Source organism: Salvelinus namaycush, unplaced genomic scaffold (assembly GCF_016432855.1).
Source record: "Salvelinus namaycush isolate Seneca unplaced genomic scaffold, SaNama_1.0 Scaffold254, whole genome shotgun sequence".
Lineage (NCBI taxonomy): Eukaryota > Metazoa > Chordata > Actinopteri > Salmoniformes > Salmonidae > Salvelinus > Salvelinus namaycush.
Genome location: NW_024059386.1, coordinates 180,999 through 253,087, shown reverse-complemented (window position 1 = coordinate 253,087; position 72,089 = coordinate 180,999). Strand labels below are relative to the sequence as shown.

At 40.3% G+C, this 72,089-nt stretch overlaps 2 protein-coding genes across 2 annotated transcripts; both read left to right on the top strand.

Moving 5' to 3' along the window:
• Window positions 1-20,695: 20,695 nt before the first annotated feature.
• Window positions 20,696-40,795, top strand: LOC120039113 (myelin-associated glycoprotein-like). Its single transcript, XM_038984639.1, has 5 exons — window positions 20,696-21,041; window positions 21,170-21,475; window positions 21,611-21,858; window positions 22,747-22,995; window positions 40,736-40,795. The coding sequence occupies exons 1-5, from the start codon at window positions 20,696-20,698 to the stop codon at window positions 40,793-40,795; spliced, it is 1,209 nt and encodes a 402-aa protein (XP_038840567.1).
• Window positions 40,796-52,728: 11,933 nt separating this feature from the next.
• Window positions 52,729-61,855, top strand: LOC120039112 (sialoadhesin-like). The gene is made up of 5 exons (XM_038984638.1): window positions 52,729-53,074; window positions 53,195-53,500; window positions 53,637-53,929; window positions 54,766-55,014; window positions 61,730-61,855. Exons 1-5 carry the CDS (start codon window positions 52,729-52,731, stop codon window positions 61,853-61,855), a joined length of 1,320 nt encoding a protein of 439 aa, XP_038840566.1.
• The last annotated feature ends 10,234 nt before the right edge of the window (window positions 61,856-72,089 follow it).

Sequence of the window (72,089 nt, the reverse complement as noted above, 5' to 3'; positions counted from 1 at the left end):
AAAGGATCTGTCTTCAAGAGGATGGTGTTTACAGAACAATTGTTGGTCTGATTAGGAAATAAAGGGTCTGTCTCCAAGAGGCCAATCAGACATTGTCTCTGCTTCTATGCTGGATGTTGTCTCCCTATTGCAACTTGTATTAAACCTGATTGATTCATGATTGACCTTATCAACGACTTCTCTTCTCTTTTGTTCACAGACGCACAAATGTCACACCCCCAGGACATGCTAACCTCTCACCTTGGCGATGACAGAGGAAGTTATGGGGGGGGGGGGGGGGTAATATATGATATTTCTCACTCATAATGTTTCACAATTCATCCAGGACCATAATCATGGTAGAATCCACAATAATGAATTTAGAAATATATTCTATTCTTAATTACAATAAAAGTTACTGCAAAATAACACAATAAACACAATAAATTAAACAAATGAAACTTTCTGCATTATAACCATCTCCCTCTCCTCTATCTCCCAGGCCTGAATGGGATTGTGTGTGGGATTTAAACATATAGTTAAATCATGAACCAAAATCCACTATTAATTTATTCAAGAGTTAAATTGGTTAAATTCGAGTTTGAAAAAAAACATATGGTTGTCACATTATGTTTCAACATGAAAAACAGACTTGGTATGAAACAGAGTAACTGTAATTGTATCTGACTGATTCTCACATACCACTCAACTTCTCCAACACCAACTTCCTCTTTGAAGTCTATTTGCCAAGAAGAGCCTGGTGGGCTGGAAGCCACAAAGACACTCTTTTCACTCCACTTGGATACGGAATTGACTTTTTAATGTAGCATGTTTGGAGACTGAGGTTAATGCTTAGGGTTCCCGAGTGGCGCAGCGGTCTAAGGCACAACATCTCAGTGCTAAAGGATTCACTACAGTACCTGGTTGGAATCCAGGCTGCATCACATCTGACTGTGATTGGGAGTCCCATAGGGAGGCGCAAAATTGACCCAATGTTGTCCAGGTTTGGCCGGGGAGACCGTTGTTGTAAATAAGAATTTGTTCTTAACTGACTTGCCTAGTTATATAAAGGTTAAATAAAATAAATAAAAATAGGTTAGTTAAAAGGGATATGGTTAAGGAAAATGGTCTCCTAACTAGGGTTGGAAGACAGCATTTGTTACCCTGAGCTTACAGTGGCAAGAAAAGGTATGTGAACCCTTTGGAATTACCTGCTTAAATTGGTCATACAATTTGATCTGATCTTCATCTAAGTCACAACAACAGACAAACACAGTCTGCTTAAACTAACAACACAAACAATTATACGTTTTCACGTCTTTATTGAACACACGAGTAAACATTCACAGTGCAGGGTGGGAAAAGTTTGTGAACCTTTGGATTTTATAACTGGTTTACCCTCCTTTGGAAGCAATAACCTCAACCAAACGTTTTCTGTAGTACTGAACTGTTTCAGTTCAGCAATATTCTTGTGATGTCTGGTGTGAACCGCTCTCTTGAGGTCATGCCACTGCATCGCAATTGGGTTGAGGTCAGGACTCTGACTGGGTCACTCCAGAAGGCGTATTTTCTTCTGTTGAAGCCATTCTGTTGTTGATTTACTTTGTGTTTTGGGTTGTTGTCCTGTTGCATCACTCAACTTCTGTTGACCTTCAATTGGCGGACAGATAGCCTTCCATTCTGCTGCAAAAAGTCTTGATAAACTTGGGAATTCATTTTTCCGTCAACGATAGCAAGCTGTTCAGGCCCTGAGGCAGCAAAGCAGGACCAAACCATGATGCTCCCTCCACCATAATTTACAGTTGGGATGAGGCTTTTATGTTTGTGTACTGTGCCTTTTTTTCTCCACACATAGTGTTATGTGTTCCTTCCAAACAACTCAACTTTAGTTAAATCTGTCCACAGAACATTTTGTCAGTAGCGCTGTGAAACATCCAGGTGCTCTTTTGCGAACTTTAGACATGCAGCAATGTTTTCTTTTTGGACAGCAGTGGCTTCTTCTGTGGTGTCCTCCCATGAACACCATTTTTGTTCAGTGTTTTACATATCAAGGCTTTTAGAGATACTTTTGTAACCCTTTCCAGATTTATGCAAGTCAACAATTCTTAATCTTAGGTCTTCTGTGATCTCTTTTTTTCGAGGTGCGGTTCACATCAGGCAATGCTTCTTGTGAATAGCAAACTCAAATTTTGTGAGTGTTTTGTATAGGGTAGGGCAACTCTAACCAGCATCACTACTCTGGACGGTTCTGACCTAGAATATGTGGACAACTACAAATGCCTAGGTGTCTGGTTAGACTGTAAACTCTCCTTCCAGACTCACATTAAACATCTCCAATCCAAAATTAAATCTAGAATTTCCTATTTCGCAACAAAGCATCCTTCACTCATGCTGCCTAACATACCCATGTAAAACTGACCATCCTACTGATCCTCGACTTCGTCGATGTCATTTATAAAATACCTTCCATACTCTATCCCACAAATTGGATGCAGTCTATCACAGTGGCATCCGTTTTGTCACCAAAGCCTAATATACCACTCACCATTGCGACCTGTATGCTCCAGTTGGCTGGCCCTCGCTTCATACTCGTCGCCAAACCCACTGGCTCCAGGTCATCTACAAGTTTCTGTAAGGTAAAGCCCCGACTTATCTCAGCTCGCTGGTCACCATAGCAGCACCCACCCGTAGCACGCGCTCCAGCAGGTATATCTCACTGGTCACCCCCAAAGCCAATTCTTCCTTTGGCCGCCTCTCCTTCCAGTTCTCTGCTGCTAATGAATGGAACGAACTGCAAAAATCACTGAAGCTGGAGAATCATATCTCCCTCACTAACTTTAAGCACCAGCTGTCAGAGCAGTTCACAGATCACCGCACCTGTACATAGCCCATCTGTAAATAGCCCATCCAATTACCTCATCCCCATACTGTTATTTATTTTGCTCCTTTGCACCCCAGTACCTCTACTTGCACACTCATCTTCTGCACATCTATCACCCCAGTGTTTAATTGCAATATTGTAATTATTTCGCCACTATGGCCTATTTATTGCATTACCACTCTTATCCTACCTCATTTGCACACACTGTATATAGACTTTTTCTATTGTAATATTGACTGTATGTTTGTTTATTCCATGTGTAACTCTGTGTTGTTTGTGTCGCACTGCTTTGCTTTATCTTGGCCAGGTCGCAGTTGTAAATGAGAACTTGCTCTCAACTTGCCTACCTGGTTAAATAAAGGTGAAATAAAAATAAATAAAAAACATTGGTGAGTCCATCTTGGTAAGTCTATAAGAGCTTTGCACATCTGAAATGAACAATATTTCCACATTATTCTTTAAAAAATTCTTCAAGCTCTTTCAAATTGGTTGTTGATCATTGCTAGAAAGCCTTTTTCAAGTCTTGTCATAGATTTTCAAGCCGATCAAACTGAAATTAGGCCACTCAGGAACATTCAATGTTGTCATAGTAAGCAACTGGTGTATATTTGGCATTTTGTTTTAGGTTATTGTCCTTTTGAAAGGTGAATTTGTGTCCCAGTGTCTTTTGAAAATCAGACTGAACCAGGTTTTTCTCTAGAGTTTTGCTTAGCTCTATTCCATTTATTTGTATCCTAAAAAACTTAATGACAAGCATACCCATAACATATTGCAGCCATCACCATGCTTGAAAATATTTAGATATTGGTAGTGGTACTCTAAATATGTTGATATGTTGTGTTGGACATAGAGTGAATTTCTTGGCCAAATGTTTTGCAGTTTTACTTTAGTGCCTTATTGCAAACAGAATGCATGTTCTGGAATATTTTTATTCTGTACATGTTTCCTTCTTTTCAGTCTGTAATTCAGGTTCGTATTATGGAGTAAGTAACTTGTTGTTGATCGATCCTCAATTTTCTCCAATCACAGCCATTAAACTCTGTAACGGTTTTGAAGTCACCACTGGCCTTATGGTGAAATCAGTGGAGGCTGCTGAGGGGAAGACAACTCATAATAATGTCTGGAACGGAGAAAATGGAATGGAATCAAACACATGGAAGTGAGTAAAATCTGTGAGTAAAATCCCTGTGCTGTGTTTTTCCTCTCCGGGGCCTGCGTTAGCAAGGACGCCTGTATCTTTGTAGTGATTGGGTGTATTGATAAACCATCCAAAGTGTAATTAATAAACTCACTACGCTCAAAGGGATATTCAATGTCAGATTTATTTTCTTTTTACCCATCTACCAACAGATGCCCTTCTTTGTGAGGCAATGGAAAAGCTGGTTATATCTGTTTGAAAGTTGCTGCTTGACTGAGGGACCTTACTGAAAATTGTATGTGTGGGGTACAGAGATGAGGTAGTCATTAAAAATCATGTTTAACACTAGTATTGCACAGAAAGTGAATCCATGCAACTCATGTGACTAGTTAAGGAAATCTTTACTCCTGAACTTATTTAGGCTTGCCATAGAAAAGGTGTTGAATATATATGGACTTTCAGCTTTTCATTTTTATGTCTAAAAACATAATTCCACATTGTGTGTAGAACAGTGACACAAAATCTCAATTTAATCCATTTTAATGAGATATGTTAAATGTTGGACCAAAAAGACCAAAAGATTTCATGGAAATTGAATGTAACGGTTTTAATTAGAGGACAATTAATAAACAACCTTAAAATTCAGTCTCAATTGTTTCTTTGATTTAACACTCAACATAAAAACTGACACGATAACTTCTAAATAGATACAAACTGAAAATAGATAATATTGTTATTCTGGGAACTGCACAAAAGATGCAGAGAAACAGTGACTAGTAGATGTTAACACCATTCTGCCATCATGTAGACTTACTGCACCAACTTCCTCTCTTGTATCAGACCACTGTCTCTCCAACTAACTGTGTCTTCTCTCCTCAGTCATCATTGACTTTATATGGTTTTAAACTGCCTTCAGTAAGCTAGTTGAACTCAGCAGTTCCTCTATACTGGAACCCATTAAACAGATGCTCTGTGAACTCAACACTAAAAATAAATAGTCTAAAATAAAGAGTATCCTACATCATCGTATCAACACTATAGTAACAGTTAAATACTTTTCTTCCCAGCAAATTCTACAAATATGCAGATAAGAGCACATAATTGTAAATGTAACAAATGTACCAATAGAAAACTAATACACAATGACAATACTGTACAAAAAAATACTTAATACCCATTGGAAAATTAACATGCACCTCTTTAATTCACTTGTGCATAAAGTCCATCTAGGTTGTTAAGAGGTGGTTCCTGGGCCCCTCTTCTGGTCACATTGACTTCAGCATACTCACTCTCCTGTCCCTGGACCCTGTCCTGGGCTGCAGCTGGGGTCTCTTTGGGCCGTAGTTTGGAGAAGTCTATGTCACCGTATTGGATCTCTTCAGACTGGTCTTCTGCAGGTTCCTCTGGTTCCTCTCCGGCTGTGGCCTGGTTAGCACACACTGTCCCAACCGGGGAGTTCTGTGGAGAGAACACAGAGAGAGGAACAGGTGTAAAGCTCTAAGCTCAGTCATGTGTAAAACTCTAAGGTCAGCAGGTTACACAACACATACTGAGGAGATGTCAATGAAAATGTAAATTCAACTGACAGGTGCAAAGAGGTACATTTTGCCAACAAATGAGCTCCAATCTAATGTAAACACTGTCAAAGTCCAACAGCTATTCTGTTATCATTCCATATTCTTACAGGATGTGGCATTGCTTTCGGTTTGTTCATCTCCCCTGAACTTGCTCTAAAATGATGTTAACCTCATGGCTTTGGATAGTTTCAGCATTAATTCTATTCTTCCTTATATACACTTTGTAGATGGTTTGAAAATTGAGCCTTATTCCCACCTGTCCCTGTGGATTGTCTGTCCTTTCAAGTCCATCGTGAAGCCTCGAGTTTCTCCTCCTGGAAGACATTTACAAAGGTATTCTGAATGCACTGAGAGGGTTTTCATATGCAAAAGCACAAACACAACATACATAATTTTTTTATTTGATGCCAGGAAAAGTTTTTACCATACAAAAAGACTGATCAGGATGATAAACAAAAAGGCCGCCAGAGTTCCTGCTGCAACCACAAAAACCATTGAGTTATTATGCTCCTCTGGCCCTGAAAATACAGAACATATTATGGTCATTTCTCACATAAAAATGTCTAAAGTACACTACTTGACCAAAAGTATGTGGACAACTGCTCGTTGAACATCTCATTCTAAAATCATGGGTATAAATATGGAATACAAAATGTCATTGTATGTTGTAGGATTAAGATTTCCCTTCACTGGAACAAAAGGTTCCATGAAAAACCATGAACCATGAAAAACAGCTCCAGACCATTTCTCATCCACCAAACTTTACAGTTGGCTCTATGCATTGGGGCAGGTAGCTTTCTCCTGGCATCTGCCAAACCCAGATTCGTCCAATGGACTGCCAGATGGTGAAGCGTGATTCATCATTCCAGAGAACGGGTTTCCACTTCTCCAGAGTACACCACTCACGTCGATTCTTGCCATTGTGCAAGGTGATTTTAGGCTTGTGTGCGGCTGCACAGCCATGGAAACCCATTTCATGAAGCTCTCAAACAAAGAGTTCTTGTGCTAACATTGTTTCCAGAGGCAGTTTGATACTCTGTAGTGAATGCTGCCATTTTACTGCCAATGTTTTTGTCTATGGAGATTGCATGGCTTTGTGCTCGATTTTATACACCTGTCAGCAATGTGTGTCCACATACTTTTGTATATATATTGTATATCTAACCTAAGATTGTGCCCTACGTGCCAGTTTTACCTTTAATAGCCAGCTGCACGTCATTCGACTTCCCACAGCCGTGACTATTTCTTGCTTCACAGTAGTACAGTCCTCCATCACCAACAGTCACATTGAGGGTGTAACTCAGTCCAGATGCTACCTGTGTTGGTTTATCTCCACTGATCTGGAACCAGGGGAAGTTTGTCACAGGAGGGTTGGCTGTACTGCTGCACGTCAGATTAACACAGCTGCCCACTAATACTGGATCAGCTGGACTGATGGAGGCAGAGGTGTCCTTAGGAGAGACTGAGGGAGAGGGGTTCATTTAGAATGTATCTGGATATGGTATATTGAATAGTCTCATCAAAACCACTCTATTACAATCATCAGTGAAAACATGATAGAATGATCTATTCTACAGGAACCGGTGACTAAATCTTACATGAAACGTTAAGCATCATGTTATGTTCAGCTGTCTTGTTGCTTGTCCCTACTGGGTAGACTGCAGTACAAGTGATGTTCTTCTCATGATGAAGGTATGACGGAGTGAAGGTCACCGTGGAGAAAACTGATTTGGTTTGGTCTGGATTCTCCTGCAGTTGGTTCTCAGGTGTGAACTGTGTTGGGAGAGTCCATGTCAGCTCAGGGGGGTGTTCAGGACAGGGAGCGACAGCAGAGCAGTTCAAACTGACAGGGGTCCCTTCCTTCATCTCACCTGAGACAGTAAGGATGGGACTGGAAGGCAAATCTGTAATATATTGTAGATGAAGATATTTTACACTAAAAGTTAAACTGCACACTTGTTCTACTCTTATCTTTGATGAAAGGAATATGAACTGGGAAAAATAGTTGGTAAACAGTTAAATTGTGTCTTACGTCTGACATTTATATCAACAGACTTTTCATTGTCTGTTGCAAGGAATGGTTGACTCTCAATCCTGAAGAAGTATCTATTAGTGTAACTGGTGGTTACATTGAAGAAGACTGTGGTGCAGTTCTTCTGGGACATGTTTCCAGTTATCTTCCCTTGATATCTGTTGACCGTCTCACTACTGTTAAATATCACACTGTCCGGACGCCCACCAAAGTATGGATTTTCTTTAATCCACACTCCAGAGGTTGGTATTGTGCTGTTAAATGTATACTTATTTTCGCCAGGAATATAAAATGAACATGGGATTTGCACACAGGAGCCAGTCAGTCCATCCAGTCTATTTGGCATTGTGGTGATCAAATCTCGTCGGCCAAAACAGGCCAAAACACCTGCAACATAAAAGACAACATCAGGGAGGTTCTGATATATTTTCGGTACAGTCCAATGATATGTATTAACCCTAGATGACTGCTTGGCTGCTGATTGGAAGCCACCGCACAGCCATCTTGTAACTCCTCTTTCAGTGTAAAACAGATTTTGGAAGATATAGAAACACATTTATTAATGTCTACATTTGTTTTTGACAAGTATATTCTATTAGAGATACCTTATTGCAAACTTTTAAATTACATTTTGTGACCTGCAACACTTCCTTCAACAGAGAGACCCTACCCTTGCTCCAGCCAATGATTGCATCTTGTAACTCACTGAACTGGTATTATCCAATAACTACTTCATCTTTGAGTCTTTTTTCCTTCAAATTCGGTGTGTAGCCATGGGCTCCCCCTTTGACCCCAACTATGTGAACCTGTATGTGGAACAATTTGAGGATGCACTCATTTACACAACAGAGAAACACCGCCTACTATCTAAAATCCTCTCATGGAAGAGATACACAGATGATGTCTATGTGCTCTGGGAAGGAAGTCAGCAGGAACTAAATTAATTCCAAACTCTGCTAAACGAGAGCTCTAAATATCTCAAATTCACCATGCAGACTGATGAGAGAAAAATAAACTACCTGGACTTATGGATCATCAAAGAGAATGATGTTTTACATACAGACTTGTACACAACCAACAGACCTCAATACCCTGCTACGTGGGGATAGTATGCATCCCCTTCCCCTCAGGAATGGTCTACCATATAGCCAGTTATAAAGGATTAAACAAGTACACCAAGTGTTCAGAGAAAATGAAAGCAATCCTGAAAAAGCACTGGCATATTCTGCTATCAGACAAAAAAAATTCACACCTCTTCAAGGAACCCCCACTGGTGGTCTATAAGTGTGGTCGCAATATTGGGGATAGCTTAGTGAGATCTGACTTGCCCCCTGAGCCCACTTAGACACTCTTGACACCCATTCCAAATGGGAACTACACATGTGGCTCATGCTCACAGTGCAATAGCACTACAAAAACATCCTTCTTCAGACACCCACATACAGGTGGAAAAATCCCTGTTAGGGGTATCATCTCTTGCAAGACAAAGGGAGTAATCTTTCTCATCACATGTTCATGTGGAAAAGCCAACGTAGGAGAAACGAAAAGACAATTAAAACAATGCAGAGCTGAACACCGCAGCTCAATCAGGTGTAAGAACACTGACTATCCAATAGCAGCTCAATCAGGTGTAAGAACACTGACTATCCAGTAGCAGCTCACTTTGTTGAAGCTAACCATCCCATCTCCTCCCTCAAATACACACTCATATACACACGCATTGAGCATGTTGGTCTACCAAGGAGAGGAGGTTTTTAAAAACATTGACCCCTAGTGTCTTAAAATTGAATTTGGTCTCAGTCCCTTCTAATGAACAATTATTTTTTATAAAGAAGTCTTTTAAATGAATATATTCTTTCTACAGCTTATCAGCGTACAACCAAAATGTTCCCCCTGTTGATGATGCTTATTATGCATTATGGATTAACCAAAATATAACATTTTAACAACATTTAATGATATTGGAAAAAATTTAATATATGTGAAATTAAATTAAACAAATATATATGTTGATGCTAATCTTATGCTAATGTTAATGATAACAATAGGCTAATATACACTGCTCAAAAAAATAAAGGGAACACTTAAACAACACAATGTAACTCCAAGTCAATCACACTTCTGTGAAATCAAACTGTCCACTTAGGAAGCAACACTGATTGACAATAAATTTCACATGCTGTTGTGCAAATGGAATAGACAAAAGGTGGAAATTATAGGCAATTAGCAAGACACCCCCAAAAAAGGAGTGATTCTGCAGGTGGCGACCACAGACCACTTCTCAGTTCCTATGCTTCCTGGCTGATGTTTTGGTCACTTTTGAATGCTGGCGGTGCTCTCACTCTAGTGGTAGCATGAGACGGAGTCTACAACCCACACAAGTGGCTCAGGTAGTGCAGTTCATCCAGGATGGCACATCAATGCGAGCTGTGGCAAAAAGGTTTGCTGTGTCTGTCAGCGTAGTGTCCAGAGCATGGAGGCGCTACCAGGAGACAGGCCAGTACATCAGGAGACGTGGAGGAGGCCGTAGGAGGGCAACAACCCAGCAGCAGGACCGCTACCTCCGCCTTTGTGCAAGGAGGTGCACTGCCAGAGCCCTGCAAAATGACCTCCAGCAGGCCAACACAAGTCGATGGAAAAGGTTTCAGTTTTAAAGCTCATTTCCTGTAATTCTACACATTTTGCTATCATATGCTATCTGGGGCTGTTTGGTAATCTGTCCCTGCTCCTAACCTGCAACCAAATTGATTTGGCGTGAAAAGAGTGTGTCCCATGTGCAACAGGAGAGAGCCAGCGACCTGCAGGGCAATGGGTGGCAGGGTAGACATGGGCCCTCTCTTCGACGGTCAAGTCCAGATGGGATGAAGCTTTTGTCAAATTGAAGTTGTATTCTTTTAGCATTTTCGCTAATCCTAACCCTTTTCCGTACTTTCATCTAATCATCATAACCTGATACATTAATTATCCTAATCTGCTGCATAAATTCTGCTAAACTTGCTAGAAAACAACATTTTGACAAAAGCTGTATCCCTTCTAGACAAAACCATCTTCGACCTGCCCAAGGCCTTCTGGGAGAAGTAGACCTAGGAGCTGAGGGCGTACTTTACCCAACAGGTGGAGGGAGAGCTGAAGGCTCTGGTGGACAGGATCAGGGATTGAGAGGCGGAGGGACCAGATGATTCAGAGAGAGAAGAGAGAAAGTATTGACTATTGGACACTACACTACGCTGATGCTGCAATATTGTGCGGATGAGAATATGGTGCGACTGACAAAAAAGGGACCAACATTCTCATTTCAGTTTTGTGGCAAATGCTTTGCCCATATGTGGGTAAAATGTATTAAAATGTCATGTCTGCATGCAGTTTAGGCTGCCACTCACTATCAATGGATATGTGAGTTGGTATTAGGTAATATTTTTATTTTACTTAACTAGGCAAGTCAGTTATGAACAAATTCTTATTTATAATGACAGCCTAGGAACAGTGGCTCAACTGCTTTGTTCAGGGGAAGAACAATAGAGTTTTTATTTATTTATTTAATTTAATTTTTTTTATTTCACCTTTATTTAACCAGGTAGGCTAGTTGAGAACAAGTTCTCATTTACAACTGCAACCTGGCCAAGATAAAGCATAGCAGTGTGAACAGACAACAACACAGAGTTACACATGGCGTAAACAATAAACAAGTCAATAACACAGTAGGAAAAAAACAAAATGAGTCTATATACATTGTGTGCAAAAGGCATGAGGTAGGCAATAAATAGGCCATAGGAGCGAATAATTACAATTTAGCAGATTAACACTGGAGTGATAAATCAACAGATGATCATGAGCAAGTAGAGATACTGGTGTGCAAAAGAGCAGAAAAGTAAATAAATAAAAACAGTAAGGGGATGAGGTAGGTAAATTGGGTGGGCTGTTTACAGATGGACTATGTACAGCTGCAGCGATCTGTTAGCTGCTCAGATAGCAGATGTTTAAAGTTGGTGAGGGAAATAAGTCTCCAACTTCAGTGATTTTTGCAATTCGTTCCAGTCATTGGCATCAGAGAACTGGAAGGAAAGGCGGCCAAATGAGGTGTTGGCTTTTGGGATGATCAGTGTTACGCACGCCTCTGAGAAGAGGGAACGCAACACCCTGCTACAACTCAACTCCCCGAGAAGTGAAAGAGGTATGGACTGTAGGTGCGAGTAAGGATGACAAAAGTCAGAATTTACCGTTTACTAGGATTTATTTCCTACACGGTAATATGGGGAAAAGGGGCTGGACGGAACCAAAGGAAAGAAAGTAAATATCAAAGCTCCCCCTCTCCTATCTAACCTGCCTACCCACTTAACTTACCTAACTAAGCACCACCTGGTGCCCTAACCAAAATACAGGGGGTGGTCCGCCCAGGTCTTACCTAGTGTGCCTAGACATTGAATATACTACGGGTATATGTATGCCCTCGGGCCTCTTGCCTAAGCACTCCCTAAGTGCCTTCCCCTTCCCCCCTGGGAACAAATGAAACAGAATAATTATTAACAATTTCACAAACACTTTACAACAAAACTGAGTAAACTAACTCAGGCCACTAAAGAAGCTTTGACAAAGCAACAAACACAGAACTCTTTCTAACCTTTTCTCCAAAATATTCAATCTCCCTCTAACCTTTTCTCCAAAATATTCAATCTCCCTCTAACCTTTTCTCCAAAATATTCAATCTCCCTCTAACCTTTTCTCCAAAATATTCAATCTCCCTCTAACCTTTTCTCCAAAATATTCAATCTCCCTCTAACCTTTTCTCCAAAATATTCAATCTCCCTCTAACCTTTTCTCCAAAATATTCAATCTCCCTCTAACCTTTTCTCCAAAATATTCAATCTCCCTCTAACCTTTTTTTCTGAACAGAACACTGGCTTTTATATCTTCAGGTGGCAATGGTGATTAGAGTCAGCTGCTTCTTGACGAGGGGGCGGAGTCAGCTCCAATCATCAATTAGCCTGGGGTCGACCAATCAGCTGCTTGGGGAGGCTTCCAGGAAGCCATCTCCTGAAACACACACACTCAAATACAACACAGAAACTGGGGAACGTAACAATCAGTGAGATATACCTGCTGGAGCGCGTGCTACGGGTGGGTGTTGTTATCGTGACCAGTGAACTGAGATAAGGCGGAGCTTTACCTAGCATGGACTTATAGATGACCTGGAGCCAGTGGGTCTTGCGACGAATATGTAGCGAGAGCCAGCTGACTAGAGCATACAGGTCGCAGTGGTGGGTGGTATAAGGTGTTTTAGTAACAAAACGGATGGCACTATGATAAACTGCATCTAGTTTGCTGAGTAGAGTATTGGAAGCTATTTTGTAGATGACATCGCCAAAGTCGAGGATCGGTAGGATAGTCAGTTTTACTAGGGTGAGTTTGGTGGCGTGAGTGAAGGAGGCTTTGTTGTGAAATAGAAAGCCGATTCTTGATTTGATTTTGGATTGGAGATGTTTAATATGAGTCTGGAAGGAGAGTTTACAGTCTAGCCAGACACCTAGGTATTTATAGATGTCCACATATTCTAGGTCGGAACCGTCCAGGGTGGTGATGCTAGTCGGGCGGGCGGGTGCAGGCAGCGAACGGTTGAAAAGCATGCATTTGGTTTTACTAGCGTTTAAGAGCAGTTTGAGGCCACGGAAGGAGTGTTGTATGGCATTGAAGCTCGTTTGGAGGTTAGATAGCACAGTGTCCAAGGAAGGGCCAGAAGTATACAGAATGGTGTCGTCTGCGTAGAGGTGGATCAGGGAATCGCCCGCAGCAAGAGCAACATCATTGATATATACAGAGAAAAGAGTCGGCCCGAGAATTGAACCCTGTGGTACCCCCATAGAGACTGCCAGAGGACCGGACAACATGCCCTCCGATTTGACACACTGAACTCTGTCTGCAAAGTAGTTGGTGAACCAGGCAAGGCAGTCATCAGAAAAACCGAGACTACTGAGTCTGCCGATAAGAATATGGTGATTGACAGAGTCGAAAGCCTTGGCCAGGTCGATGAAGACGGCTGCACAGTACTGTCTTTTATCAATGGCGGTTATGATATCGTTTAGTATCTTGAGCGTGGCTGAGGTGCACCCGTGACCGGCTCGGAAACCGGATTGCACAGCGGAGAAGGTACGGTGGGATTCGAGATGGTCAGTGATCTGTTTATTAACTTGGCTTTCAAAGACCTTAGATAGGCAGGGCAGGATGGATATAGGTCTGTAACAGTTTGGGTCCAGGGTGTCTCCCCCTTTGAAGAGGGGGATGACCGCAGCAGCTTTCCAATCCTTGCGGATCTCAGACGATATGAAAGACAGGTTGAACAGGCTGGTAATAGGGGTTGCGACAATGGTGGCGGATAGTTTCAGAAATAGAGGGTCTAGATTGTCAAGCCCAGCTGATTTGTATGAGTCCAGGTCTTGCAGCTCTTTCAGGACATCCGCTATTGTAGGAGTAAATGAGACACATAAAGGCATAGGACAGCTGAACATTAAAAAACAGACCACACGAAGAGAAGAGACACATAGTCTGCTGATTCCACTAAAGGCACACATACCAGAGAAATATGCACTTAGGGCACCTGGACACACTAGACATATAGTCTGCTGATTCCACTAAGGGCACACATACCAGAGAAATAGGCACCTAGGGCAACTGGACAGACTAGACACATAGTCTGCCCATTCCACTAAGAGCACACATACCAGAGAAATAGGCGCCTAAGGCAACTGGACACACTAATGATAGAAGAGACACATAGTCTGCCGATTCCAATAAGGGCACACATACCAGAGAACATGCTGAGGCACTGAGTTAAATACAGGGCTAAGTCATAGGCCTATAGGATAGATGGACATATATTATTTTTAAGACAAGCACGGGTCTGGCCACTATTATAATCTAACTGAAAGCAGATATGGGCGTTAGTAGGCGTGAACAAGCAGGAAGCCTGAACTAAAAAGATAATGGTGGCAGGAAGGATTAAGGGAAGTATGCTTATTTGCATATGGGTTGGACCCATATGCTATATGTGTATAAAGACTGGAGCCGGGGCTGGGAAGCGGGGTGTGTGTTCCGCGGACCATTCCGGCTTTGATATACTTTGTATTAAAAGCCTAATTGATTTCACAAGATCTTGTCAGCGTTATGTTTGAACCGATTGTCTACGACACTATCTGGATTTGGGTAAAGGAGAAGCTGGGGACGTTTGTGCGAGTAGCTGCGGAGCTGTTGGCCGAGGTTGGAGTAGCCAGGTGGAAGGCATGGCCAGCCGTTGAGAAATGCTTGTTGAAGTTTTCGATTATCATGGATTTATCTAAATCTGCAAAAATGTCTAAAAACATATTTTCACTTTGTTATTATGGGATATGAATACCTTCTGATGTCAATGTATACGTGTATACAAGATGACGGTAAGATACTGCTAGACATTGGTTCTGATCTATTGGGGCGGCAGGTAGCCTAGTGGTTTGAGAGTTGGGCCTGTAACCGAAAGGTTGCTAGATCAAATCCCCCAAGTTGACAAGGTAAAAATCTATTGTTCTTCCCATGAACAAAGCAGTTAAGCCCCTGTTCCTAGGCAGTCATTATAATTAAGAATTTGTTCATAACTGACTTGCCTAGTTAAATAAAATAAAAATATTACCTAATACCAACTCACATATCCATTTATAGTGAGTGGTAGCCTAAACTGCATGCAGACATGTAATTTTAATACATTTTACTCACATATAGGCAAAGCATTTGCCACAAAACTGAAATGAGAATGTTGGTCCCTTTTTTGTCAGTCCCACCATATCCCCATCCCCACCATACTGCAGCATCAGTGTAGTGTAGTGTCCAATAGTCAATGCTTTCTCTCTTCTCTCTCTGAATCATCTGGTCCCTCCGCCTCTCAATCCCTGATCCTGTCCTCCAGAGCCTTCAGCTCTCCCTCCACCTGTTGGGTAAAGTACACCCTCAGCTCCTGGGTCTCCTTCTCCTAGAAGGCCTTGGGCAGGTCGAAGATGGTTTTGTCTAGAAGGGATACAGCTTTTGTCAAAATGTTGTTTTCTAGCAAGTTTAGCAGAATTTATGAAGCAGATTAGGATAATTAACGTATCAGGTTATGATGATTATATGAAAGTACGGAAAAGGGTTAGGATTAGCTAAAATGCTAAAAGAATACAACTTAAATTTGACAAAAGCTTTATCCCATCTGGACTTGACCGTTGAAGAGAGGGCCCATGTCTACCCTGCCACCCATTGCCCTGCAGGTCACTGGCTCTCTCCTGTTGCACACGGGACACACTCTTTTCACGCCAAATAATTTTGGTTGCAGGTTAGGAGCAGGGACAGATTACCAAACAGCCCCAGATAGCATATGATTGCAAAATGAGTAGAATTACAGGAAATTAGCTTTAAAACTGAAACCTTTTCAATCGACTTCATGGAAAAATGTGTTGAATAGCAGGGAATTAGCTTTATAACTGCCACAGTTTGTCTCAGCCTCATTGCAAAATGTGTAGAATAGCATTATCAAATTGCAAATTTTCCTCTCTGCATCATGGCAAAATGTGTTGAAATGCAGGAAAGTAAGCGCAGGGTCCAAATTGCGATTGTCCAACCTTGGTTAGGAGAGCATTTTCCCTAACCCTAACCCCAGTCTCCTAACATGCTGCGTTAATTCTCCTAACCTGCTGCATAAATTCTCATAAACTGCTACAAAAAAGTCAATTCCGTATCCAAGTGGAGTGAAAAGAGTGTCTCTGTGGCTTCCAGCCCACCAGGTTCTTCTTGGCAAATAGACTTCAAAGAGGAAGTTGGTGTAGGAGAAGTTGAGTGGTGTGTGAGAATCAGTCAGATACAATTACAGTTACTCTGTTTCATACCAAGTCTGTTTTTCATGTGGAAACATAATGTGACAACCATATATTTTGTATCGAACTCAAAATAAACTTTTCCTTTTTTTATTTGAATAAATTATTAGTGGATTTTGGTTAATAATTTAACTATATTTTTTAAATCCCACAGATATTCCCATTCAAGCCTGGGAGATACGGGAGAGGGAGATGGTTATGCTGCCGAAAGTTTCTTTTAACAATTTATTGGGAGCAGACTGGGGGCCCGTATCAAAATGTGGTGACCTGTCCTACCCCGAAAGAGGAACATTAAATACCGTAGTATTCTTTTAAAATAAAATCTCATACAATTATTAGGAAGTACGTCACTGATGAGATGTGAGATAAACTAATGTAGTGAAATTCATGTGGCATGTCAGACCACACTACGGGTGTGACAGTCTCTACTATAGACAGTTTACGTTATCTAAGGCAAGTATCTACTTCTTCAATATATTTTCTGTAAATTTGAATGTTCAAAATAAATTAAAGGAAATTAATTATGAGTAATGATATTCAATATGTTCTAAAGTACTGCTGTTTGTTCATGTATTATCTTCACAACTGAAGGACATAATGTATTGATATGGAGATGGTTCAATGCAATGTGTTGTGTGAGTTAAGCTACTCTACCAGTAAGTGTATGTTTGTACTGTTTCAGGTGATCAGTAGTGTGTGAGTTCTCACATGGCTTGTCCTGAGAACATGTTTTTTCTCATTGTCCTCTTTATGTCAGGTGAGTCTTCCACACAGCAACAACTAGTTATGAATCAGACATAAAGGAATAAGCACAAGTCATTATATTTTATGGGATGCGCTATATTCCAGCTTTTTAATTGTGTAGAAAAGTGTACATTTAATTCCTAATTAGTGTATTTTAATAGTCTGTATTTAAACTTCTGTGTAAAAGTTGTAGCATATTTTTGATACTGAATGTTATCAGATATTCAATCAAAAGCTGATATTAGATAAATGGAACCTGAGTGAACAAATAACACAACAATTACATACTTATTTCATTTCTTTCACTAACAAAGTTATGCAACACCCACATGTCCCTGTGTAAAAAAGTAATTGCCCCTTTACTCTCAATAACTTGTTGTGTCTCCTTTAGCTGAAATGACTCCAATCAAACACTTCCTGTAGTTGTTGATCAGTCTCTCACGTTGCTGTGGGTTTTAACTCAGCGACATTTGTGGGTTTTCAATCATGAACTGCTCGTTTCAAGTCCTGCCACAATATCTCAATAGGGATTAGATCTGGACTAGGCCATTACAAAACTTTACATTTGTTGCTTTATATCAATTTTCATGCTGACTTGATTGTGTGTTTTGGAATGGTGGCACAACCAGTTATTGAGTGTAAGGTGGCAATTCCTTTTTCACACTTTGTTAATGAAATAAATTAAATAACTGTGACTATTTTTTTTAGATTTCTAAACTCAAGTTCCCTTTATCTAATAGGTTTTGGTTGAAGATCTGATAACATTCACTATAAAAAAAAAGAAGCAAAAATAGAGAACCAGAAAGGGGGAAATACCTTTTCATGTCACTGTATGTGCATGTGAAAACAACGTCAGTGTGAGCTAACAGTATAGCTTCCACCACTGTCCCTGTCACCATACCGGGCTCAAACTAGTGGTCCTCTGCTCACAAACACATGTCACCTCACTCCTTGACAACACACCAACCAATTGAAAAATCACCTGTACATAGAAATAAGTTCATATTATTATTATTGGGAGAGACTGTACCAGTGATGTGTATAAATCCTGGATCGCTGATGTTATGTAACGGCCAATGAGAGACTTTAAATCCACCGGTCTCTATATAGGGTACTCCCCAGAAGAAGCAGTCCTCCATAAGAATTAATGGAATTCTACAGTATTTCAATAAAATGTTTCAAGGACAAAATGACATGTATTTAAGTATTTTGTTGTAGATGGGACAGAAAAGTTAGTACTCTATAAATACAATACTTTAATATCTTTACATGCTTTTTATTTTATTTGTTATGTTCAGGTCATAAAAAAAGCATGAGCTGGAGCACACCCAGAGAAAATGACTTATTGTAGAGGTGCTGACTAACAGTGAATACACTGTAAGCTATAAAAACAAAGAGAGTTGCACACTCTATCTATATAAACTCCCAGTCATTTATTGGGTAAAACACCAACGTTTCGGCATCCCTGTGCCTTCTTCAGGGTAAAGCCATGAATGCTTGATCCAGGTTATGTAGACAAACAGTGAAATTAGTGCAACCAATGACAATAGTGAGGGGTGTGTCATAATTATGAGGTTAATTAGAGTGAATTGAGTGAAACTGTTAAAAGACAATAATTTACAGCATATTAAATATATTAGCCTATTGTTATCATTAAAATTAGCATAAGATTAGCATCAACATACATTATTGTTTAATTTAATTTCACATATATTTAATTGTTTCCAATATCATTAAATGTTGTTACATGTAATATTTTAGTTCATCCATAATGCATAATAAGCATCATCAACAGGGGGAACATATTGGTTGTACTCTGATAAACTGTAGTGTATATTCATTTATAAGACTTCTTTATAAAAAATAATTGTTCATTAGAAGGGACTGAGACCAAATTCAATTTTAAGACACTAGGGGTCAATGTTTTTAAATACCTCCTCTCCTTGGTAGACCAACATGCTCAATGCGTGTGTATATGAGTGTGTATTTGAGGGAGGAGATGGGATGGTTACCTTCAACAAAGTGAGCTGCTACTAGATAGTCAGTGTTCTTACACCTGATTGAGCTGCGGTGTTCAGCTCTGCATTGTTTTAATTGTCTTTTCGTTTGTCCTACGTTGGCTTTCCCACATGAACATGTGATGAGATAGATTACTACCTTTATCTTGCAAGAGATGATACCCCTAACAAGGATTTTTCCACCTGTATGTGGGTGACTGAAAAAGGGTGTTTTTGTAAAGCTATTGCACTGTGAACATGAGCCACATTTGTAGTTCCCATTTGGAATGGGTGTCAAGAGTGTCTGAGTGGGCTCAGGGAGCAGGTCAGATCTCACTAAGCTATCCCCATTATTGCGACCGCACTTATAGACCACCAGTGGGGGGTCCTTGAAGAGGTGTGCCGTTTTGTCTGATTGCAGAATATGCCAGGATTTTTCAGGATTGCTTTCATTTTCTCTGAACACTTGGTGTACTTAGTGCAAAAGACTTGTTTTTCTTCTTTGGTTTAGTTTTTAGCAATTCCTCTCTTGGTTTTTGAGATATTTTCATCGTTGCAGCATCAAGACTTTTTTCCTTGTAGCCTCTGATTTTGAATTTATTTTTCATTTTCTTAGCATTGCTGTCAAAATCTGACTGTTGGCAACAGATTCATTTAACCCTGCATAACTGGCTACATGGTAGACCATTCCTGAGGGGAAGGGGATGCATACTATCCCCACGTAGCAGGGTATTGAGGTCTGTTGGCTTTGTATACAGGTCTGTATGTAATGCATCATTCTCTTTGATGATCCATAAGTCCAGGTAGCTTAATTTTATCTCATCAGTCTGCATGGTGAATTTCAGATATTCAGAGCTCTCGTTTAGCAGAGTTTGGAATTAATTTAGTTCCTGCTGACTTCCTTCCCAGAGCACATAGACATCATCTTTGTATCTCTTCCATGAGAGGATTTTAGAGAGTAGGGGGTGTGTCTCTGTTTGTAAATGAGTGCTTCCTCAAATTGTTCCACATGCAGGTTCACATAGTTGGGGTCAAAGGGGGAGCCCATGGCTACACCCCGAATTTAAAGGAAAAAGTCTGACTCAAAGATGAAGTAGTTATTGGATAATACCAGTTCAGTGAGACGCAAGATGCAATCATTGGCTGGAGAAAGGGTAGGGTCTCTCTGTTGAAGGAAGTGTTGCAGTTTTACAAAATATAATTTAAAAGTTTGCATTAAGGTGTCTGTAATAGAATATACTTGTCAAAATGGATGTAGACATTAATAAATGCATTTCTATATCTTCCAAAATCTGTTTTACAATGGAGGAGGAGTAACAAAATGGCTGTGCAGTTGCTTCCAAACAGCGGCCCCTGTCAGTCATCTAGGGTTAATACATATCATTGGACTGATCTGAAAATATATCAGAACCTCCCTGATGCTGTCTTTTATGTTGCAGGTGTTTTGGCCTGTTTTGGTCAACGAGATTTGATCACCACAATGCCAGATAGACTGGATGGACTGACTGGCTCCTGTGTGCAAATCCCATGTTCATTTGATATTCCTGGCCAAAATAAGTATACATTTAACAGCACAATACTAACCTCTGGAATGTGGATTAAAGAAAGCCCATACTTTGGTGTGCGCCCGGACAGTGTGATATTTAACAGTAGTAAGATGGTCAACAGATATCAAGGGAAGATAACTGGAAACATGTCCCAGAAGAACTGCACCACAGTCCTCTTCAATGTAACCACCAGTTACACTAATAAATACTTCTTCAGGATTGAGAGTCAACCATTCCGTGCAACAGACACTGGAAAGTCTGTTGATATAGTTGTCAGAGGTAAGAGACAATTTAACTGTTTACCAACTTTTTTCCCCAGTTTATATTCCTTTCATCAAAGATAAGAGTAAAACAAGTGGACAGTTTAACTTTTAGTGTAAAATATATTTATCTACAATGTATTACAGATTTGCCTTCCAGTCCCATCATTACTGTCTCAGGTGAGGTGAAGGAAGGGACCCCTGTCAGTTTGAACTGCTCTGCTGTCGTTCCCTGTCCCGAACACCCCCCTGAGCTGACATGGACTCTCCCAACACAGTTTACACCTAAGAACCAACTGCAGGAGAATCCAGACCAAACCAAATCAGTTTTCTCCACGGTGACCTTCACTCCGTTGTACCTTCATCATGAGAAGAACATCACTTGTACTGCAGTCTACCCAGTAGGGGCAAGCAACAAGACAGCTGAACATAACATGATGCTTAATGTTTCATGTAAGATTTAATTACTGGTTCCTGTAAAATAGATCATTCTATCATGTTTTCACTGATGATTGTAATAGAGTGGTTTTGATGAGACTATTCAATATACCATATCAGATACATTCTAAATGAACCCCTCTCCTTCAGTCTCTCCTAAGGACACCTCGGCCTCCATCAGTCCAGCTGATTCAGTATTAGTGGGCAGCTGTGTTAATCTGAGCTGCAGCAGTACAGCCAACCCTCCTGTGACAACCTTCACCTGGTTCAAGATCAGTGGGGGTAATTTAACACAGGTAGCATCTGGACTGAGTTACTCCCTCAATGTGACGGTTGTTGATGGAGGACTGTACTTCTGTGAAGCAAGAAATAGTCACGGCTGTGGCAAGTCAAAGGAAGTGAGGCTAACTATTAAAGGTAAAACGGGCACGTCGGGCACAATCGTAGGTTAGATATACACTATATATTCAAAAGTATGTGGACACCCCTTCAAATGCGTGGATTCAGCTATTTAATGACATTGACATTAATGCCCATGATTTTGGAACGAGATGTTCGATGAGCAGGTGACCACATACTTTTGGTCGTGTAGTGTACATTGCTGATCTTTATGTGAGAAATGACCTAATATGTGCTGCATTTTCAGGGCAAGAAAAGACTGTTACCACAATGGTTTTTGGGATTGCAGCAGGAACTTTGGGGGTCCTGTTGCTTATCAGCCTGATCAGTGTTATTGGATGGTAAAAACTATTCCTGGCATCAATGCAAAACTATATTATTTCTGCTGTGTTTGTGCTTTTGCATATGAAAACCCTCACAGTGCATTCAGAAGGCCTTTCTAAATGTCTTCCAGGAGGAGAAACTCGAGGCTCCACGATGGACTTGAAAGGACGGACAATACACAGGGACAGGTGGGAATAAGGCTACACTTTCAAACCATCTACAAAGTGTATCTAAGGAAGTACTGAATTAATGCAGAAACTATCCAAAGCCATGAGGTTAACATCATTTTAGAGCAAGTTCAGGGGAGATGAACAAACCGAAAGCAATGCCACATCCTGTAAGAATATGGAATGATAACAGAATAGCTGTTGGACTTTGACAGTTTTTTCTTTAGATTGGAGCTCATTTGTTGACAAAATGAAATTCTTTACTCCAGTCAGTCTAATTTACATTTTCATTGACATCTCCTCAGTATGTGTTGTGTAACCTGCTGACCTTAGAGTTTTACACATGACTGAGCTTAGAGCTTTACACCTGTTCCTCTCTCTGTGTTCTCTCCACAGAACTCCCCGGTTGGGACAGTGTGTACTAACCAGGCCACAGCTGGAGAGGAACCAGAGGCACCTGCAGAAGACCAGCCTGAAGAGATCCACTACGGTGACATAGACTTCTCCAAACTACGACCCAAAGAGACCCCAGCTGCAGCCCAGGACAGGGTCCAGGGACAGGAGAGTGAGTACGCTGAAGTCAACGTGACCAGAAGAGGGGCCCAGGAACCACCACTTAACAACCTAGATCGACTTTATGCACAAGTGAATTAAAGAGGTGCATGTTAATTATTTTTCCAATGGGTATTAAGTGTTTTTATGTACAGTATTGTCATTGTGTATCAGTTTTCTATTTGTACTTTTGTTACATTTATAATTGTGTTCTTTTTGATTATCCTCATATTTGTAGAATTTGCTGGGATGAAAAGTGTTTAACTGTTACTGTAGTGTTGATATGATGATGTAGGCTACTCTTTATTTTAGACTATTTATTTTTAGTGTTGAGTTCACAGAGCATCTGTTCAATGGGTTCCAGTATAGAGGAACTGCTGAGTTCAACTAGCCTACTGAAGGCAGTTTAAAACCATATAAAGTCAATGATGACTGAGGAGAGAAGACATAGGTAGTTGAAGAGACAGTGGTCGGATACAGGAAGTTGGTGCAGTAAGTCTACATGGCGGCAGAATGGTGTTAACATCTACTAGTCACTGTTTCTCTGCATCTTTTGTGCAGTTACCAGAATAACAATATTATCTATTTTCAGTTTGTATCTATTTAGAAGTTATCGTGTCAGTTTTTATGTTGAGTGTTAAATCAAAGAAACAATTGAGACTGAATTTAAGGTTGTTTATTAATTGCCCTGTAATTAAAACCGTTACATTCAATTTCCATGAAATCTTTTGGTCTTTTTGGTCCAACATTTAACATATCTCATTAAAATGGATTAAATTGAGATTTTGTGTCACTGTTCTACACACAATGTGGAATTATGTTTTTAGACATAAAAATGAAAAGCTGAAAGTCAATATATATTCAACACCTTTTCTATGGCAAGCCTAAATAAGTTCAGGAGTAAAGATTTCCTTAACTAGTCACATGAGTTGCATGGATTCACTTTCTGTGCAATACTAGTGTTTAACATGATTTTTAATGACTACCTCATCTCTGTACCCAACACATACAATTTTCAGTAAGGTCCCTCGGTCAAGCAGCAACTTTCAAACAGATATAACCAGCTTTTCCATTGCCTCACAAAGAAGGGCACCTGTTGGTAGATGGGTAAAAATAAAATTAATCTGACATTGAATATCCCTTTGAGCTTAGTGAGTTTATTAATTACACTTTGGATGGTTTATCAATACACCCAATCACTACAAAGATACAGGCGTCCTTCCTAACTCAGTCCCCGGAGAGGAAAAACACAGAACAGGGATTTCACCCACAGGAGGTTGGTGGTACCTTAATTGGGGAGAACGTACTTGAGGTAATGGCTGGAGCAGAATAGGTGGAATGGTACCAAATACATCCAACACGTTTTCCATGTGTTTGATTCCATTTGCTCCGTTCCAGACATTATTATGAGTTGTCTTCCTCTCAGCAGTCTCCACTGATTTCAACATAAGGCCAGTGGTGACTTCAAAACCGTTACAGAGTTTAATGGCTGTGATTGGAGAAAATTGAGGATGGATCAACAACACGTTACTTACTCCATAATACGAACCTGAATGACAGACTGAAAAGAAGGAAACATGTACAGAATAAAAATATTTAAAAACATGCATTCTGTTTGCAATAAGGCACTAAAGTAAAACTGCAAAACATTTGGCCAAGAAATTCACTCTATGTCCAACACAACATATCGTTGAGTACCACTCTAAATATTTTCAAGCATGGTGATGGCTGCAATATGTTATGGGTATGCTTGTCATCAAGTTTTTTAGGATAAAAATAAATGAAATAGAGCTAAGCAAAAGCAAAACTCTAGAGAAAAACCTGGTTTAGTCTTCTTTTCAAAAGACACTGGGACACAAATTCACCTTTCAGAAGGACAATAACCTAAAACAAAAAGCCAAATATACACCAGTTGCTTACTATGACAACATTGAATGTTCCTGAGTGGCCTAATTACAGTTTGATCGGCTGAAAATCTATGACAAGACTTGAAAATGGCTGTCTAGCAATGATCAACAACCAATTTGAAAGAGCTTGAAGCATTTTTTAAAGAATAATGTGGAAATATTGTTCATTTCAGATGTGCAAAGCTCTTATAGACTTACCAAGATAGACTCACAGCTGTTTTTTATGTATTTTTATTTCACCTTTATTTAACCAGGTAGGCAAGTTGAGAGCAAGTTCTCATTTACAACTGCGACCTGGTCCAAGATAAAGCAAAGCAGTGTGACACAAACAACAACACAGAGTTACACATGGAATAAACAAACATCAGTCAATATTACAATAGAAAAAGTCTATATACAGTGTGTGCAAATGAGGTAGGATAAGACAGGTAATGCAATAAATAGGCCATAGTGGCGAAATAATTACAATATTGCAATTAAACACTGGAGTGATAGATGTGCAGAAGATGAGTGTGCAAGTAGAGATACTGGGGTGCAAAGGAGCAAAATAAATAACAGTATGGGGATGAGGTAATTGGATGGGCTATTTACAGATGGGCTATGTACAGGTGCAGTGATCTGTGAACTGCTCTGACAGCTGGTGCTTAAAGTTAGTGAGGGAGATATGATTCTCCAGCTTCAGTGATTTTTGCAGTTCGTTCCATTCATTGGCAGCAGAGAACTGGAAGGAGAGGCGGCCAAAGGAAGTATTGGCTTTGGGGGTGACCAGTGAGATATACCTGCTGGAGCGCGTGCTACGGGTGGGTGCTGCTATGGTGACCAGTGAGCTGAGATAAGGCGGGGCTTTACCTTGCAGAAACTTGTAGATGACCTGTAGCCAGTGGGTTTGGCGACGAGTATGAAGCGAGGGCCAGCCAACTGGAGCATACAGGTCGCAATGGTGAGTGGTATATGGGGCTTTGGTGACAAAACGGATGCCACTGTGATAGACTGCATCCAATTTGTGGGATAGAGTATGGAAGGTATTTTATCAATGACATTGACGAAGTTCCCCGCATCCAGTGCAGGCGGGAGGGATTGTTAATTGCGCTACCGAACTGCCCCTAATCAAAACGAAACAAAACGGCCTAAACCCAGCCGTCAGAAAACACAGAAAATTTAACTTTTTTCAATGTGTCAATCACTCTCGAGTCATCTGGGACCCACGAGCTAAGCCCAAGGGACTACTAGGGGGGCACTTGAACATTCGTAGTGTCATTCCAAAAAGTGATCAAATTCAACATCTACTCACAGACTCCAACCTTGACTTTCTCTGCCTCTCAGAGACATGGCTCCATAAAAACTCTCCATCTGCTGCTTTGATTGTGCCTAGCTACAATGTTTTCAGGAGAGACAGGACTGAAGGAAGAGGAGGGGGTGTGATGATTTACATTAAAGAACATATCCGATGTAAACAAATTGAGTGGTCATGTGATAATGAACTAGAATGTATTGGCCTGAACATTACACTGTCTCCCCAAATGTCTTTTACCCTCATTGGAATGTATAGGCCACCTTCCACCAAAAGTGTGTTTTTTTGATCAGTTTAATAACATGCTTAGGGAATGTGATTTTGGGAAAGAGGTCATCTTAATGGGAGATTTTAACATTAATTATGAAGACAAGTGTTGTAGGAAAACCCTCAAACGGATCACTAATACCTTTGACCTTACACAGCTAGTTAAAAGGCCAACCAGGGTGACTTATTGCTCTAAAACACATTGATTTGGTGTTCAGTAATAAACCAGAGAGAGTGACTAAATCATTCAATATGGTTACTGGGCTATCTGATCATAATCTGACACTTATAGCCAGAAAGCTGTCTAAGAGCAGGTTTAACCTCTCTACTGTTAGAAAGCCTGATCAACTAAGAATACCTAAGAGTGAATTAAGCTATTTTGAAAACGCAATTAAGGGAATTAACTGGAATGATCTCTTGTCCTATGCAGACGTGGAAGCTGATAGTCAAGTTTTTCTATCCACAATCCAGACTACATTAAATGGTTTCCTAAAGAAAATCAAATCCAAACCTGGCCAAAAGAGCACTCTTCCTTGGCTAAATGGAGAAATCTGGAAATTGATGAAAGAACGAGATTATTATCTAAAAATAGCCCTAAGATCCAAATTAGAGCATGACAGACGTAGGTTTACCATATTGAGAAATAAGGTGATGAAAGAAATCAGACAGGCCAAGGCAAACTTTTTTATTAACATAATTGGTGAAGCAAAGGGAAATTCTAAACTGATCTGGGAGAATCTAAAAAAGTTAACAGGGAAAGACCATAGTAACACTGCAAAAAGACCAGAAATCATGGTGAATAACAATCTAACACAGGATGCAGTCGAAATAGCAATAGCCTTCAATTCCTACTTTATTGACTCTGTCAGGGTACTGACACAGAACCCCTCCACTGGTTTCTTGGGCTCAGTGCTAGTAAATGATGCTCAACCTGTCTTCATCATAAGGGAGGTTTCTGAGTCAAAGGTGGACAAGGTGATTAGCTCACTAAAGAACTCTAAAGCCAAAGATGTGTTTGGGATGGACTCTACCTTTCTTAAAAACTACAAAGAGTCACTCATTGGCCCCATTACTAAGGTCACCAACACATCTATTGGTCTCGGGGTGTTTCCAAGGGTATGGAAGTCAGCCATAATAACGGCCATCTTTAAATCAGGCGACCCTGCTGACGTGAGTAACTACAGGCCCATTAGTATACTACCTGTGGTGTCAAAGGTTGTTGAAAAGTGTGTAGCAGAACAACTGATTGCCCACCTCAACAACAGCCCCTTCACATTACACTCCATGCAGTTTGGCTTCAGAGCGAAACACTCCACAGAAACGGCCAACTGCTTTCTTCTGGAAAATGTGAAGTCCAAGATGGACAAAGGGGGCGTTGTTGGGGCTGTGTTTCTGGACCTAAGTAAGGCTTTTGATACTGTTAACCATGAGATTCTCATCACAAAATTGTCCAAGTTCAACTTTTCCCCCGATGCCTTGAGATGGATGAAATCATACCTTGAAGGCAGAACTCAGTGTGTCAGAGTGAGCAATGAGCTGTCGCCCACTCTTAGTTATGATGTGGGCGTGCCCCAAGGGTCAATACTGGGGCCCCTCCTGTTCAGCCTGTACATTAATGATCTGCCTTCTGTCTGTACTGGGTCTGAAGTTCAAATGTATGCAGATGATACAGTGATATATGTGCATGCAAAGAGCAAACAACAAGCTGCACAAGAACTCACTACTGTAATGGTCCAGGTTACAAAGTGGCTCAGTGACTCGTGTTTGCATCTCAATGTGAAAAAAACTGTTTGCATGTTCTTCACAAAGAGGGCAACAGATGCTACTGAGCCAGATGTCTATGTGTCAGGGGAGAAGCTCCAGGTGGTATCTGATTTTAAGTACCTTGGCATCATACTTGATTCCAACCTCTCTTTTAAAAAGCATGTGAAAAAGGTAATTCAAATAACCAAATTCAACCTAGCTAATTTCCGATTTATACGAAATTGTTTGACTACAGAGGTAGCAAAACTGTACTTCAAATCTATGATACTCCCCCACTTAACATACTGCTTGACTAGTTGGGCCCAAGCTTGCTGTACAACAGTAAGACCTATTCAGTCTGTCTACAAACAGGCTCTCAAAGTGCTTGATAGGAAGCCCAATAGCCATCATCACTGTTACATCCTCAGAAAGCATGAGCTCCTGAGTTGGGAAAATCTTGTGCAATACACCGATGCATGTCTTGTATTCAAGATCCTAAATGGCTTGGCTCCCCCTCCACTCAGTATTTTTGTTAAACAGAAAACCCAAACATATGGCAGCAGATCCACAAGGTCTGCCATGAGAGGTGACTGTGTAGTTCCCCTAAGGAAAAACACCTTTAGTAAATCTGCTTTTTCTGTGAGAGCTTCCCATGTCTGGAAAACACTACCATCAGACACACATAACTGCACCACATATCACACTTTCACAAAATGCTTGAAGACATGGCTAAAGGTCAATCAGATTTGTGAACATGGTCCCTAGCTGTGTGTTGCCGCTTTCCATGTCTGTTGTCTGTAGGTGTGAGGTGTGGAAACACTTTGTTGCTTTCATGAATTTTGTCTTGCTGCTTTTTGTTCTATGTTGCTCTGTCTGTATGCTACGTCTTGCTTGTCCTATGTTGCTATGTCTGTATGCTATGTCTTGTTCTATGTTGCTATTGTCTATATTGTAATTGTTTTTAATAACCTGCCCAGGGACTGCGGTTGAAAATTAGCCGGCTGGCTAAAACCGGCACTTTTACTGAAACGTTGATTAATGTGCACTGTCCCTGTAAAAATAAATTCAAACTCAAACTCAAGTCGAAGATCAGTAGGATGGTCAGTTTTACAAGGGTATGTTAGGCAGCATGAGTGAAGGATGCTTTGTTGCGAAATAGGAAGCCGATTCTAGATTTAATTTTGGATTGGAGATGTTTAATGTGAGTCTGGAAGGAGAGTTTACAGTCTAACCAGACACCTAGGTATTTGTAGTTGTCCACATATTCTAGGTCAGAACCATCCAGAGTAGTGATGCTGGTTAGAGTTGCCCTGCCCTATACAAAACACTCACAAAATTTGAGTTTGCTATTCACAAGAAGCATTGCCTGATGTGAACCGTACCTCGAAAAAAAGAGATCACAGAAGACCTAAGATTAAGAATTGTTCACTTGCATAAATCTGGAAAGGGTTACAAAAGTATCTCTAAAAGCCTTGATGTTCCTTAGTCCACGGTAAGACGAATTGTCTATAAATGGAGAAAGTTCAGCAATGTTGCTACTCTCCCTAGGACTGGCCTTCCTGCATAGATGACTGCAAGAGCACAGTGCAGAATGCTCAATGAGGTTAAGAAGAATCCTAGAGTGTCAGCTAAAGACTTACAGCAATCTCTGGAACATGCTAACATCTCTGTTGACAACGATATGTAAAACACTGAACAAAAATGGTGTTCATGGGAGGACACCACAGAAGAAGCCACTGCTGTCCAAAAAGAAAACATTGCTGCATGTCTAAAGTTCACAAAAGAGCACCTGGATGTTTCCCAGCGCTACTGGCAAAATATTCTGTGGACAGATTAAACTAAAGTTGAGTTGTTTGAAAGGAACACACAACACTATGTGTGGAGAAAAAAAGGCACAGCACACAAACATAAAAGCCTCTGCAACTGTAAATTATGGTGGAGGGAGCATCATGGTTTGGGTCTGCTTTGCTTCCACAGGGCCTGGACAGCATGCTATCATCGACGGAAAAATGAATTCCCAAGTTTATCAAGACTTTTTGCAGCAGAATGTAAGGCTATCTGTCCGCCAATTGAAAGTCAACAGAAGTTGAGTGATGCAACAGGACAACAACCCAAAACACAGAAGTAAATCAACAACAGAATGGCTTCAACAGAAGAAAATACGCCTTCTGGAGTGACCCAGTCAGAGTCCTGACCTCAACCCGATTGCGATGCAGTGGCATGACCTCAAGAGAACAGTTCACACCAGACATCACAAGAATATTGCTGAACTGAAACAGTTCAGTACTACAGAAAACGTTTGGTTGAGGTTATTGCTTCCAAAAGAGGGTAAACCAGTTATAAAATCCAAAGGTTCACATGCTTTTCCCACCCTGCACTGTGAATGTTTACTCGTGTTTTCAATAATAGACGTGAAAACGTATAATTGTTTGTGTTGTTAGTTTAAGCAGACTGTGTTTGTCTGTTGTTGTGACTTAGATGAAGATCAGATCAAATTGTATGACCAATTTAAGCAGAATTCCAGGTAATTCCAAAGGGTTCATATACTTTTTCTTGCCACTGTAAGCTCAGGGTACCAAATGCTGTCTTCCAACCCTGGTTAGGAGAGCATTTTCCTTAACCATATCCCTTTTAACTAACCTATTTTTATTTATTTTATTTAACCTTTATATAACTAGGCAAGTCAGTTAAGAACAAATTCTTATTTACAACAACGGTCTCCCCGGCCAAACCTGGACAACATTGGGTCAATTTTGCGCCTCCCTACGGGACTCCATATCACAGTCAGATGTGATGCAGCCTGGATTCAAACCAGGTAATGTAGTGAATCCTCTAGCACTGAGATGCTGTGCCTTAGACCGCTGCGCCACTCGGGAGCCCTAAGCATTAACCTCAGTCTCCAAACATGCTACATTAAAAAGTCAATTCCGTATCCAAGTGGAGTGAAAAGAGTGTCTCTGTGGCTTCCAGCCCATCAGGATCCTCTTTGCAAATAGACTTGAAAGAGGAAGTTGGTGTAGTAGAAGTTGAGTGGTGTGTGAGAATCAGTCAGATACAATTACAGTTACTCTGTTTCATACCAAGTCTGTTTTTCATGTTGAAACATAATGTGACAACCATATGTTTTGTATCAAACTCGAATTTAAAAAATGTAACTCTTGAATAAATGAATAGTGGATTTTGGTTGATGATTTAACTATATGTTTAAATCCCACACACATTCCCATTCAGGCTGGGAGATAGAGGAGAGGGAGATGCTAATAATGCAGAAAGTTTCATTTGTTTAATTTATTGTGTTTATTGTGTTATTTTGCAGTAACTTTTATTGTAATTAAGAATAGAATATATTTCTAAATTCATTATTGTGGATTCTACCATGATCATGGTCCTGGATGAATTGTGAAACATTATGAGTGAGAAATATCATATATCACCCCCCCCCCCCCCCCCAAAATGCTAACTTCCTCTGCCATTGCAAAGGTGAGAGGTTAGCATGTCCTGGGGGTATGACATTTGTGCATCTGTGAACAAAAGAGAAGAGAAGTCGTTGATAAGGTCAATCATGAATCAATCAGGTTTAATACAAGTTGCAACAGGGAGACAACATCCAGTATAGAAGCAGAGACAATGTCTGATTGGCCTCTTGGAGACAGACCCTTTATATCCTAATCAGACCAACAATTGTTCTGTAAACACCATCCTCTTGGAGACAGATCCTTTATATCCTAATCAGACCAACAATTGTTCTGTAAACACCATCCTCTTGAAGACAGATCCTTTATATCCTAATCAGACCAACAAATGTTCTGTAAACACCAGCCTGAGAGGCTTGTAGGAAGTCAAAACCAAAGGCAGTGGCTTTGTTAACTACTACAGAATCAGTATTTCACAGAATACAATAACAATCAGCGTGTCCTCGGTCCTTGTACTTCCAGTCTGTCGTCAATCACTATCAACAGTTATGAATTGAATCCGTAACATACAGCATTGAGTCTAGTGACCATCAACCCAAGTGTTCCAAACAGCACACTGGAAATCATGTTACAGAAAGGTCAAATATATAAATATGCTGAACATTATATGAATCACTCTAAACTGAATCTGAACTTAACTCATCTTAAATATCCCCATTACATGTCTATTTTTCATGTGTGTATTGTTGGGAGCTATTTTGTGTCCGTTTTTATTTTGAGTGTTGTTCAAGAGACACACATGAGGCTGCATTTGAGGTTGTTCATTAATTGCACTGTAATAAAAACCCACCTGCTGGGTAAAGTATGTCCTCAGCTCCTGGGTCTCCTTCTCCCAGAAGGCCTTGTGCAGGTCAAACAGGGTTTAGAATAGAAGGGATACAGCTTTTGGCAAAATGAACTTTTCTTAGCAAATGTAGGAGAACTCGTTCAACAGGTTGGGAGAATTAACGTAGCAGGTTAGGATAATTGATTAAGGTAAGAAAAAGGGTTAGGGTTAGCTAAAATAAAACGAAATCAACTTAAGAACGTCAATTTGACAAAAGCTGTTTCCCATCTAGACATGACCGTCGGGGAGGTACTAATTGCCCTGCAGGTCGATGGCTCCCTCTTGTGGCTCTCAGCTCACCATGCTCTTCTTGGCAGATAGAAGTGACGTAATGAAAGAGGAAGTGGGTGCAGGAGAAATGGAGGAGTGTGTGATAATCCATAAATTACAATTACAGTCACTCTGTTTCTGACAAAGTCTGTTTTTCGTGTTGAAAGATAATGTGAGAACCGGGTATCTTTTACTGAACTCAAATTTAACTAGGTAAGTTGGATGGAAGCAAGTTGGATGGAAGCAAGTTGGATGGAAGCAAGTTGGATGGATTTTGGTTCATGATTTAGCTACATTTTTTTTAAATCCTGGGAGATAGAGGAGAGGGAGATGGTTATATTGCTTAAAGTTTCTGTTGTTGTACCAAGGGTGGACTTGATTATTTGGGGGCCTGTAACACAATGCTGTTAAGGGGTCCCCTTCCCAATAAAAGGGTTATTTACCCCCCACCCCCACACATACATTAACTGCAATGAATATTATAATCCCACAATGAAAATATATTGTGTATAAGTGTCCATTTCGGGCAGTAATGAAATGTATAGGCCACAAAAAGCTGTTGAGTCAGTGGCTGACCCACACAATGTGTTAAGAATCAGTCAGTGGGCAGCTGGGCTCCATTTCATTTGAAACTGGTGAAACATGACTAAGGCCACCTCTGCAATGTTTCAAGTGACTGAAACTAATTGTTCTGGAGTAGAAGGTTCATTAGAAAATGACAATGTTCTAAACACTTAAATTAGCATACCATGTTTTCACAACTGATGTTGACACCCAGCACATAGACTATTCAACATCCTGTTATATAAATGCACTTATTAGGAAGTATGTCACTGATGAGATGTGAGATGTGCCACATGATTTTCAGCACTTTAGTTTGTCAGAACAAACTATGGGTGTGTGACAGTGTCTCCCGTGGACCGTTTACATCATTGTAAGGCAAGTGACAACTACTTCACTATCTTATCTTCATATTTTAATGTTCACACTAAATGAAGGAAATGAATTACAAGTAATGAGATTCAAAACGTTCAATGTACGGCTGTTAGTTCATGTATTAGCTTAACAACTTTAGTACCTACGTGATGTATGGACTAAAGCTTCAATGTGATACAGTACGTGTCATGTGACTTACTATACCAGGAAGTGTATGTTTGTACTGTTTCAGGTGATCAGTAGTGTGTGAGTTCTCACATGGCTTGTTCTGAGAACATGTTTTTTCTCATTGTCCTCTTTATGTCAGGTGAATCTTCCACACAACAACAACTAGTTATGAATCAGACAGAGGAATAACCACAAGTCATTATATTTTATGGGATGCGCTATATTCCAGCTGTTTAACTGTGTAGAAAAGTGTGAGGTTAATTCCTGATTAGTGCAGTTTAAAAGTCTAGATTCAAACAGTGCTGTGAAATGTTTTTGCCCGCTTTCAAATTTGTTCTACTTTTGCATATTTTTGCTAGTAAATGTTTGATATTATATCAGATATTCAATCAAAGCTAATATTAGATAAATGGAACCTGAGTGAACAAATAACACAACAATGACATACTTATTTCATTTATTTCTTAAACAAAGTTATGCAACACCCAATGTCCCTGTGTGAAAAAGTAATTGCCCCCTAACTCTCAATGACTCGTTGTGCCAACTTTAGCTACATAGACTCCAACCATACACTTCCTGTTTTTGTTGATTAGTCTCTCACATCGCTGTGGAGGAATTTTGGCCCAATCTCCCATGCAGAACTGCTTTATCTCAGCAACAGTTGTGGGTTTTCAAGCATGAACTGTCACAATATCTCATTTGGGATTAGGTCTGGACATTGACTAAGCCATTCCAAAACTTTAAATTTGTTGCTTTTATTACATTTTCATGTAGATTATGTGTTTTGGAATGGTGGCACAACCAGTTATTGAGAGTAAGGGGGCAATTACTTTTTCACACAGGGGAATTGGGTGTTGCATAACTTTGTTAATTCAATAAATAAAATAACAATACTGTAACGGCTGTTGGAAGGAGAGGACCAAGGTGCAGCGTGGTACGTGTCCATATTTATTTAATGAACACAGAAATAACAAAAATAACAAAAATAACGACCGAAACAGTTCTGGCTGGTGCAGACACACAACAGAAAACAACTACCCACAAAACACAGGTGGGATGAGGGTACCTAAGTATGGTTCTCAATCAGAGACAACGATAGACAGCTGCCTCTGATTGAGAACCACACTCGGCCAAACACTCGGCCAAACACATAGAAATATAACACATAGAACAAAAACATAGAAAGCCCACCCCAACCCAACCAACTCACTGACCAAACCAAAATAGAGACATAACAAAGGAACTAAGGTCAGGGCGTGACAGTACCCCCCCCCCCCCCCCCCCAAAGGTGCGGACTCCGGCCGTAAAACCTGAACCTATAGGGGAGGGTCTGGGTGGGCATTTCACCGCGGTGGCGGCTCTGGTGCAGTACGTAGACCCCGCTCCACCTCTGGCTTGGCCCACTTAGGTGGCGCCTCTAGAGCGAGAACCCTCGCCACCGACCCCGGACTGGGGACCCTCGCAGCGGGCCCCGGACAGGAGGGCAACTCTGGCAGCTCCGGACAGGAGGGCGACTCTGGCAGCTCCGGACAGGAGGGCGACTCTGGCAGCTCCGGACAGGGGGGCGACTCTGGCAGCTCCGGACAGGAGGGAGACTCTGGCAGCTCCGGACAGGAGGGCGACTCTGGCAGCTCCGGACAGGAGGGAGACTCTGGCAGCTCCGGACAGGAGGGAGACTCTGGCAGCTCCGGACAGGAGGGAGACTCTGGCAGCTCCGGACAGGAGGGAGACTCTGGCAGCTCCGGACAGGAGGGAGACTCTGGCAGCTCCGGACAGGAGGGAGACTCTGGCAGCTCCGGACAGGAGGCCGTCTCTGGAGGCTTCGTGCCATGTCTCACCCCTGGAGGCTTCTTGCCATGGATCATCACTGGAGGCTTCGTGCCATGGATCATCACTGGAGGCTTCGTGCCATGGATCATCACTGGAGGCTTCGTGCCATGGATCATCACTGGAGGCTTCGTGCCATGGATCATCACTGGAGGCTTCTTGCCATGGATCATCACTGGAGGCTTCGTGCCATGGATCATCACTGGAGGCTTCGTGCCATGGATCATCACTGGAGGCTTCTTGCCATGGATCATCACTGGAGGCTTCTTGCCATGGATCATCACTGGAGGCTTCTTGCCATGGATCCTCACTGGAGGCTTCTTGCCATGGATCATCACTGGAATGGAGAGACACACAGGAGGCCTGGCTCTGGGAGAAGGCACAGGACTCACCAGGCTGGGGAGACATGCAGGAGGGTTAGGGCTTAGCATAGGCACAGGACTCACCAGGCTGGGGAGACATGCAGGAGGCCTCTTCCTTGGCCGAGGCACTGGATACACTGGGCCGTGGAGGCGCACTGGCGGTCTCGAGCGCAGATCTGGCCCCGCCCGTTCTGGCTGGATGCCAGCTTCCACCCGGCAAATGCGGGACGCTGGCACCGAGCACACCGGGCTGTGGATGCTCGGCCGAGACACCGTGCGCATCACCCCATAGCACGGGGCCTGACCAGTCACGTGCTCGCCCCGGTAAGAACGGGAAGTGGGCTCAGGTCTCCAACCTCCAACCTGAGCCCTCCCCCCACAAAAAATAGTGGGCTGCCTCTCGGGCTTCCTTGCCAGCCGTGTTCCCTCGTACCGCTGGTTCCCTTCTCCTGCTGCCTCTGCTCTCCTGGCTGCCTCCACCTCTTCCCATGGGAGGCGATCCCTTCCAGCCAGGATCTCCTCCCATGTGTAGGATCCCTTCCCGTCCAGAATGTCCTCCCATGTCCATTCCTCCTTTTTTTCCACGCTGCTTGGTCCGTTGGTGGTGGGTAGTTCTGTAACGGCTGTTGGAAGAAGAAGGTGAGGACCAAGATGCAGCGTGATACGTGTTCATATTATTTATTCGAAACTGAACACTAAATACAAAATAACAAAAGGAATAACCGAAACAGTTTTGACAGGTGATACAAACACTACACAGAACATAACTACCCACAAACACAGGTGAGAACCATAGTTAGGTAGCTTGTTCCCACCTGTGTTTGCAAACCATGGCTACGTTCCAAGCAATGGGAACCTCCCCAGAAAGGAGAGACAGGTTAAAAAGGTCGGAGATAGGCTTGGCGATGATAGGGGCAGCAACCTTAAAGAAGAAAGGGTGTACATTTTGAGGGTAATTAGAATGAAATGAGTGAAACTGTTAAAAGACAATAGTTAATTGTTCATAAGAAGGGCCTGAGATCAAAGTCAATATTCAGACCACTAGGGGTCAATGTTTTAAAAAAGCATATATACAGTAGGCTTCCCTCTGTAGTAGTAGGACCTCCATGTTACCTCCACTCCTTGGTAGACCAACATGCTCAATGCGTGTGTAAATGAGTGTGTTTTTGAGGGAGGAGATGGGATGGTTAGCTTCAACAAAGTGAGCTGCTACTAGATAATCAGTGTTCTTACACCTGATTGAGCTGTGGTGTTCAGCTCTGCATTGTTTTAATTGTCTTTTCGTTTGTCCTACGTTGGCTTTCCCACATGAACATGTGATGAGATAGATCACTACCTTTATCTTGCAAGAGATGATACCCCTAACAGGGATTTTTCCACCTGTATGTGGGTGTCTATAGAAGGATGTTTTTGTAAAGCTATTGCACTGTGAGCATGAGCCACATTTGTAGTTCCCATTTGGAATGGGTGTCAAGAGTGTCTGAGTGGGCTCAGGGGGCAGGTCAGATCTCACTAAGCTATCCGCAATATTGCGACCACACTTATAGACCACCAGTGGGGGGTCCTTGAAGAGGTGTGCAATTTTGTTGTCTGATTGCAGAATATGCCAGTGCTTCTTCAGGATTGCTTTCATTTTCTCTGAACACTTGGTGTACTTAGTGCAAAAAACTGTTGCGTTGTTTTTCTTCTTTGGTTTAGTTTTTGCAAATCCTCTCTTGGTTTTTGAGATATTTTCATCATTGCAGCATCAAGCGTTTTTTCATTGTAGCCTTGAATTTTGAATGTATTTTTCGTTTTCTTAGCATTGCTGTCAAAGTCTGACTGTTGGCAACAGATTCATTTAACCCTGCATAACTGGCTATATGGTAGACCATTCCTGAGGGGAAGGGGATGCATACTATCCCCACGTAGCAGGGTATTGAGGTCTGTTGGCTTTGTATACAAGTCTGTATGTAATGCATCTTTCTCTTTGATGATCCAAAAGTCCAGGTAGTTAAATTTTCTCTCATCAGTCTGCATGGTGAATTTGAGATATTCAAAGCTCTCGTTTAGCAGAGTTTGGAATTAATTTAGTTCCTGCTGACTTCCTTCCCAGAGCACAAAGACATCATCTATGTTTATATTCCATGAGAGAATTTTAGAAAGTAGGGGGTGTGTCTCTATGTTTTGTAAATGAGTGCTTCCTCAAATTGTTCAACATACAGGTTCACATAGTTGGGGGCAAAGGGGGAGCCCATGGCTACACAATTTGAAGGAAAAACTCTGACTCAATGATAAATTAGTTATTGGATAATACCAGTTCAGTGAGATGCAAGATGCAATCATTGGCTGGAGAAAGGGTAGGGTCTCTCTGTTGAATGAAGTGTTGCAGTTTTACAAAATATAATTTAAAAGTTTGCATTAAGGTGTCTGTAATAGAATATACTTGTCAAAATGGATGTAGACATTAATACATGCATTTCTATAGCTTTTACAATGGAGGAGGACTAGCTAGATGGCTGTGCAATGGCTTCCAAACAGCGGCCCCTGTCAGTCATCTAGGTTTAAAACATATCATTGGACTGAACCGAAAATATATCAGAACCTCCCTGATGTTGACTTTCATGTTGCAGGTGTTTTGGCCTGTTTTGGTCATCGAGGTTTGATCGCCACAATGCCAAATAAACTGGATGTACTGACTGGCTCCTGTATGCAAATCCCATGTTCATTTGACATTCCTCACCAAAATAAGTATACATTTAACAGCACAATACATACCTCTGGAGTGTGGATGAAAGAAATCCTATACTTTGATCTGCATCCGGACAGTGTGATATTTAACAGTAGTGAGACGGTCAACAGATATCAAGGGAAGATAACTGGAAACATGTCCCAGAAGAACTGTACCACAGTCTTCCTCAATGTAACCACCAGTTACACTAATAGATACTTCTTCAGGATTGAGAGTCAACCATTCCGTGCAACAGACATTGGAAAGTCTGTTGATATAGTTGTTAGAGGTAAGAGACAATTCAACTTATAACCAACAATTTTTTCCAGTTTATATTCCTTGCATCAAACATAAGAGTAGAACAAGTGGACAGTTTAACTATTTGTGTAAAATATCTTTATCTACAATGTATTACAGATTTTCCTTCCAGTCCCATCCTTACTGTCTCAGGTGAGGTGAAGGAAGGGACCCCTGTCAGTTTTAACTGCTCTGCTGTCGCTCCCTGTCCTGAACACCCCCCTGAGCTGACATGGACTCTCCCAACACAGTTCACAACTGAGAACCAACTGCAGGAGAATCCAGACCAAACCAAATCAGTTCTCTCCACGGTGACCTTCACTCCATCATACCTTCATCATGAGAAGAACATCACTTGTACTGCAGTCTACCCAGTAGGGGCAAGCAACAAGACAGCTGAACATAACATGATGCTTAACGTTTCATGTAAGATTTAGTCACCGGTTCCTGAAGAATAGATCATTCTATCATGTTTTCACTGATGATTGTAATAGTGGTTTTGATGAGACTATTCAATATACCATATCAGATACATTCTAAATGAACCCCTCTCCTTCAGTCTCTCCTAAGGACACCTCGGCCTCCATCAGTCCAGCTGATCCAGTATTAGTGGGCAGCTGTGTTAATCTGACCTGCAGCAGTACAGCCAACCCTCCTGTGACATCCTTCACCTGGTTCCAGATCTGTGGGGGTAAACCAGCACAGGTAGCATCTGGACAGAGTTACACCCTCAATGTGACTATTCGTGATGGAGAACTATACTACTGTGAAGCAAGAAATAGTCACGGCTATGGGAAGTCAAAGGAAGTGCAGCTGGCTATTAAAGGTAGACGCATTGGCACATTCAAAATGGCACAACATTAAGAATATTATAGATATAGATAGATATACAGTAGAAGAGATATACTTGTTTTGTGGAACAGACCAGATAAAGCATGCCTGCTAAATGTATCTAGGTATGATACATCTGTAGGATCTTAATTTGATCACTATTTTGTTGCAGAGAAGTTTATTGCATTGTGGGAAATGCAGATAAGCTTTGATTTACATAAATTCACCAAGAACATGCACTAAAACGTGGTTATATTAACAGTATTGCACTTTTCATGTAGCCTTATTTTGTCCAGCTAATAGCCTCACCTTCAATGGAACAACATTACGGAGGAAACATTCAAATCCTTTTGCTGCAGGATTATTTCGCTGCAACAATACTGGCTAAATTAAGATCTTACATCTGTACATCTACAGTATATGTGTAATTTGTAATGTTAGACAATGTGCAAAATGTTTCCTCTTTTAGGAACAGATGATCATAATATGTGCTTTGTTTACAGGGCAAGAAGAGCCTGTTAACCCAAAGGTTTATGAGATTGTAGGAAAAACCTTGGGGTTGCTTTTCCTTTTCAGCCTGATCGTATTCTTTGCATGGTAAAAAGATATTCCCAGCCTCAATTTTAACATATTTATCATGCTGATTGTGCTTTTGTATATGAAAACCTAAATTATGTCAAAAGACCTTTATTCTTGTCTTCCAGGAGGAGGAGAACATCTAGACTCCCCAGTGGGTTTGACATGACAGACCGTTCACAGGGACTGGTGGGAATGTTAGAATAAACTTTTAAAACCCATCTAGAATGTGTGTTTAAGGAAGAATTGAATGAATACTGTGTTGTGTAACCAACTGTAACTATGAAGTCATTATTCTTCTGAAGTGTCGGTCCTGACAACTGTTCCTTTCTCTGTGTTCTCTCCACAGAACTCCCCGGCTGGGACAGTGTGCTCTAACCAGGCCACGGTCGGTAGAGGGAACCAGTAAACACCACTTAACCTAGATGGTCTTTAAGCACAAGTCAATAAAATAGGTGCATTTTAAGTATTTAGCCAATGGGTATTAAGTGTTTTTGTGTACAGTATTGTCATTGTGTATTCGTTTTATAATGATACTTTTGTTACATTTATAATTGTGTTCTCTTTGAATATCTGAATATTTGTAGAATTTGCTGGGGGAAAAGTGTTTAACTGTTAATGTAGTGGTGATACGATGATGTAGGCTACTCTTTATTTTAGACCATTTATTTTTAGTGTTGAGTTCACAGAGCATCTGTTTAATGGGTTCCAGTATAGAGGACCTGCTGAGTTCAACTAGCCTACTGAAGGCAGTTTAAGACCATATAAAGTCAATGATGACTGAGGAGAGAAGACACAGTTAGAGAGACAGTAGTCTGATACAAGACAGGAAGTTGGTGCAGGAAGTCTACATGATGGCAGAATGGTGTTAACATCTACTAGTCACTGTTTCTCTGCATCTTTTGTGCAGTTCCCAGAATAACAATATTATATATTTTCAGTTTATATCTATTTAGAAGTTGTTGTGTCAGTTTTTATGTTGAATGTTAAATCAAAGAAACAATTGAGACGGAATATAAGGTTGTTTATTAATGTAACATTTTACATTCCTCATTAAAATTGATTAAATTGAGATTTTGTGTTACTGGCCTACACACAATTCCTCATAATGTGAATTATGTTTTTAGACAAGAACAAGAAGTCTAAAAATAAAGAAGTATTTAACCCCTGTCTTATGGTAAGCCTAAATCATTTCAGGAGTAAAGATTTTCTTAACATGTCACATAAGAAGTTGCATGGACTCACTGTGTGCAATACTAGTGTTTAACATGATTTTTGAATGACTACCTCATCGCTGTACCCTACACATACAATTATCTGTAAGGTCCCTCAGTCAAGCAGCGAATTTCAAACACAGATTAAACCACAAAGACCAGAGAGCTTTTCCAATACCTCTCAAAGAAGGGCACCCGTTGGTAGATGGGTAAAGCAAATTATAATCTGACAATTAATTTCCCTTTGAGCATGGTGAAGTTATTAATTACACTGTGGATGGTTTGTCAATTCACCCATTCACTACAAAACCGCTCAGGGATTTCACCTACAGGAGGTTGGTAGCACCTTAATTGGGGAGAACGGACTCGAGGTAATGGCTGGAGCAGAACAGGTGGAATGGTACCAAATACATCCAACACATTTTCCATGTGTTTGATTCCATTTTCTCCGTTCCAGACATAATTATGAGTTGTCTTCCTCTCAGCAGCCTCCACTGATTTCACCATAACGCCAGTGGTGACATTAAAACAGTTGCAGTGTTTAACAGCTGTGATTGGAGAAAACTGAGGATCTATCAACAACAGTGTAGTTACTCCACAACACAAACCTAAATGACAAAGTGAGAAGAAGGAAACATGTACAGAATAAACATATTCCAAAACATGCATTCTGTTTGCAATAAGGCACTAAAGTAAAACTGCTTAAAAAATGAGCAAAGAAATTAACTTTATGTCCTGAATACAAAGTGTTATGTTTGGAGCAAATCCAACACAACACATCACTGAGTACCACTCTTCATATTTTCAAGCATGGTGATGGCTGCACCATGTTATGGGCATGCTATTTAATCCATTTTTAATTCAAGCTGTAAGACAACAGAATGTGGAATAAGTCAAGGGGTACTTTCTGAAGACACTGAGTACACCAAACATTAGGAACACCTTCCTAATTTTGATTTGAAACCCCTTTTGTCTTCAGAACAGCCTCAGTTCATTGGGGCATGGACTCTACAAGGTGTCGAAAGCATTCCACAGCGATGTTGGCCCATGTTGACTCCAATGCTTCCTACAGTTGTGTCAAGTTGGATGGATTTCCTTTGGGGGTTGGACCATTCTTGATACACACCGGAAACTGTTTAGAGTGAAAAAACCCAGCAGTATTGCAGTTCTTGAAACCAGTGCGCCTGGCACCTACTACCACACCTCATTCAAAGGCACTTACATTTATTGTCTTACCCAAACACCCACTAAATGGTTCACATACAATCAATCAATCAATCAATTTTATTTTATATAGCCCTTCGTACATCAGCTAATATCTCGAAGTGCTGTACAGAAACCCAGCCTAAAACCCCAAACAGCTAGTAATGCAGGTGTAAAAGCACGGTGGCTAGGAAAAACTCCCTAGAAAGGCCAAAACCTAGGAAGAAACCTAGAGAGGAACCAGGCTATGAGGGGTGGCCAGTCCTCTTCTGGCTGTGCCGGGTGGAGATTATAACAGAACTATGCCAAGATGTTCAAAAATGTTCATAAGTGACAAGCATGGTCAAATAATAATCATGAATAATTTTCAGTTGGCTTTTCATAGCTGATCATTAAGAGTTGAAAAACAACAGGTCTGGGACAGGTGGCGGTTCCATAACCGCAGGCAGAACAGCTGAAACTGGAATAGCAGCAAGGCCAGGCGGACTGGGGACAGCAAGGAGTCACCACGGGCGGCAGTCCCGACGCATGGTCCTAGGGCCCAGGTCCTCCGAGAGAAAGAAAGAGAGAAGGAGAAAATTAGAGAGAGCCAAGATTTTCAAAATGTTCATAAATGACAAGCATGGTCAAATAATAATCAGGAATAAATCTCAGTTGGCTTTTCATAGCCGATCATTAAGAGTTGAAAACAGCAGGTCTGGGACAGGTAGGGGTTCCATAACCGCAGGCAGAACAGTTGAAACTGGAATAGCAGCAAGGCCAGGCGGACTGGGGACAGCAAGGAGTCACCACGGCCGGTAGTCCCGACGTATGGTCCTAGGGCTCAGGTCCTCCGAGAGAAAGAAAGAGAGAAGGAGAAAATTAGAGAGAGCCAAGATTTTCAAAATGTTCATAAATGACAAGCATGGTCAAATAATAATCAGGAATAAATCTCAGTTGGCTTTTCATAGCCGATCATTAACCTCTAACGAGCCTCAACCCCGGATCCGGGATCACCCCCCACCCCCCCCACACTGATTAGCATCGCTAGCATAGCGTCACAATTAAATAGTAGCATCTAAATATCATTAAATCACAAGTCCAAGCCACCTAATGAAAGATACAGATCTTGTGAATAAAGCCACCATTTCAGATTTTTAAAATGTTTTACAGGGAAGACACAATATGTAAATCTATTAGCTAACCACGTTAGCAAAGGACACGATTTTTTTACTCCCAACAGCTTTTTCCTGCGTCAGTAGCTATCACTAATTCGACTAAATAAAAATATATATAGCCACTAACCAAGAAACAACTTCATAATATGACAGTCTGATAACATATTTATGGTATAGCATAGTTTTTTTTGGGAAAAATGTGCATTTTTCAGGTATAAATCACAGTTCTACATTGCAGCTGCAATCTGAAATAGTGCTGACCCAGCCAGAACAATTACAGAGACCAACGTCATATAACGAATTACTCATCTTAAAACATTTCAGAAAAATACACAGCGTACAGATATTGAAAGCCCAACATCTGGTGAATCCAAACAATATTTCAGATTTATTAAATGTTTTATAACGAAAACAAAATGTAGCGCTAAATTAGCATAGCTATACCAGGCAGATTCGGCTAGGCGCCCACGGCCAGTTCACATGCACAACAGATATGATATAACATCGTAAATTGGGTCTTACTATGGCTGATCTTTCATCAGAATGTTGATCAAAGTGTCCTTTGTCAAGATGAGTCGTTGGTTCCGTTCAGAAATCTTCCTTTCCCACTCCATTTAGCACAGGTACTGGTCGAGTGGCACAGATCTCTCAAATGTAAATAAATTGTGACAACGGAACACCGCAAAACTCCCAAAAAAATTCAAATAATCTGATTAAACTATATTGAAAAAACATACATTACGTTGATATGGTCACATGTATCAAACAAAATTCGACACGGAGATAGTTTTCATCCATAACGCCAGCAAAACAGTACACAATCGCAGCTCCAACTCGTGCGAATCAGCAAACCGGAAGTTGTCGGTCACGCCAAAGAAATAGGTCTTATTTCACGTCAGTACCAGATAAACAAAGAATTTCTCCTCTGACGTCCTCTTGACACCCAGAGGAAGGCGAATGAGGTGTGTTTCGGGTCATAGGGGGCACGACCATATATAGGCAGAGCTTTGAAGCCAGCATAACACATCTTGATTTTATGTTCTTGGTCATGGAAAGTGCTGTGAAATGACTTCTGTATCACTCAGAGACAAAATTGAAACGGTTTTAGAAACTAGAGATTGTTTTCTTTCCAATGGTATTATTTATATGCATGTAGTAAGAGCAATAATTGAATAAGAGGCAGTTTAATCTGTAGAGCAAATTATGCTAATGGGAAAATAGCACCCCCTGTATTCTCAAGAAGTTTTAAGAGTTGAAATACACTTCTCAATTGTCTCAAGGCTTAAAAATCCTTCATTAACCTGTCACCTCCCCTTCGTCTACACTGATTGAAGTGGATTTAACAAGTGACTTCAATAAGGGATCATAGCTTTAACCTGGATTCACCTGGTCAGTCTATGTCATGGAAAGAGCAGTAAGATTGGTTCTGTTTTATCACCTACTACCTACTCATATATCCATTGATAGTGAGTGGTAGCCTGATCTGCATGCAGGCACATCGTTTCATTGTATTTTCATACATTTTATCCACATATAGGCAAAGCAGTTTCCACAAAACTGAAATGAGCTTGTTCGTCCTTTTTTTGTCAGTCCCACCATATCCCCATCCCCACCATATTGCAGCATCAGCGTAGTGTAATGTCCAATAGTCAATACTTTCTCCTGATCCTGTCCTCCAGAGCCTTCAGCTCTCCCTCCACCTGTTGGGGGAAGTCGGCTCCCACCTGCTGGGTAAAGTGAACCCTCAGCTCCTGGGTCTCCTTCTCCCAGAAGGCCTTGGGCAGGTCGAAGAGTGTTTTGTCTAGAAGGGATACAGCTTTTATCCAAATGTAGTTTTCTAGCAAGTTTAGGAGAATTTAGGCAGCAGGTTAGGATAATTAACGTAGCAGGTTATGATAATTAGATCAAGGAACGGAAAAGTGTTAGAATTAGCTCAAACGCTAAAATAATTTGATGTCAATTTTACAAAAGCTTTATCCCATCTAGACTTGACCGTCGTAAAGGGAGCCCATGTCCAACTTGCCTCCCAGTCCCTGTAGGTCGCTGTTTCCCTCCTGTGGCACCCGGTACACTCTTTTCACGCCACTTCAATAAGAAGTGATTTCGGTAGCAGGTTAGGAGCAGGGCTGGACTACAGAACGGTCCCAGATAGCATATGATAGAAAAATGTGTTGAATAGTAGGAAATTAGCTCTAAAACAACAACATTTTCTGTCAGCTTCATGACAACATGTAGAATAGCATTATAAAACTGTAAATATGTATCTCTGCACCATGACAAAATGGGTTGAAATGCTCTCCACACCATGGCAAAATGGGTTGAAATGCTCTCCACACCATGGCAAAATGGGTTGAAATGCTCTCTGTACCATGGCAAAATGGGTTGAAATGCTCTCCACACCATGGCAAAATGGGTTGAAATGCCCTCCACACAATGGCAAAATGGGTTGAAATGCTCTCCACACCATGGCAAAATGGGTTGAAATGCCTTCCACACAATGGCAAAATGGGTTGAAATACTCTCTGCACCATGGCAAAATGGGTTGAAATGCTCTCTGCACCATGGCAAAATAGGTTGAAATGCCCTCCACACAATGGCAAAATGGGTTGAAATGCTCTCTGCACCATGGCAAAATGGGTTGAAATGCTCTCTGCACCATGATAAAATGGGTTGAAATGCTCTCTGCACCATGTCAAAATGGGTTGAAATGCAGGAAGTAGGAGGGGGGGTGTGGGGTCGTAACCTATAGCCGTAATTCTCCTAACCTGCTGCATAAATTCTTCTAGCCTGATACGAAAAAGTCAATTCTGTATAGAAGTGGTGTGAAAATGTGTCATCCAGCCCACCAGGGTTTTCTTGGCAAATAGACTTTAAAGAGGAAGTTAAGCAAGAAAAAGAGGAAGTTGGTGCAGGGGAAGTTGAGTGGTGTGTGTGAGAATCAGTCAGATACAATTACACTTACTCTGTTTCATACCAAGTCTGTTTTTCATGTTGAAAAAATGTTTTGACAACCCCATGATTTGGCATGGGTCTCAAGATCCTCAAAAGGTTCAACAGCTGCACCATCGAGAGCATCTTGACCGGTTGCATCACCACCTGGTATGGTAATTGCTCGGCATCTGACCGTAAGGCGCTACAGAGAGTAGTGCGTACGGCCCAGTACATCACTGGGGCCAAGCTTCCTGCCATCCAGGACCTATATACTAGGCGGTGTCAGAGGAAAGCCCAAAGAATTGTCAGAGACTCCAGTCACCCAAGTCATAGACTGTTCTCTCTGCTTCCGCACAGCAGGCAGTACCGGAGCGCCAAGTCTAGGACCAAAAGGCTTGTTAACAGCTTCTACCCCCAAGCCATAAGACTGCTGAACAATTAATCAAATGGCCAACGGACTATTTGCATTGACCCTCCCCACCTTCATTTGTTTTGTACACTGCTGCTACTCGCTGTTTATTATCTATGCTTTGTCACTTCACCCCTACCTACATGTACAAATTACCTCGACTAACCTGTACCCCGCACATTGACTTGGTACACCTTGTATATAGCCTTGTTATTGTTCATTTATTGTGTTTTTTTTATAATGTTTTACCTTAGTTAATTTAATAAACATTTTCTTAACTCTTTCTTGAGTTGCACTGTTGGTTAAGGGCTTGTCAGTAAGCATTTCACGGTAAGGTCTACACTTGTTCTATTCAACGTTTATGATTTAACTCGATTTATAAAAACATCACACACACATTCCCATTGAAGCCTGGGAGACCATCTGTTGGGGGAGGTCGGCTCCCACCTGCTGGGTAAAATACACCCTCAGCTCCTGGGTCTCCTTCTTCCAGAAGGCCTTCAGGAAGGTTGAGGGTTTTGTCTAGAAGGGATACAGCTTTTGTCAAAATTGAGTTTTCTAGCTAGTTTAGGAGAATCTATGCAGCAGGTTAGGAGAATTAACATAGCAGGTTATGGAAATTAAATTAAAGTACGGAAAAGGGTTAGGATTAGCTAAAATGCTGTAATATTTATACTTTTAACATAATTTTGACAAAAACTTAATCCCATCTAGACTTGACCACCGAAGAGGGCACCCATGTCCTCCTTGCTGCCCAGGACCTGTAGGTCGCTGACTCCCTCCTGTGTCACCCGGGACATTCTTTTCACGGCACTTTTCACGGCACTTTAATAAGAAGTGATTTTGGAAGCAGGTTAGCAGCAGGGCTGGATTACTGAACGGCCCCAGATAGCATATGATAGCAAAATGTGTAGAACTGCAGGAAATTAGCTTTAAAACTACAACCTTTATATCAGCCTCATGGCAAAATGTGAACACAAGCATGATGTGCTATAAAACAGCAAAAATATAAAAAATAGTTCTCTGCACCATGGCAGAACGTTTTGAAATACAGGAAAGTAAACTCAGGGTCCCAAATGCGGTCATCCAACCCTGATTAGGAGAGCATTTTCCCTAAACCTATCTATTTTACCTGACCTTAACCTCAGGCTCTTAACATGCTATGATAATTCTCCTAACCTGCTACATAAATGCTCATAATCATCCTAAAGTCAATTCCGTGTCAGAGTGGAGTGAAAAGAGTGTCTCTGTGGCTTCCAGCCCACCAGGCTCCTCTTGGCAAATAGACTTCAAAGAGGAAGTTGGTGTAGGAGAAGTTGAGTGGTGTGAGAATCAGTCAGATACAGTTATAGTTACTCTGTTTCTAATCAAGTCTGTTTTTCATGTTGAAACATAATGTGACAACCATATGGTTTTTTTTCAAACTCGAATTTAACCAATTTAACTCTTGAATAAATGAATAGTGGATTTTGGTTCATGATTTAACTATATGTTTAAGTGCCACAGATATTCCCATTCAGGCTGGGAGATAGAGGAGAGGGAGATGGTTATAATGCCGAAAGTTTCATTTGTATAATTTAACAATGTGTCGGGGGCGGACTTAGCGATTTGGGGCCCGTTTCAAAATGCTGCTGACCTGTCCTACCCCGAGAAAGGGACATTAAATACTGAAGTATTGTTTGAACATAATTTCTCATACACCTATTAGGAAGTACGTCACTGATGAGATGTGAGCTATGCCACATGAATTTCATCACTTTAGTTTGTCAGACCTCACTATGTGTGTGACAGTTTCTGCTGTAGACAGTGTACGTTACCGTCTAAGGCAAGTATCAACTTCTTCAATATATTTTCTCTTAATTTGAATGTTCGAAATAAATGAAAGGAAATTAATTATGAGTAATGAGATTCAAAATGTTCTAAAGTACTGCTGTTTGTTCATGTATTATCTTCACAACTGAAGGACATAATGTATTTGATATGGAGATGGTTCAATGCAATGTGTTGTGTGAGTTAAGCTACTCTACCAGTAAGTGTATGTTTGTACTGTTTCAGGTGATCAGTAGTGTGTGAGTTCTCACATGGCTTGTCCTGAGAACATGTTTTTTCTCATTGTCCTCTTTATGTCAGGTGAGTCTTCCACACAACAACAACTAGTTATGAATCGGACATAAAGGAATAACCACAAGTCATTATATTTTATGGGATGTGCTATATAACTGTGTAGAAAAGTGTACAGTTAATTCCTGATTAGTGTATTTTAATAGTCTGGATTCAAACAGTCTTGTGAAAAAGTATTTCTGATATTTTTGATACTGAATGTTATCAGATATTCAATCAAAAGCTGATATTAGATCAATGGAACCTGAGTGAACAAATAACACAACAATTACATACTTATTTCATTTATTACTTAAACAAAGTTATGCAACACCCACATGTTCATTGAAATAAGTCTATATTATTATTATTATTAGTAGAGACTGTACCGTTGATGTGTATAAACCCTGGATTACTGATGCTATGTAACGGCCAATGAGAGACTTTAAATCCACCGGTCTCTATATATGGTCTCCCCAGAAGAAGCAGTCCTCCATAAGAATTAATGGAATTCTACAGTATTTCAATCAAATGTTTCCAGGACAAAATTACATGTATTTAACTATTATGTTGTAGATGGGACAGTAAAGTTAGTACTACATAATGAAAATACTTTAAAATCTTTACATGTTAATTGTTTTATTTGTTATGTTCAGGTCATATAAAAAGCATGAGCTGGAGCACACCCAGAGAAAATGACTTATTGTAGAGGTGCTGACTAACGGTGAATACACTGTAAGCTATAAAAACAAAGAGAGTTGCACACTATATATATAAACTCCCAGTAATTTATTGGGTAAAACACCAACGTTTCGGCATCACTGTGCCTTCTTCAGGGCAAAGCCATGAATGCTTGAACCAAGGTTATGTAGATATACAGTGCAAATAGTGCATCCAATGACAATAGTGAGGGGTGTGTCATAATTACGAGTTTAATTTGAATGAATTGAGTGAAACTGTTAATAGACAATAGTTTACAGCATATTGAATATATTAGGCTATTGTTATCATTAACATTAGCATACAATTAGCATCAACATACATTAGTGTTTATTTTAATTTCACATATATTTATTGTTTCCAATTTCATAAAATGGTGTTACAAGTAATATTTTGGTTCATCCATAATGCATATTAAATCAAATCTATTTTTATTTGTCACATACACGCGAGTGTAGCGAAATGCTTGTGCTTCTAGTTCCGACAATGCAGTAATAACCAACGAGTAATCTAACCTAACAATTCCACAACTACTACCTTAAACACACAAGTGTAAAGGGATAAAGAATATGTACATAAAGATATATGAATGAGTGATGGTACAGAACGGCATAGGCAAGATGCAGTAGATGGTATAGAGTACAGTATATACATATGAGATGAGTAATGTAGGGTATATAAACATAAAGTGGCATAGTTTAAAGTGGCTAGTGATACATGTATTACATAAAGATGGCAAGATGATATAGAGTTAGAGTACAGTATATATATATACATATGAGATGAGTAATGTAGGGTATGTAAACATTATATTAAGTGGCATTGTTTAAAGTGGCTAGTGATACATTTTTACATACATTTCCATCAATTCCCATTATTAAAGAAGCTTCATCAACAGGGGGAACATATTGGCTGTACGCTGATAAGCTGTAGAAAGAATATATTCATTTATAAGACTTCTTCATAAAACAGTAATTGTTCATAAGAAGGGCCTGAGATCAAAGTCAATATTCTGACCACTAGGGGTCAATGTTTTTCAATAGGAAATCCAGTAGGCCTCCCTCTGTAGTAGTAGGATCTCCATGTTACCTCCTCTCCTTGGTAGCGCAACAGGATCAATACCTGTGTATTTGAGGGAGGAGATGGGATCAACCTGTGTTGCTTCAACAAAGTGAGCTGCTATTGGATAATCAGTGTTCTTACACCTGATTGAGCTGCGGTGTTCAGCTCTGCATTGTTTTAATTGTCTTTTCGTTTGTCCAACGTTGGCTTTCCCACATGAACATGTGATGAGATAGATTACTCCCTTTGTCTTGCAAGAGATGATACCCCTAACAGGGATTTTTCCACCTGTATGAGGCTATCTGAAGAATAATGTTTTTGTAGTGCTATTGAACTGTGCGCTAGAGCCACATTTGTAGTTCCCATTTGGAATGGGTGTCAAGAGTGTCTGAGTGGGCTCAGGGGGCAGGTCAGATCTCACTAAGCTAACCTCAATATTGCGACCATGCTTATAGACCACCAGTGGGGGTTCCTTGAAGAGGTGTGCAATTTTGTTGTCTGATTGCAGAATATGCCAGTGCTTTTTCAGGATTGCTTTCATTTTCTCTGAACACTTGGTGTACTTAATGCAAAAAACTGTTGCGTTGTTTTTCTTCTTTGGTTTAGTTTTTAGCAAATCCTCTCTTGGTTTTTGAGATATTTTCATCATTGCAGCATCAAGCGTTTTTTCATTGTAGCCTTGAATTTTGAATTAATTTTTTCATTTTCTTAGCATTGCTGTCAAAGTCTGACTGTTGGCAACAGATTCATTTAACCCTGCATAACTGGCTATATGGTAGACCATTCCTGAGGGGAAGGGGATGCATACTATCCCCACGTAGCAGGGTATTGAGGTCTGTTGGCTGTGTGTACAAGTCTGTATGTAAACATCATTCTCTTTGATGATCCATAAGTCCAGGTAGTTTATTTTTCTCTCATCAGTCTGCATGGTGAATTTGAGATATTCAGAGCTCTCGTTAATAAGAGTTTGGAATGAATTTAGTTCCTGCTGACTTCCTTCCCAGAGCACAAAGACATCATCTATGTATCTCTTCCATGAGAGGATTTTAGAGAGTAGGGGGTGTGTCTCTGTTTTGTAAATGAGTGCTTCCTCAAATTGTTCCACATACATGGCTATACCCCGAATTTGAAGGAAAAAGTCTGACTCAAAGATTAAGTAGTTATTGGATAATACCAGTTCAGTGAGACGCAAGATGCGATCATTGGCTGGAGAAAGGGCAGGGTCTCTCTGTTGAAGGAAGTGTTGCAGTTTTACAAAATATAATTTAAAAGTTTGCATTAAGGTGTCTGTAATAGAATATTCTTGTCAAAATGGATGTAGACATTAATAAATGTATTTCTATAGCTTCCAACATATTTTTTTTTACAATGGAGGAGGAGTAACAAGATGGCTGTGCAGTTTCTTCCAAACAGCGGCACCTGGCAGTCATCTAGGGTTAATACATATCATTGGACTGATCTGAAAATATATCAGAACCTCCCTGATGTTGTCTTTTATGTTGCAGGTGTTTTGGCCTGTTTTGGTCAACGACATTTGATCACCACAATGCCAGATAAACTGGATGGACTGACTGGCTCCTGTGTGCAAATCCCATGTTCATTTCATATTCCTGGCCAAAATAAGGATACATTTAACAGCACAATCCTAACCTCTGGAGTCTGGACTAAAGAATCCCCATACTTTGATGTGTGTCCTGACAGGGTGATATTTAACAGTAGTGAGACGGTCAACAGATTTCAAGGGAAGATAACTGGAAACATGTCTCAGAATAACTGCACCACAGTCTTCTTCAATGTAACCACCAGTTACACTAATATATACTTCTTCAGGATTGAGAGTCAACCATTCCGTGCAACAGACACTGGAAAGTCTGTTGATATAGATGTCAGGGGTAAGAGACAATTTAACTTTTAACCAACTATTTTTCCAGTTTATATTCCTTTCATCAAAGATAAGAACAATTGTACAGTTTAACTTAGTTTAAAATATCTTCATCTACAATGTATTACAGATTTGCCTTCCAGTCCCATCATTACTGTCTCAGGTGAGATGAAGGAAGGGGCCTCTGTCAGTTTTAACTGCTCTGCTGTCGCTCCCTGTCCTGAACACCCCCCTGAGCTGACATGGACTCTCCCAACACAGTTCACAACTGAGAACCAACTGCAGGAGAATCCAGACCAAACCAAATCAGTTCTCTCCACGGTGACCTTCACTCCGTCATACCTTCATCATGAGAAGAACATCACTTGTACTGCAGTCTACCCAGTAGGGGCAAGCAACAAGACAGCTGAACATAACATGATGCTTAATGTTTCATGTAAGATTTAGTCACCGGTTCCTGAAGAATAGATCATTCTATCATGTTTTCACTGATGATTGTAATAGAGTGGTTTTGATGAGACTATTCAATATACCATATCCAGATACATTCTAAATGAACCCCTCTCCCTCAGTCTCTCCTAAGGACACCTCGGCCTCCATCAGTCCAGCTGATCCAGTATTAGTGGGCAGCTGTGTTAATCTGACCTGCAGCAGTACAGCCAACCCTCCAGTGACATCCTTCACCTGGTTCAAGATCAGTGGAGATAAACCAACACAGGTAGCATCTGGACTGAGTTACACCCTCAATGTGACGGCTGTTGATGGAGGACTGTACTTCTGTGAAGCAAGAAATAGTCACGGCTGTGGCAAGTCAAAGGAAGTGCAGCTGGCTATTAAAGGTAAAACGGGCACGTCGAGCACAATCGTAGGTTAGATATACACTATATATTCAAAAGTATGTGGACACCCCTTCAAACGCGTGGATTCAGCTATTTATTGACATTGACATTAATGCCCATGATTTTGGAATGAGATGTTCGATGAGCAGGTGACCACATACTTTTGGTCGTGAAGTGTACATTGCTGATATTTATGTGAGAAATTACCTAATATGTGCTGCATTTTCAGGGCAAGAAAAGACTGTTACCACAATACTTTTTGGGATTGCAGCAGGAACTTTGGGGGTCCTTTTGCTTATCAGCCTGATCAGTGTTATTGGATGGTAAAAACTATTCCTGGAATCAATACAAACTATTATTTCTGCTGTGTTTGTGCTTCTGCATATGAAAACCCTCACAGTGCATTCAGAAGGCCTTTCTAAATGTCTTCCAGGAGGAGAAACTCTAGGCTCCACGATGGACTTGAAAGGACAGACAGTCCACAGGGACAGGTGGGAATAAGGCTCAACTTTCAAAACCATCTACAAAGTGTATCTAAGGAAGTACTGAATTAATGCAGAAACTATTTAAAGCCATGAGGTTCACATCATTTCAGAGCAAGTTTAGGGGGAGATGACCACACCGATAGCAATGCCTGTAAGAATATGGAATGATAACAGAATAGCTGTTGGACTTTGACAGTGTTTACATTAGATTGGAGCTCATTTGTTGACAAAATGTAATTCTTTACACCTGTCAGTTGAATTTACATTTTCATTGACATCCACTCAGTATGTGTTGTGTAACCTGCTGACCTTAGAGTTTTACACATGACTGAGCTTAGAGCTTTACACCTGTTCCTCTCTCCGTGTTCTCTCCACAGAACTCCCCGGTTGGGACGGTGTGTGCTAACCAGGCCAAAGCCGGAGAGGAACCAGAGGAACCTGCAGAAAACCAGTCTGAAGAGATCCAATATGGTGACATAGACTTCTCCAAACTACGGCCCAAAGACACCCCAGCTGCAGCCCAGGACAGGGTCCAGGGACAGGAGAGTGCGTACGCTGAAGTCAACGTGACCAGGAGAGGGGCCCAGGAACCACCTCTTAACAACCTAGATGGACTTTATGCACAAGTGGATAAAAGAGGTGCATGTTAAGTATTTTGCCAATGGTTATTGTTGGATTCGACATTTTGAACATTGAGATATTAAAGACATGATGGATCAGACGCATAGTATATTAAAGAGTGAAACATACTGGGTCTCTGTAGCGAGACAGATAGCTGTGGAATGTGTTGGGTGACAAGAGGAGAGCAACGTGTTCATACAGGGGACACAGATGGATCTGTGGATTAGATGAAGGAGGGGTTGAGGTCAGGAGGTGAGGACAGATTCTTATCAGGGAGTAATAAATGTTTGGTATCCTGTTACCCTCTTTATTATCTTCCTGTAGAGCCATAACATGTAAGGATTGGAGATGAGGAGGAGTGTCTTAAGTGGAATGTAAATATCTGATGGGACAAATGTTGGGTTGTCTGATTACAGCTGTACAGAACCATTGAGAATAATTAAACTGGGTTAAAGCTTCTCTAGTGTCCGTGGGTTATTTACTCTGAAAAATAAGAACCTAACAGTATTACGTGTTTTTATGAACAGTATTGGGTATTAGTATTTTATTGGTGCTTTTGTTACATTTATAATTGTGTTCTCTTTGATTATCTGCATATTTGTAGAATTTGCTGTGATGAAAAGTGTTTAACTCTTAATGTAGTGGTGATACGATGATGTAGGCTACTCTTTATTTTAGACCATTTATTTTGAGTGTTGAGTTCACAGAGCATCTGTTTAATGGGTTCCAGTATAGAGGAACTGCTGAGTTCAACTAGCCAACTGAAGGCAGTTTAAGTCCATATAAAGTCAATGATGACTGGGGAGAGTTGACACAGCTAGTTGGAGAGACAGTGGTCTGATACAAGACAGGAAGTTGGTACAGGAAGTCTACATGATGGCAGAATGGTGTTAACATCTACTAGTCACTGTTTCTCTGCATCTTTTGTGCAGTTACCAGAATGACAATATAATATATTTTCAGTTTATATCTATTTAGAAGTTATTGTGTCAGATTTTATGTTGAATGTTAAATCAAAGAAACAATTGAGACTGAATATAAGGTTGTTTGTTAATTGCACTCTAATAAAAACCTTTACATTAAATTTCCATGAAGTCTTTTGGTCTTATTGGTCCAACATTTTACATATTTCATTCAAATTGATTACATTTAGATGTGTCACTGGCCTACACACAATTCCCCATAATGTGGAATGATGTTTGAATTAAAAAATTAATTAAAAGATGAAATATCTTGAGTCAATAAGTATTCAACTCCTTTCTTATGACAATCATGAATAAGTTCAGGAGTAATAATAAGTTGCATGGACTCACTGTGTGTGCAGTACTAGTGAATGACTACTTCATCTCTATACCCCACACATACAATAATCTATAAGGTCCCTCAGTCGAGCAGTGTGTTTCAAACAGATTTAACCACAAAGACTGGGGAGGTTTTCCAATGCTTTGTAAAGAAGAGCACCTATTGGTAGATGGGTAAAAAAAATAATAATTGAATATCCCTTTTTGCATGGAGAGTTATTATTTACACTTTGGATGACGTATCAATACACCCAGTCACTATAAAGATACAGGTGTCCTTCCTAACTCAGTTGCCGGAGAGAAAGGAAACTACTCAGCGATTTCATCATGAGTCCAATTGTCACGATCGTCTTCGTGAGAGAGAGAGGACCAAGGCGCAGCGTGTGCAAAATACATCTCTTTATTTTGGAAGAGAGAAAAAACACGAAACGAACACTATACACAAACTAACAAAACAACAAACGACCGTGAAGCTAAATAACGTAAGTGCACAGACAAGCAACAAACGTTCAACATAGACAACACCCCACAAAAGCCTACTGCCTATGGCTGCCTTAAATATGGCTCCCAATCAGAGACAATGAATGACAGCTGTCTCTGATTGAGAACCAATCCAGGCAGTCATAGACATAACTAGACAACACTACTCTACTCTGCCCCATACACATACAACACCCCTAGACATTACAAAACACATACCTTCCCCATGTCACACCCTGACCTAACTAAAAAACATAAAGAAAACAAAGAATACTAAGGCCAGGGCGTGACACCAATGTTGACTTTAAAACATTTACACAGTCTAATGGCTGTGATAGCAGAAGACTTAGGACGGATCAACAATGTTGTAGTTACTCCACAATACTAACCTAAGTGACAGATTGAAAAGAAGGAAACATGTACAGAATAAACATATCCCAAAACATGCATCCTGTTTGCAATAAGACACTAAAGTAAAACTGCCAGAAAAGTGTCAAAATAAATGTACTCTATGTCCTGAATACAAAGTGTTATGTTTGGGGCAAATCCAACACAACACATCACTGTGTACCACTCTTCATATTTTCAAGCATTGTGATGGCTGCACCATGTTATGGCCGTCTAGCAATGATCAACAACCAACTTGACAGGGATATATATTTTTTTTAAGAATAATGTAAAAAATATTGTACAACCCAGGAAAGCTCTTACAGACTTACCCAGAAAGACTCACAGCCAAAAAGTGATTCTAACGTTAATTCAATATTTTTGTATTTCATTTTCAAATCATCTGCAAACATTTATAAAAACATATTTTCACTTTGTTATTAAGGGGTATTGTGTGTAGATGGGTGAGAAAATAAATATATTTAATTCATTTTAATTTTAGGCTGTAACACGACAAAATGTTTATTAACCTTTACAGCCCAGGGGTTCCGCTAGCGGAACACCCACAACATTCCACTGAAAAGGCAAAAATATATTTTTTAAATATTTAACTTTCACACCTTACCAAGTCCAATACAGCAAATGAAAGAATACACATCTTGTTCATCTACCCATCGTGTCCGATTTAACTTCTTGCAACTATAGGGGGTGCTGTTTCGCATTAGCATAATTTGCTCTACAGATTAAACTGCCTAGTACTCAATTCTTGCTCGTACAATATGCATATTATTATTATTATTGGATAGAAAACACTCTCTAGTTTCTATAGCCGTTGGAATTTTGTCTCTGAGTGAAACAGAACTCAATCTACAGCACTTTTCATGATAGGGAGTCAGATTTCAGACATCTTGGCCCCTGATCTGGAGTCAGTTTAAAGGTCCGTGTAAATGCTATGGAGAAACAGACACTTCTTACGTCTTCCCCTGGATGTCAGTACGTGATGACGCTTTGAATGGAGTCGATTGCGCAATCAGTGCCTCTATAAATCACCAAATACCGGAAGTAACTTCCTTTGGCTGCCTGCGCCTGGCGCGCGAAGGACATCGGACTCGCCTCCTTCCAAGCTTTAGTTTAGCCAGTAATATTTCTCCGGTCATGTTTTTACCCGTTATAGGTGTTAACAGCATCATAAGGTAGTTAATTTGAACCGTTTTATAGCAATTTATATCCGTTTAGTGCGATTTTGAGGCATTGCTTTGTTGTGCACTTTGAAGCGCCGGGCACGTTTCGGGGTCCCGGTCGAACGTTAGTGGGCATTTCGACAGACAAGAGGACATCTTTCGACCAAAAGAAGATTAGACCCAAGAAAGGATACATTGCCCAAGATTCTGATGGAAGATCACCTCATAGTAAGAAATATTTAAGATGATAAATCGTTGTTCTGTAGAAAAATGTTAAACGCACGTTCCGCCATTTTGTTAGGTGTAGCTTCGCTTGGCGCAACCTGTATTGAAAAGTAAGGATAATTTAAAAAATGTAATTCCGCGATTGTATTAAGAATTAAATTGTCTATCAATCGCTGTCCACCCTATATTTTTTAGTCAAGTTTATGAGTATTTATGTATAAGACTAGATCACTGTCTAATATGGCGCACGACATTTTCTGACCAGCTGGGCTACTTTTGTCATTGTCTAACTATGATTTTGGTGGCTAAATATGCACATTTTCGAACAAACTCTATATGTATGTTGTAATATGATGTTACAGGAGTGTCATCTGAAGAATTCTGAGAAGGTTAGTGAAAAAATTAATATATTTTGGCGATGATAACGATATCGCTCTCTTTGGCTTGAATCAGTGCTCGGGTAACGTTTGCATATGTGGTATGCTAATATAACGATTTATTGTGTTTTCGCCGTAAAACACTTAGAAAATCTGAAATGTTGTCTGAATTCACAAGATCTGTGTCTTTCCATTGCTATGTGCTGTGTATTTTTAAGAAATGTTTTATGATGAGTAAATTGGTAATACAAGTTGCTCTCTGTAGTAATTCTAGTCGCTTTGGTGAGATTTGTGATGGTGGCTGCAATGGCAAACTATGATTTATACCTGAAATATGCACATTTTTCTAACAAAACCTATCCTATACCATAAATATGTTATCAGACTGTCATCTGATGAGGTTTTTTCTTGGTTAGTGGCTATCAATATCTTAGTTTAGCCAAATTGGTGATAGCTACTGGTGGAGAGAAAAAATGGTGGACAAAGAAAAATGGTGTCTTTTGCTAACGTGTTTAGCTAATAGATTTACATATTGTGTCTTCCCTGTAAAACATTTTAAAAATCTGAAATGGTGGCTTTATTCACAAGATCTGTATCTTTCATTAGGTGTCTTGGACTTGTGATTTAATGATATTTAGATGCTGCTATTTAATTGTGACGCTATGCTAGCGATGCTAATCAGTGTGGGGGGGGGGGGGGGGGGTGCTCCCGGACCCGGGGTAGAGGCTCGTGAAAGGTTAAAAAAATGTTTTACAGCGAAAACCCAACATATATTTATGTTAGATCACCACCAAATCCAAAAAACACACAGACATTTTTCCCAGCCAAAGATAAGTCACAAAAGCAGAAATAGAGATACAATTAATCACTAACCTTTGATAATCTTCATCAGATAACACTCATAGGACATCATGTTACACAATACATTTATGTTTTGTTCGATAATGTGCATATTTATATCCACAAATCTCGGTTTACATTGGCGCCATGTTCAGAAATGGCTCCAAAATATCCAGAGAAATTTTAGAGAGCCACGTCATCTAACATAAATACTCATCATAAACTTTGATGAAAGATACATGTTTTACATATAATTAAAGATACACTGGTTCTTAATGCAACCGCTGTCAGATTTAAAAAAAAACTTTAGTAAAAAGCACACCATGCAATAATCTGAGACAGCGCTCAAATATAAATAACATTTCTCCGCCATGTTGGAGTCAACAGAAATACGAAATTACATCATAAATATTCCCTTACCTTTGATTATTGACTATGGTGGAGTGGGGTCCACGTCCCGCACCCGAGCCGCCACCGTGGGAAGGCCCACCCGGACCCTCCCTTTCTGTGTCAGGTTTTACGGCCGGAGTCCGCACCTTTGGGGGGGGGGGGGGGGGGGGGTACTGTCACACCCTGGCCTTAGTTATGTTTGTTTTCTTTATTATTTTAGTTAGGTCAGGGTGTGACATGGGGGATGTATGTGTTTTTGTATTGTCTCGGGGTTTTTGTATGTTTATGGGGCAGTGTTCAGTCTAGGTGTTTGCATGTCTATGGTTGCCTAGATTGGTTCTCAATTAGAGACAGCTGTCTATCGTTGTCTCTGATTGGGAGCCATATTTAGGCAGCCATAGTCATTAGGTAGTTTGTGGGTGATTGTCTATGTCTAAGTTTCCTGTGTCTGCACTTTTGTTTATATAGCTTCACGTTCGTCTGTTTATTATTTTGTCTAGTTTGTATAGTGTTTGTTTCGTTTTCGTCTTCATAAATAAAGAAGATGTATTCATTTCACGCTGCGCCTTGGTCCTCCTCGCTTTCACGTTACGACGATCGTGACAATATGATAGCAAAGTCTCCTTCTCCCAGAAGACCTTTGGCAGGTCGAAGAGGGTTTTATCTAGAAGGTACACAGCTTTTGTAAAAAATAAACAATATAATCTAGCAAATTTAGGAGAATTTATGCAGCAGGTTAGGATAATTAATGTTGCAGGTTATGATAAATAGATTAAAGTACAGATAAGGGTTAGGATTAGATCAAATGCAAAAATAATTCAACTTTTGACGGAAATTTAACAAAAGCTTTATCCCACCTAGACTTTCCACCTTGCCGCTCAGACCCTGGAGGTCGCTGGCTCTCTCCTGTGGTACCTGTGGACTCTCTTTTCACGTCACTTCAAAAATAAGGGATTTTAGTAGCAGGTTAGGAGCAGGGCCGGACTACTGAACGACCCCATATAGCATATGATAGCAAAATGTGTTGAATAGTAGGAAATTAGCTTTAACACTGTAACAATTTGTCTCAGCCTCATGGCAAAATGTGAACACAAGCATGATGAACAATAAAACACCTAAATAAATCTCTGCTTCATGGCAAAAAGTTAGCTTTAAAACTGACATTTTTTGTCTAAGCTTCATGACAAAATGTGTAGAATAGCGTTATAAAATTGAAAATATTTCTCTCCGCACCATGGCAAAATGTGTTGAAATTTAGGAAAGTACAGTGGCATGAAAAAGTATGTGATCCTTTTGGAATTACATGTATTTCTGTATAAATTGGTCATAAAATTTGATCTTCGCCTGAGTCACAACAATAGACACACACAGTGTGCTTAAACTAATGACAGAAATTATTATATTTTCCTTGTCTTTATTGAATACATAATTTCAAATTTCACAGTGTAGGTTGGAAAAAGTAAGGCTAATGACTTGCTAGAAAACTATTTTATTTTTACAGAAGCTGTATACCTTCTAGACAAAACCCTCTTTGACCAGCCCAAGGTCTTCTGGGAGAAGGAGACCCAGGAGCTGAGGGTGTACTTTACCCAGCAGGTGAGAGCTGACTTCCCCCAACAGGTGGAGGGAGAGCTGAAGGCTCTGGAGGACAGGGTCAGGAATTAAGAGGCAGAAGGACAAGATGATTCAGAGAGAGAAGAGAGAAAGTATTGACTATTGGACATTATACTACACTGATGCTGCAGTATGGTGGGGATGGGGATATGGTGGGACTGACAAAAAAGGGACTAACAAGCTCATTTCAGTGTTGTGGAAACTGCTTTGCCTATATGTGGATAAAATGTATGACATTTCAAATAAACAACGTGTCTGTCACTCACTGTCAATGGATTTATGAGTACTGTAGGTTTTAGGTGATAGATCAGAATCAGTGTTCAACTGTATCTTACTGCTCTTTCCTTGACATAGACTGACCATGTGAATCCAAGTGAAAGCTATGATCCCTTATTGAAGTCACTTGTTAAATCCACTTCAGTGTAGATGAAGGGAAGGAGACAGGTTAAAAAAGGATTTTTAAGCCTTGAGACAATTTAATAGTGTATTGTGTATGTGATCCATTTAGAGGATGTTTGGGCAAGACAATACATGTAAGTGCCTTTGAATGAGGTGTGGTAGTAGGTGCCAGACGCACTGGTTTCAAGAACTGCAATACTGCTGGGGTTTTTCACACAGTTTCCCATGTGTATACAGAATAGTCCACCACCCAAAGGACATCCAGCCAACTTGACACAAGTGTGGGAAGCATTGGAGTCAACATAGGCCATCACGCCTGTGGAACAAGTTCGACACCTTGTAGAGTCCATGCCCCAATGAATTGAGGCTGTTCTGAAGGCAAAAGGGGGTGCAATTAAATTCCTGTTTGGTATACTCAGTGCCTTCAGAAGGTATTCATACCCCTTGACTTAATAAACATTTTGTTGTGTTAAATAAAAATGTATTAAAAATAATTATTTTCTCACCCATCTATACACAATACCCCTTAATAACAAAGTGAAAATATGTTTTTAGAAATGTTTGCAGATTAATTGAAAATGAAATACAATAAAATCTAATTGAGGTATGTATTCACACCCCTGAGTCAAAACATGTTGAATCACATTAAAGGCAGTGATTACGGCTGTGAGTCTTTCTGGGTAAGTCTGTAAGAGCTTTTCTGGATTGTACAATATTTATACGTTGATCTTTAAAAAATGATTCCATCTCTGTCAAGTTGGTTGTTGATCATTGCTAGACGGCCATAACATGGTGCAGCCATCACAATGCTTGAAAATATGAAGAGTGGTACACAGTGATGTGTTGTGATGGATTTGCCCCAAACATAACACTTTGTATTCAAGACATACAGTACATTTATTTTGACACATTTCTTGCAGTTTTACTTTAGTGCCATATTGCAAACAGGATGCATGTTTTGGAATATGTTAATTCTGAACATGTTTCCTTCTTTTCAATCTGTCATTTTGGTTAGTATTGTGGAGTAACTACAAAATTGTTGATCTATCCCAAGTTTTCTGCTATCCCAGCCATTAGACTGTGTAAATATTATAAAATCACCAGTGGACTCATGGTGAAATCCCTGAGCGTTCTCCTTCCTCTCCGGGAACTGAGTTAGGAAGGACGCCTGTTTCTTTGTAGTGACTGGCTGTATTGATACGCCATTAAAAATTGTAATTAATAACTTCCCTGAAACGGATATTCAATTTTTTTTTTTTTTTACCCATCTACCAATAGGTGCTCTTCTTTACGAGCAATTAGAAAACATCCCCAGTCTTTGTGGTTAAATCTGTTTGAAACACACTGCTCGACTGAGGGACCTTATAGATTATTGTATGTGTGGGGTACAGAGATGAAGTAGTCATTCACTAGTATTGCATACACAGTGAGTCCATGCAACTTATTATTACTCCTGAACTTATTCATGATTGTCATAAGAAAGAGGTTGAATACTTATTGACTCAAGATATTTCATCTTTTAATTTATTTTTTAATTCAAGACATCATTCCACATTATGGGGAATTGCGTGTAGGCCAGTGACACATCTAAATGTAATCCATTTTAATGAAATATGTAAAATGTTTGACCAATAAGACCAAAAGATGTCATGGAAATTTAATGTAAAGGTTTTTTTTACAGTGTAATTAATAAACAACCTTAAATTCAGCCTCAATTGTTTCTTTGATTTAACATTCAACATAAAAACTGACACAACAACTTCTAAATAGATATAAACTGAAAATATATAATATTGTTATTCTGGGAACTGCACAAAAGAGGCAGAGAAACAGTCACTAGTGGATTGTAACACCATTCTGCCATCATGTAGACTTCCTGCACCAACTTCCTGTCTTGTATCAGACCACTGTCTCTCCAACTAACTGTGTCTTCTCTCCTCAGTCATCATTGACTTTATATGGACTTAAACTACCTTCAGTAGGCTAGTTGAACTCAGCAGTTCCTCTATACTGGAACCCATTAAACAGATGCTCTGTGAACTCAACACTCAAAATAAATGGTCTAAAATAAAGAGTATCCTACATCATCGTATCAACACTATAGTAACAGTTAAACACTTTTCATCCCAGCAAATTCTACAAATATGCAGATAATCAAAGAGAACACAATTATAAATGTAACAAAAGTACAAATAGAAAACTGATACACAATGACAATACTGTACATAAAAACACTTAATACCCATTGGAAAAATAATTAACATGCACCTCTTTTATTCACTTGTGCATAAAGTCAATCTAGGTTGTTAAGTGGTGGTTCCTGGGCCCCTCTTCTGGTCACGTTGACTTCAGCGTACTCACTCTCCTGTCCCTGGACCCTGTCCTGGGCTGCAGCTGGGGTCTCTTTGGGTCGTAGTTTGGAGAAGTCTATGTCACCGTAGTGGATCTCTTCAGGCTGGTCTTCTGCAGGTGCCTCTGGTTCCTCTCCAGCTGTGGCCTGGTTAGCACACACTGTCCCAACCGGGGAGTTCTGTGGAGAGAACACAGAGAGAGGAACAGGTGTAAAGCTCTAAGCTCAGTCATGTGTAAAACTCTAAGGTCAGCAGGTTACACAACACATACTGAGGGATGTCAATGACAATGTGAATTCATCTGACAGGAGTAAAGAGGTACATTTTGTCAACAAATGAGTTCTAAAGAAAACACTGTCAAAGTCCAACAGCTATTCTGATATCATTCCATGTTCTTACAGGATGTGGCATTGCTATCGGTGTGGTCATCTCCCCCTAAACTTCTTCTGAAATTATGTTAACCTCATGGCTTTAAATCGTTTCTGCATTAATTCAGTACTTCCTTAGATACACTTTGTAGATGGTTTGAAAGTGTAGCCTTATTCCCACCTGTCCCTGTGTATTGTCCATCCTTTCAAGTCCATCGTGGAGCCTCGAGTTTCTCCTCCTGGAAGACATTTAGAAAGGCCTTCTGAATGCACTGAGAGGGTTTTCATATGCAAAAGCACAAACACAGCAGAAATAACAGTTTTGTATTGATTCCAGGAATAGTTTTTACCATACAAAAAGACTGATCAGGCTGATAAGCAAAAAGGCCCCCAGAGTTCCTGCTGCAACCCCAAAAACCATTGGGTTAACAGGCTCTTCTGGCCCTGAAAATACAGAACATATTATGGTCAATTCTCACAAAAAGATCTCTAAAGTACACTACATGACCAAAAGTATGTGGACACCTGCTAGTCGACCATCTCATTCCAAAATCATGGGCATTAGTATGGAATATAGAATGACGTTTTATGCTGTAGCGTTAAGATATCCCGTCACTGGAACTAAGGGGCCTAGACCAAACCATGAAAACAGCCCCAGTGTCACGCCCTGATCTTAGAGATCCTTTTTATGTCTCTATTTTGTTTGGTCAGGGCGTGAGTTGGGGTGGGCATTCTATGTTTTTGTTCTATGTTTTCTATTTCTATGTGTTTGGCCGGGTGTGGTTCTCAATCAGAGGCAGCTGTCTATCGTTGTCTCTGATTGAGAACCATTCTTAGGTAGCCTTTTCCCACCTGTGTTTTGTGGGTAGTTGTTTTCTATTTTGTGTCTGCACCAGACAGAACTGTTTCGCTTTCATTCTCCTGTTTGTTGTTTTTGTTCAATTTGTTTTTTTGGATTAAATCATGAACACTTTAAATGCTGCACCTTGGTCCACTCTTCCTTCAGCCCACGAGAACCGTTACACCCAGTTCATTATTGTAACGGTAGTCCTCCTCCTCTTCATCCGAAGAGGAGGAGCATGGATTGAACCAAGGCGCAGCGTTGTGAAATGACATGATTTATTTAAGACACGACAAAACAACGAAGACAGAAAACGAACTATACTTGAATAAACTAACAAAATAACAAAACGAATGTAGACAGACCTGGACGACGAACTTACATGAAACACGAAGAACGCAATAACAGGAAAACTGACTACACAAAAACCGAACGAACAAACATACCGAGAACAGTCCCGTGTGGCGTAACATACTGACACAGGAGACAACCACCCACAAACAAACAGTGTGAAAACACCTACCTTAATATGACTCTCAATCAGAGGAAATGAAAAACACCTGCCTCTAATTGAGAGCCATATTAGGTCACCCTTTAAACCAACATAGAAACAGAAAACATAGACTGCCCACCCAAACTCACGTCCTGACCAACTAACACATAAAAAACTAACAGAAAACAGGTCAGGAACGTGACAATTATTCCTCATCCACCAAACTTTACAGTTGGCACTATGCATTGGGGCAGGTAGTGTTCTCCTGGAAACCGTCAAAACCCAGATTCGTCCGCCGTACTACCAGATGGTGAATCGTATATTCAAAACGCCAGAGAACGGATTTCCACTTCGCCAGAGTCCAATGGCAGTGAGCTTTACAGCACTGCAGCTGATTCTTGGCATTGCACATAGTGATCTTAGGCTTGTGTGCGTGCGGCTGCTCGGCCATGGAAACCCATTTCATGAAGCCCTCAACAAACAGTTCTTGTGCTGCAGTTGCTTCCAAAGGAAGTTTGGAACTCGGTAGGGAATGTTGCCATTCTCCTGCCAATGTTTGTCTAAGGAGATTGCATGGCTGTGTGCTCGATTTTAAACACCTGTCAGCAACATGTGGAGCTTTAATAGCTGAATCCACGCATTTGAAGGGGTGTCCACATACTTTTGAATATATAGTGTATATCTAACATATGATTGTGCCCTACGTTCCCGTTTTACCTTTAATAGCCAGCTGCACTTCCTTTGACTTGCCACAGCCGTGACTATTTCTTGCTTCACAGAAGTACAGTCCTCCATCACCAACAGTCACATTGAGGGAGTAACTCTGTGCAGATGCTACCTGTATTGGTTTATCTCCACAGATCTGGAACCAGGTGAAGGATGTCACAGGAGGGTTGGCTGTACTGCTGCAGGTCAGATTAACACAGCTTCCCACTAACACTGGATCAGCTGGACTGATGGAGGCCGAGGTGTCCTTAGGAGAGACTGAGGGAGAGGGGTTCATTTAGAATGTATCTGGATATGGTATATTGAATAGCCTCATCCAAACCACTCTATTACAATCATCAGTGAAAACATGATAGAATGATCTATTCTACAGGAACCGGTGACTAAATCTTACATGAAACGTTAAGCATCATGTTATGTTCAGCTGTCTTGTTGCTTGCCCCTACTGGGTAGACTGCAGTACAAGTGATGTTCTTCTCATGATGAAGGTATGATGGAGTGAAGGTCACCGTGGAGAGAACTGATTTGGTTTGGTCTGGATTCTCCTTCAGTTGATTCTCAGGAGTGAACTGTGTTGGGAGAGTCCATGTCAGCTCAGGGGGGTGTTCAGGACAGGGAGCGACAGCAGAGCAGTTCAAACTGACAGGGGTCCCTTCCTTCATCTCACCTGAGACAGTAATGATGGGACTGGAAGGCAAATCTGTAATACATTGCAGATAAAGATATTTTACACTAATAGTTAAATTATCCACTTGTTCTACTCTTATCCTTGATGCAAGGAATATGAGTTGGAAGAAATAGTTGGTTAAAAGTTAAATTGTCTCTTACCTCTGACAACTATATCAACAGACTTATCAGGATCTGTTGCACGGAATGGTTGACTCTCAATCCTGAAGAAGTATCTATTAGTGTAACTGGTGGTTACATTGAAGAAGACTGTGGTGCAGTTCTTCTGGAACATGTTTCCAGTTATCTTCCCTTGAAATCTGTTGACCGTCTCACTACTGTTAAATATCACATTGTCCGGATGATAACCAAACTGTGGGATTTCTTTAATCCACACTCCAGAGGTTTGTATTGTGGTGTTAAATGTATACTTATTTTGGCCAGGAATAGCAAATGAACATGGGATTTGCATACAGGAGCCAGTCAGTACATCCAGTCTATCTGGCATTGTGGTGATCAAACCTCGTTGGCCAAAACAGGCCAAAACACCTGCAACATAAAGGACAACATCAGGGAGGTTCCGATACATATCACTGGTCTGTACGGAAAATGTATCAAGTCTAGATCACTGCAGGGGCCGCTGTTTGGAAGCCACTGCATAGCCATCTTGTTACTCCTCCTCCATTGTAAAACAGATGTTGGAAGATATAGAAATGCATTTATTAATGTCTACATTCGTTTTAGACAAGTATATTCTATTACAGACACCTTAATGCAAACTTTCAATTATATTTTGTAAAACTGCAACACTTCCTTCAGCAGAGAAACCCTACACTTGCTCCAGCCAATGATCACATCTTGTAACTCACTGAACTGGTATTATCCAATAACTACTTCATCTTTGAGTCAGACTTTTTCCTTCAAATTCGGGGTGTAGCCATGGGCTCCCCCTTTGACCCCAACTATGTGAACCTGTATGTGGAACAATTTGAGGAAGCACTCATTTACAAACAGAGACACACCCCCTACTCTCTAAAATCCTCTCATGGAAGAGATACATAGATGATGTCTTTGTGGTCTGGGAAGGAAGTCAGCAGGAACTAAATTAATTCCAAACTCTGCTAAACGAGAGCTCTGAATATCTCAAATTCACCATGTAGACTGATGAGAGAAAAATAAACTACCTGGACTTGTGGATCATCAAAGAGAATGATGCATTACATGCAGACCTGTACACAAAGCCAACAGACCTCAATACCCTGCTACGTGGGGATAGTATGCATCCCCTTCCCCTCAGGAATGGTCTCCCATATAGCCAGTTATTCAGGGTTAAATGAATCTGTTGCCAACAGTCAGATTTTGACAGCAATGCTAAAAAAGTATTGATCCTAGAATGATGAAAATATCTCCAAAACCAAAAGAGGTTTTTCTAAAAACTAAACCAAAGAAGTGAAACAACGCAACAGTCTTTTGCACTAAGTACACCAAGTGTTCAGAAAAAATGAAAGCAATCCTGAAAAGGCACTGGCATATTCTGCAATCAGACAAAAAAAAAATCATCACACCTCTTCAAATAAACCCCACTGGTGGTCTATAAGTGTGGGCGCAATATTGGGGATAGCTTGTGAGATCTGACCAGGTCAGATCTGCATTGTTTTAATTGTTTTAACAGATCTCAGATCTGACCTGCCCCCTGAGCCCACTCAGACACTCTTGACACCCATTCCAAATGGGAACTACAAATGTGGATCATGCTCATAGTGCAATAGCACTACAAAAACATCCTTCTACAGACACCCAGATATTGGTCGAAAAATCCCTGTTAGGGGTATCATCTCTTGCAAGATAAAGGTAGTGTTCTATCTCATCACATGTTCATGTGGAAAATCCAACGTAGGACAAATGAAAAGACAATTAAAACAATGCAGAGCTGAACACTGCAGCTCAATCAGGTGTAAGAACACTGATTATCCAATAGCAGCTCACTTTGTTGAAGCAACACAGGTTGATCCCATCTCCTCCCTCAAATACACAGGTATTGACCCTGTTGCTCTACCAAGGAGAGGAGGTAACATGGAGATCCTACTACGACAGAGGGAGGACTACTGGATTTCCTATTGAAAAACATTGACCCCAAGTGGTCAGAATATTGACTTTGGTCTCAAGCCCTTTTTATGAACAATTATTTTATAAAGAGGTCTTATAAATGAATATATTCTTTCTACAGCTTATCAGAGTACAACCAATATGTTCCCCCTGTTGATGATGCTTACTATGCATTATGGATGAACCAAGATATTACATTTTTATCAACATTTAATGAAGGTGGAAAAATCCCTGTTAGGGGTATCATCTCTTTCAAGACAAAGGTAGTGATCTATCTCATCACATGTTCATGTGGAAAAGTCAACGTAGGAGAAACGAAAAGACAATTAAAACAATGCAGAGCTGAACACTGCAGCTCAATCAGGTGTAAGAACACTGACTATCCAATAGCAGCTCAATCAGGTGTAAGAACACTGACTATCCAATAGCAGCTCAATCAGGTGTAAGAACACTGACTATCCAATAGCAGCTCAATCAGGTGTAAGAACACTGACTATCCAATAGCAGCTCAATCAGGTGTAAGAACACTGACTATCCAATAGCAGCTCAATCAGGTGTAAGAACACTGACTATCCAATAGCAGCTCAATCAGGTGTAAGAACACTGACTATCCAATAGCAGCTCAATCAGGTGTAAGAACACTGACTATCCAGTAGCAGCTCAATCAGGTGTAAGAACACTGACTATCCAATAGCAGCTCAATCAGGTGTAAGAACACTGACTATCCAATAGCAGCTCAATCAGGTGTAAGAACACTGACTATCCAGTAGCAGCTCACTTTGTTGAAGGTAACCATCCCATCTGCTCCCTCAAATACACACTCATATACACACGCATTGAGCATGTTGGTCTACCAAGGAGAGGAGGTATTTAATAACATTGTCCCCTACTGTCTTAAAATTGAATTTGGTCTCAGTCCCTTCTAATGAACAATTATTTTTTATAAAGAAGTCTTATAAATGAATATATTCTTTCTACAGTTTATCAGCGTACAACCAATATGTTCCCACTGTTGATGATGCTTATTATGCATTATGGATTAACCAAAAGATTACATTTCAACAACATTTAATGATATTGGAAACAATTAAATATATGTGAAATTAAATTAAACAATCATTTATGTTGATGCTAATCTTATGCTAATGTTAATGTAACAATAGGCTAATATATTCAATATGATGTAAACTATTGTCTTTTAACAGTTTCACTCAATTCATTCCAATTAATCTCATAATTATGACACACCCCTCACTATTTTCATTGGTTGCACTAATTGCACTGTTTGTCTACATAACCCTGATTAAGCATTCATGGCTTTACCCTGAAGAAGGCACAGTGATGCCGAAACGTTGGTGTTTTACCCAATAAATTACTGGGAGTTTATATATATAGAGTGTGCAACTCTCTTTGTTTTTATAGCTTACAGTGTATTCACCGTTAGTCAGCACCTCTACAATAAGTAACTTTCTATGGGTGTGCTCCAGCTCATGCTTTTTATATGACCTGAACATAACAAATAAAAGATAAACATGTAAAGATATTAAAGTATTTTATTTATAGAGTACTGACTTTACTGTCCCCCTCTACAACAAAGTACTTAAATACATGTCATTTTGTCCTTGAAATATTTTATTGAAATACTGTAGAATTCCATTAAATCTTATGGAGGACTGCTTCTTCTGGGGAGTACCATATATAGAGACCGGTGCATTTAAAGTCTCTCATTGGCCGTTACATAGCATCAGCGATCCAGGGTTTAAACACATCACTGGTACAGTCTCTCCCAATAATAATAATATGAACTTATTTCTATATACAGGTGATTTTTCAATTGGTCGGTATGTTGTCAAGGAGTGAGGTGACATGTGTTTGTGAGCAGAGGACCACTAGTTTGAGCCCGGTATGGTGACAGGGACAGTGGTGGAAGCTATACTGTTAGCCAAACACTGACGTCGGCTTCGCATACTGTACAGTGATATGAAACAGTATTTACCCCTTTCTGATTTTCACTATTTTCACTTTTTTTAACTGAATGTTATCAGATCTTCAACCAAAACCTATTAGATAAAGGGAACTTGAGTTACCAAATAACACACTTTTTTATAGTTATTAATTTATTTAATTAACAAAGTTATGCAACACCCAATGCCCCTGTGTGAAAAAGTAATTGCCCCTTTACTCTCAATAACTGGTTGTGCCACCATTCCAAAACACACAATCAAGTCAGCATGAAAATTGAAAAAAAGCAACAAATGTAAAGGTTTTGAATGGCCTAGTCAAAGTCCAGACCTAATCCCAATTGAGATATTGTGGCAGGACTTGAAACGAGCAG

Coding starts and splice junctions, on each gene's coding strand:
- LOC120039113 (XM_038984639.1), top strand. CDS start 20,696: ATGCCAGATAGACTGGATGGACTGACTGGCTCCTGTGTGCAAATCCCA. Junction 21,476..21,610: donor CATGATGCTTAATGTTTCAT/GTAAGATTTAAT, acceptor CCTCTCCTTCAG/TCTCTCCTAAGGACACCTCG. Junction 21,859..22,746: donor GCTGTGGCAAGTCAAAGGAA/GTGAGGCTAACT, acceptor TTCTCTCCACAG/AACTCCCCGGTTGGGACAGT.
- LOC120039112 (XM_038984638.1), top strand. CDS start 52,729: ATGCCAGATAAACTGGATGGACTGACTGGCTCCTGTGTGCAAATCCCA. Junction 53,501..53,636: donor CATGATGCTTAATGTTTCAT/GTAAGATTTAGT, acceptor CCTCTCCCTCAG/TCTCTCCTAAGGACACCTCG. Junction 55,015..61,729: donor TAGATGGACTTTATGCACAA/GTGGATAAAAGA, acceptor CTCTTTGACCAG/CCCAAGGTCTTCTGGGAGAA.